Below are 72,089 nucleotides of genomic sequence, written 5' to 3' on the forward strand. Positions count from 1 at the left end.
ATTTTTCCTCAACTGAATTATGTCCTTAAGTTAAAATATCTGTCAAAGGCTGTATATGTATTTGTGGATATCGGTCATGATTGCTTTCTAAAAGAATTACATCAGTTTCAGTACTAGAATTAGGTAATTGCTTAGATGCCGTTCTCAGAACTTTTGGGAAATTTGCTGCTGCAGTAGCTGTAATGTGGCATATCAAATATACTTAAATTATATTATTATCACACTTGTGTGCATGCATATCCAAATGCTTGGCTCTCTTTTGCTTGTCTTCATGTATTCTACAGAGATTTCATTTATTGATAGTTGTGTATGTCCCTGTTTTAAAGATCAGGAAGGTAGCAGTAAATAAACAGATAAAAATCTCATGGAAATTGTTGTGCACACATGTTTGTTAAAATAGTTTCATAGGTATTACATGAACCAAAACTTTTCAAACTAGCAAATCTTGGGTAAACTTGGTCTTTCATCATAAAGGATGGGAAGAAGATCTGTCTAAGGCACTGGTACATCTACAAAGGAGTTCAAGAAAGGGAATTAGTAAAGCGTGTGTGTGTGTGTGTGTGTGTGTGTGTGTGTACAGTGAAGGAACAAACTTTCTCACATATTATAAGCAGCTGCTCTCTAGGTGAACTATGAGCCCTGGTAAAGCATTTAAACATTATTTTTATAATAAAAATGTCTGCCAGGTGTGGAAGAACATGTCTGCCATTCCAGGACTGGGAAGACTGAGGCAATAGGAGGCCAGCCTAAGTTGTCTCAAACGGCCAGCATGACGAGGACAACAACGACGATGATGACGGCCACGACAACAACAACAACAACAACAACAACAACAACAACAACAACAGAGAATGGATAACAAAATACATGTATGATGGACTATGGATGTAAAGATATCTTGAAAAAGTTCTCTCTGGGAAAGCTTGGTGACTGTGATAGAAGCATTGGCTGTACAAACCATTCTCAGCTGTTGAGGAACATGAAGACAGCCAGCTGTCCCTTCTTGGGGGAATGTTTGTTTGCTTATTTTTTTCAGACAGAGTCTCACATTGTAGTTTTGGAGTTCCTTATGTAGTTTAGGCTGGCCTCAAACTCACAGCCATTCCCTGGCTCAGCTGGGAGCAGAAGCCTGTGCCATCTTGCCTGGCTTATGTTCAGTTTATGATAGACACACACAGCCCCAGTTTTGCCTGTAGTGCAGTGTCAGTGGAAGCCAGAAGAGGGCATCAGATCGTCTGGAACTGGAGTTACAATCCACTGCGAGCTGCTTTGTGGGCTGGGAATTGAAACCTGGAAGAGTTCTTAACCACTGAGTTGTCTCTCCAGCCCCAGCTTCTTAAAATTAAAAATGAAGCCCTTATAAATGCTTTCGAAAGCGCTAAACCCACCTTTCCTATGAGCAAGCAGGAACGTTCTATTTGCTTCAGCATTTTCATCTTTAGCTCTTTCTTTTTTAAATGGAGAGTTGTATCTCATTACTACTAAATGTATGTGCTTTTATCATATGTTGTTAGGCAAAGTCTCATTGTGTCACTCAGGAGCCTCAGAACTCATAAGCCTTTGCCTCAGCCTTTATGATTCCAGGGTTACTTGCATAAGTGAGAGATTGTTACGTGTGCTTTTCTTTTCTTCCCATACGCCACCCCCCCACCCCCCATTTCTTTTTGAGACAGAGTTTCTTTTTAGCTCAGGCTGGGCTGGACTTGAACTCCCAACTGCTGGATTACTTACTGCTGGATTACAAGTGTAAACCACCACATCCAGTTATATGCATATATATATGTGTATATATATGCATAGTGATCTAGTTCTAGTCATCTTTTGTAGACTTTAGTTGTTTTTATCCAATTGAATTTTGAGAGTTAACACTGTAAAACCTCTGAATGTTACGCTGTGTATTATCTAACAACACTGGGTGTTGATTCTTGCCTTCCACCCTGTGACAGTGTGAAAGTACAGGGCTTTTCTATGCCTGCCCTTGTTCTGAAATAATGACACGGGACCTGGTGTATTTATTAATAAATCTCAAGCACTATAGCTGGGCAGATATTAATTTATTCAACCTGACTTTGCTGCCTGACACAACCACATGACTCATTATTTGCCATCTTATCCCCCCCACCGCCCCAACCCCCACCCCCCAGCTGCTCCTCTCCATCTGTGTCCACAAAGTCCCCACCTCTCTCTGTCTTCACCTGGGACGCCCTCACTGGCATCAGAAGTCTCTCCTTCACTCTCCTCCCAGCTATAGGCTGATCAGCTCTTTATTAAACCAATCTGAGGTGACGGGGAACAATTTTTACACAATATCAAGGCAGGAAATGCTTCAGTAGTAATGACACTGTCAACTCCGTGGTCTGCCACCAGGTCTCCGGGGACAGTAAGCAGCATCTGAGTACAGAGCATAAAAAAACCATCCCCCAACAACAGTCTTGTTCAGCACTACATAAAGGAGTCCAGATGGCTGGAGAACTTCTAAGTCTTCTCCTTCATCTGCTTTCAGCTTTTTATGGGAGCTCTAGTCAGCCGTGGTATATAACAACACTGTATCTCAAAAAATATTAATTTCTATTTTCTAATGTCTAAAAATTTATCTATTTAAATAAGTACACTGTAGCTGTCTTCAGATACACCAGAAGAGGGCATCGGATCCCATTACAGATGGTTGTGAGTCACCATGTGGTTGCTGGGAATTAAACTCAGGACCTCTGGAAGAGCAGTCAGTGCTCTTAACTACTGAGCCATCCCTCCAGCCCAAATATTAATTTCTAAATTAGTCTCCATCTTTAGAAGTTACCAAGTTACCCAGAAAAGAATAATTTAAAAGTGCTTTTCTCTTTGAGAAAAAGGAAGTCTTTTTTTTTTTAAGATTTATTCATTTATTATATATAAGTACACTGTAGCTGTCTTCAGACACACCAGAAGAGGGCATCAGATCTCTTTACAGATGGTTGTGAGCCACCATGTGGTTGCTGGGATTTGAACTCACGACCTCTGGAAGAGCAGTCGGGTGCTCTTAACCACTGAGCCATCTCTCCAGCCCTTTTTTTTTTTTTAAGTGATTGTTTCTAAAACATGGAGAAATGCATGTTCCTTGATCTTGCCTTACATAGGTCCTGGAGATCTGAACTCAGCCCTAAATGTTTTAGTTTTAAAGAAAACTCTCAAATCTGTTTGATACATTTGAGCTATTGTATGTAAATGGCTGTAAACTATTTTAATTTCCTACTTCATATTTCTTTTAAGATTTAAATAATTTTGTATTTTTTAGATTTCTTAAACATAAATTATACAGTAGCATACAAAAGTAATATTATCTTTGGGAGAATGTTTCCTTATATAAAACATTGAGAATAAATTTTACTTAAAAATCTGACTCATTTACTTTCAACTTTTAAAAAGGTAGTTTGGTTGTACAAAGCTGATTATAACCTAAGCATATCATAGTTTTGCTCCCTGTTAGAATAAAAGTGGAATAATGTATACCCATTTGAAGACTAGGAGGAGCATTCTATCATCTAGCCCTGGGGAAGCTGAGGTAGATCATGAAGTAAGTCCAGTGAGTTCGAGGTCAGACTGGGGTAACATAACAACACCTGTCTCAAAATATTAATATCTAAATTAGTCTCTCTGTAGAAGTTACTATGGAACCCAGAAAATAATTTAGAAGCGCTTTTCCTTCCCAAAATCTATCTTGAGAAAAAGGAAGTTCTTTTAAAAAAGAGAGCGTGTGTCTACCTGATTGTAACGAATTGCAAGCTCATCTTGATTTGTATCTGCACCTGTATCTGTCTCTGATTTGCAAAAGACGATGCGTACAGTTTCAAAATAGCAAAAATGTCAGTTTGTTATAATATTAATCTGTGGTTCAGCATTCTATGCAGTAGAGCATGGTGCCTTGCAAATTTGGGCTCCTCGTCGTGTCTAATCATTACTGTAGTTAATAATCTCCTTGCTTGCTTCTTTAACCGTGTAATTCTAATTGTTAAGAGAAGTTGCAACTGTAAGAAGCTCCTTCCCCTACGCAAGATTCCAGTTATCCCAGCATTGAGGCGCACCTCCCCGACTCTGGGCTCCTCCGCCACGCAGAGCATCCCGCCCCCTTTGTAGATGGAGTACGAGGTTGAGCTTCTTGAGCACTACCAACCCATTCCCGTTCCACGCAAGCCTCTAGATAACAACGTCACCCTTGTCACACTGTTATTCATCTTTGGGGAAAACAAGGGACTTGGCCAATTTCCTTGTCATTTCTGCGTAGAACTAACTCACACATGCTTAAAAAAATAACGGCCTTGGCTAGAAGGTTAAGTAGAAGACCGCGCCCCTAAGTGGCGAGGCTCACGGCGCGCGAACCAGCACCCGCGAGGTCTTCCCCTGCCCAGAACCCGGACTGTCCCCGCCCCAGAGGCACGCTCCACACTCCTCCCGAGGTGGCAGCGGCTGGGTCGGCCCGGCTCTTCTTCCGGCTCACTCCCCGGAGCGCAGAAACTCGCCTTCCCAGCAACCTCCGCGCGCCCCACTGCCGTGCGGCTGGCTCACACAGCGTTCCGGGTCCTGTCACCTCGGCCCGTGAACCGGCCTCGCGCCTTCGCCTCCCCACCCCCTGGCTCCGCGGCGCTCCCGGACTCCCGCGAGTTCCAGTCCTGGCTTCTAGCCCCGCCGACCCCGCCCTCCGCCGCGCGCGCGCTCGCCGCCCCGCCCCCGCCCCCCTGCGCGCGGCCGCCCCAGCCAATGAGGTTCGGGGCCGCGTGCGCAGATTCAAACGGCGGCTCTTGAGGGAGGCTGGGCGCGAGATTCGGCGGTGCGGACAAAACCCTGCAGGAGGCTGCGAGTGCTGCAGAGCTGCTCGCTGCGGGGAGAGGGCGGGGGTCGGCGCCCGTGACGGAGCCGCGCAGGGCCGGCAGCTCCAAGGCGGAGGCGGAGGCGGCGGGAGGGGCGGGCGGAGGGCGGGAGCACGGCTCCTGACATGTCCAGGGCATCCCTGGCCGGGCCGGGCCGCGGCTAGGAGCAGCGGGTCTTGGTCCGCCCCTCTGTCCCTCAGTCCCGCCTGGCCCTGACCTGTCGGGGCCTGCGTTCCGCTCTCTCGGCCACCTGAGGGAAGGAGCGGGGTAAGCGGCGGGTGGGTCTCGGAGAGGGCGCACTCGCCCCAGGCTGGAGGAGGCTGACCCGCGTCCCCGCCCAGCCCGCGCCTATGCGGTACTTGAAGGATGGCGAAGAGGTCGCGCAGGTGGGTGCCATCCCCTCGGCCCCGGCCTAGCGGCCCTGTCTCGGCTCTTGCTCTCTGTCCTTTCCTGCTGGTCCCCATTCAGGCCCTCTCGGGCCTGGGCATAGGTTTTTCTATTCGGTGTCCCACACCCGATTCGGCCGCGCTGGCCGGAGCGCATCCATCATTATTAGACTCCATCATTATTAGACTGCTGTATGGAGGACTCTAACAAATGCTCAGGTTGCTGCTTTGACGGACTCTCCCACAGCTCACGCCCAGACTCCTAACTTCTCACAGCCACTTACAGGGAGGTTTCTTGCCAAGTAAGTTTGTGCACTGCCAGGGGATATGCCACGCCAGGGGAAGTAGTTGTGTTTGCCTGGATGATTTGAAATGGGGTTTTCTCCTCTGACTTACGGTGCCAAATCAAAATCCTCCTTTGGATCTCCATGACAAACAAACCTGGGCGGACATTTCTGTGAAATCTTGAGAAGGGAACCTGTTAAATCTCCCATGTGCACACTGCTGTTCTGAGATTTTTTCCCCCTTATTATCTTATGAGGACATTGTTACGTTGTTACCATCGAGTAAACTTGATCCTAAACCAATGTGTTTGAGTTACTTTGTATCTCAAGTATTCATGTTTGATTCTGATTGTATCTGTGTTGTATTAAGTAGGACACAATGTTATTGTTGTTGTTGAAAGATTTGCTTTTGTTGAAAGATGTGTATGCACCTAACTTTTATTTTATGCTATTCTAATAGCTACTCCTAAATTGTGTAGCATAATCGGATGACAAAAATCTACTGTCTGGATTTTCAGTTTTCTCAGTAATAAGGAAACCTGAAAAGCATTTGGCAGAATTTCCAAATACTTTCATTTATCTAGAAACATAGCCTCAAAATCTTAAGAGTTTTATTTCCTGAGCTGAAATTTAGTACTGGGAGTCATCCAATGCAGATTTTGATTTAAAATAACTATGCATAGAATACATGGCTTTATTAATTTATTAAGCATCTTCTGTATGTAGGTTGGTTCTGCAGCTATCAACATAAATTTAGTTATGACATAATTACTTTATGTGTAGTGGCTGCAGAATAGATTGAACATTGAAGTGGAAAAAGTGTGCATGTGTGCACACAGGCACCCTATCTTGGTCCTGTTATCATTTTGGATTAGGTAGTTGTAGGGTTTTTTAGCAGCACCTTTGTCTCTACTCAGTAGAAGACAGTAGCCCTTTTTCCTACAGTCGGGACAACCAAAACTGTCTACAGACGGTGGCACATATCTTTGGGGGGATGGAAACAGGACCACACAGGTAAGAAACTGCTGATCTACACACAACTTCAAAGACCTAACATTCCCATCTTCAGAAAACATGCACATTTAAAAATAAGATTGCTGGAATACTGCTTTAGGCTTTTGGAATTTTGAAGTCTAACAATGCTTTTAAATGTTGCAAAGTAACAAGTGAATGCACAGTTAGCTACTTAGAATCATTGTTCATCTCACTTGAAACTTGGCTAATGCTGTCATCATCATTTAGTTAAAAGCTATTGCTAGAGACTGATATATGAATGTCAGATTCTCTCAGGTTTTGTTTTTTTTGCCATTTCATGTCACAGTTGATCTTGTTTCCTAATAGTAGGCTAAGAAATGATTTAACAATTGCTTATAGTAAGTTATTTTATTAACAGTACTGTGAGTTTGACTGCTAAACATTAATTATACTGTTGACTTTTATTTCTTGCCAGATGTGTAAGTTAATTGAGGTAATATAGAATGGTGTAAAAAGTTACATGTCTAGAATATTGTGCTGCAGGGAAACTACATTTCTATGGGAGTGTATAGATAGAGGGTGTGGGGAGAGATCACCATTTCTGGTCTGTTTTTTTGGGTTCTCTTCAGTGAGTTCCATGTGCTGTTAAACTTCTTGTATATTTAAATATGATTCACGTATTAGAAGATAATAGAATGTGAAATGTTTGAGGGTGAAATACCTTATTAAATGGGCTCTCTTTGAGAGTCTTAGTGTATACAAGTTCAATATATAATAGAGAAACAAAGATCTCAGCATACAAACACTAATGTGGATGCAATGTTTTGCATAAGGATGTAGGCACAAATATAGTAGACCTTTTTTCTATTATCTGAGAAAAAACAAAACATCCTAAGAGCAGAAAATGTTTACCCTAAATAGGAAACAACTGACGATGTTGGTTCTTTTTAGTTTTTTAATAGCTGTAGAGTTTGTCACTAAGATTTGCATGTAGAAAAAGGTTATATAGTATTGTGACTTAAAATAGTTTTAGAATTTAATAGGGGTTTTAATAAATGATACAATTTACAGCTAATTCCTATATTAAGATATCTATTAATACCATGAATTTGATTTTTAAATATTTTATGTAAAAATAGGTATAGTGTTATTTCATACTTAAACTTTTAAAAAATCTTTTTCTGGGGGTTGGGGATTTAGCTCAGTGGTAGAGCGCTTGCCTAGCAAGCACAAGGCCCTGGGTTCTGTCCCCAGCTCCGGAAAAAAAAGAAAAAAAAAATCTTTTTCTGGTATGTGTGTGCTCATTCATGAATGCATGTGTGCCTGCATACATGCAGTTTTACCAGGGTATGAAAGCTGAAAGGACAGTTATCTGGAATTAGTTCTCTCCTGCCACGGTTGTCCTGAGGATCAAACCCAGGTTAACAGGCTTGGCAGCAAACACCTGCTGAGTCATCTTTCCTGCCCTAGTTTAGTTTTTAAAGGCCAATTAAACCCTTAAAAAATAAGTTCACAATCATTCTGATGCTGCAAAGCTTACTTAACTAGGTACAGGTTAAGATATTTGTACTTAAGATGATCAATAATTAAATTAAATCGATAAGATGAAAACTAGGTTCTACATAGCAAGCTTTTTCCTTAATATGCGCGCGCACGCACGCGCGTGTGTAGCAATTTCACTGTTGTTTCCAGTAACATGAGTGGAAGTGAATGAATACAAAACTATAAGAAAGGATTTTTTTAGCCAGCTGTGTCTTTAACTAGTAATATTATTTTGGGAAAGCAGATAAAATCTGTTTCAGTTTTTATTTGTTAATTTAAGGGATTTGGACTTTTTAGTCTGTAAGGTAGCTTATAGTTTTAGTCCAAATTTTTGAGGACTTCTGTGACCATCCTGTTTTGTTTAAAAACATACATTCTCTAAAAGAATTGTTTTTGTTTATGGATAATTACATAGATTTCTTTAAGTATTTCTCTCAGTGTTTGTAATATTAGTAGTCCTGATTATCTGAAGTCAAACTTTGTCTTTCTCTGATAATGTTAGTTTGCAGTCTAGGGGTGGAAGCCAATATTCACTATATGCAGTACACCATATGAACCACTGGGTGGCCTGATTTCACTTTGTTAAATCAACTTGGTAAATGCTCATAAGTTGAGTGCAGTGTCTCCCTACTGGATAGTCTTAAATTCAGTGTCTCACTGTGTAGCCTGGGCTGGACTTGAATTTGTGAAAAATCTTCTAGACTTAGCCTCCTAAGTATTGGAATTACAGATATAAGCCCTATGACGAGCCTTATATATTTTTATTATGATAAATATTTGAGAGTTAAGGAAATTTGGATTAAAAATGTGATCGAGTTGAGGCAGTTTTACTAGAAATTTTTGATTTCTCTGATTTCAGACTAAAAGTAACTTTTTAAATAAATTATATTTTTTTCTTTGTTTAATTCATCTTTATTAGGTTGTCTGTTAATCTGTAATTTTTCCAAATGTTTTATCTTAAAAACCAAGGGTAATTTGTGTATTGATAACCAAGTAAAATCATGACTATCATATCCTATTAGCTTATAGTACCCTAATATGTTACAGATATTTTTGTTGTTTCATAATCATCTTTACTACTTTATTTACCCATAGAACAGTTTTCATTGAAAACAATTTGCTTGGGTCTTATGAATTTATAGAATTAACATTTTTCTGGTCAGGTGTGGTGGTGCACATCTGTAATACTAGCTGTTGGGAGACAGGAAGGGAGTTTATTAGTTCAAGGGCAGCCAGCTTACATAGTGAATTTAAGGCTACCTTGAAATAGTCATATATTGTTTGAAAACCAAACAAACCCAAAAGAAAACAACTAAGCCAGCAACACCAACTTGAAAAGAAAGAATTATTTTTCTTGACTTAAACAAGAACAGTAACAATGATTGTGGAAACCAAGCACCAGATTGGTGAGCTTTTGATTTGTAATTAGTAATGTTCTATTACTTCTGCTCTTCTCTAGATTAATTATGTTAGAGTAGAAATATGTCATTTATTTAACTATATTAGTAGAAAGTTCAAATTTATTAAATCATTACATGTTATTAGCACTGATTTTTGCAATACAAAATGCTCCCAAATGCTGTAAAACATTGAAAAATGATTAGATCTGTCTTGGTAGTTTCTAACTACTACTGTTGAGTGGTAGAATAATTTCATTGTTAAATAGTGAAAGCGGAACTTTGGCAAGGTTAGACATGAAGATTAATCCTATTCCCTTAAGTTTTTTATAGCTGTGTATGTGTATACTTGTGTATGTCTGTGTGTATATATGCATGTGCTGGAGCCAAAGAACAGTTCTGAGGAGTCAGTTCTCTCCTTCCCCAATGTGGGTCCTAAAGATCAAAACTTAGGTTGTCAGGCCTGCCCAGCTGTGTCTGGATCATCTTGTTGGCCTGGTCCCTTCCCCTTCTCTTTAGTGAATCATAAGCATCCTTAGGCATCTTCTTGTTACATTTAGTGGAATCGATTCATTTCTAGGTTTCTTTGTTACATTCCTAGAAATTGTCTCATATTTTCAGCAATCAAGTGTATATGGAAATAATGTAGGACTAAAGACCTAGCTTCATAGTCTAGCTTGTCTGCGGTCAATGTGCATCCCTGAATGTAAACATCAAAACAAAAGACGTCCATGGGGGTTGGGGATTTAGCTCAGTGGTGGAGCGCTTGCCTAGGAAGCGCAAGGCCCTGGGTTCGGTCCCCAGCTCCAAAAAAAAAAAAAAAAAAAAAAAAAAGACGTCCATGAACAAAAAGTTTGTGCCAAAATGAAAAGGTTAGTTAAATGTTAGGAAGTCCCAGTGGTAGAGATGAGTGTAAGATTCTACTTTAATGTTCCCTGTGCTTACCCTCACCCACTCAACCCAGCTTCCTGAACGTGCAGTGGATTGTATAGTTAACCCTCTGAAACCGATAACCATGGTAAGTGCAAAGCAGAATACAACCTCATGTAGAAAAGGAAATTTCTCACATTGTATACAGTCAACAGATTAAGATTTTAAAGTGAACAAAGTTTTAGAAAAATTATTCCTTGTGACTAGTCTTTTTGATTAAAGTAACAAATTTGTAACTCATATTCTTAAAATATTTTGATAACATCCTTAAGGTGGATTTTGCAGAGATAAAATGTGGTGTAGGTATATTTGATTATTAAAGATCTATACAGGCATATTCCTAAATTAAAATTTGTTTTGGCATAGATATAACCTAGTTAAAAATAGTTTTGAATGTGCTGTGAAACTCTTGGGACCAGAGGAGAGTAAGGACAAAGAACTTGTGAGACGCACGTCTGGCTGTGTTTTTTCTTTTGGGGAGGGAGTGGGAGTGTCAGGAAGTGGTAATGTTAGGGCATTTCTAGGAAAGGTTAAGTCAGATTGTAGATATTCCTGTGAACTCTTGTGTACTGAATCACCCTTAAGTTTGTTTCAGCAGGTTCTGCTTCTTAATTTCTACCACTTGGAGATATATTTGGATTTTAACAACAACAAAAAAAAAAGACTTCTCCCTCCTATAGCTGTGGTTCTCAATCTTTCTAATGCTGCAACCCTTTGATACATGCTTCATGTTATGGTGACCCCTCCCAAAACGTAAAATTATTTTATTGCTACTTCATAACTGTAATTTTGCTACTGTTGTGAATTGTAATGTAAATATCTGATATGTGACCTGGAGGGAGTCACAACCCCCAGTTTAAGAACCACTGTTTTTGTTTGTTTTGTTTTGTCTTTTCTTTCTTGTATGTACTTTGAGATCACATTGGTATTGAGGAAGGCAGAAATTTTGGATAGGTTGAAATTGAATACCACAAATATTGGAGTATAAAGCAGTTAGAAGAGGAGGAAGAATAGGGAAAGTCATTCATTGATCTTACAAATATTTGAATGGCAGGTATCCTTGGTTTTGGGAGATGAACATAGTAACCTTGGTCTTTACACCATTGAGCTTCCTCTTTGATTGGAAGGTTGGCAAGTGAATTAAGATAATCTTAATGATTGACATAAGGTAGGAAAGAGCAGGTAATCTGTAAACTACAGCATGGCGCTTTATCATGTTAAGAGTGTCCTTTTATTTGAAATCATTAAACCTTGAAGCATCTCCTTGCTATTGTGTGTTCTTGGTTAATTCCATATTTATGATAGTTGATGTTGGCTGCTAAATAGGTATTTTCTTTTAACCCGTGTGTTGGTTTGAGGCATAGTTTGACCACAATATTAAGGTCTAGCAAATTATTGTTATAATATGGGCATTATAGCTAAGAGACTAGAGGAGTTTGATGTTTTGTCTGCACAATATGAAGAATTTTGATCAAATGGATTTGATAAGTCAGGAAATTAGGGGTTCCTATATGTATGTATGTATGTATGTATGTATGTATGTATGTATGTATGTATGTATAAAATCTAGAGCTTGATTTTGTAAGATTGAATTTGTATATTGCATTTAGATATTAAAAGTCATTTGTATATTGCACTAAGTATGGCCAAATCTTCAGATTTGATATTTGGGATTTGAAAGGATTTTTAGGAGCCAAATTTAGTAAGGCAGAAATAATTTTGAATACTATTAGACTGTCTATTTACATAATGCTGAATTGTTTTCTTAAAGGTAGGTAATAGGGGTTGGGGATTTAGCTCAGCGGTAGAGCACTTGCCTAGCAAGAGCAAGGCCCTGGGTTCGATCCCCAGCTCTGAAAAAAAAAAAAAAGGTAGGTAATATATTCATCTTACAGTGGTGAGAAGTTAGTATGCTTAGGGTTACACAGTTACAACTTACCCTTGTTCTCATTTCAGAATGCGCTTGAGGTTAGTCTTTGGTAACTTCATTTCTTAGTATGCTTTCTGCAGTTTTTAAATGTGTTCTCTTTATTAAAGTGGTTGAATAGTGAACTTTAGAAGTCAGCCATGCCATATTTGGTGCGACTTTGGGAAGCAGTTACCTTCTAAGTCCAAGTTTTTTAACTTTTGGAAATGGCAAATAGCAGTAATGTCCCTCTCTTATAGTTGGGAAGTTTGTTTTCTTTCAATAGTTTATTTAAAATTTTTTTAGATAGGGTCTCACTCTATAGCTACACCTTGTCTGGAACTTCCTGCTTAGACCAGGCTAGCCTCAAACAGAGATCCAGCTGCTTCTGCTTCACGGGTGCTGGGTTAAAAGACCTGTGCCATCATGCCTTACAAGGTTTTTAAAAAAATATTTTGAGTATGAATGTTCACTTGCATGTATATATGTGCACCATTTATGTGCCTGGGAGGTCAGAAAAGGGTGTCAGGTCTCTGGAATAGTCAGTTGTAAGCCACTGTGTGGGTGCTGGGAACCCAATCCAGGCAAGTGTGTTTAACCTCTAAAACGATCTCTTCAGCCTCTGTTGTGAAGTTTTAAGAGGGACATTTTATAGACTTTCACAATCTTTGGTACTTAAAAAGTTTTAAATAAATGTTAGAGAGTTATTTTCATCTAAATCATTATCATGGAGGCTTCATTCTTTAAAAATGTCCCTTCCTTCCTTCCCTTCTTCTTTCTTTCCTTCCTTCCTTCCTCCTTTCCTTCCTATATTCCTTTTTTCTTTTTTTTAAACCCCATATAATTCAGATTCTGAACTTGAAATCCAACTTCGTTTTGGAGTCAGTGTTTCTCACTGAACCTGTAGCTTGCTGATTTGTCTTCCCCCAGTTGCCTTTACTCATCTTTTTTCACAGGTCCCCTTCCTTTTCCCAAATAGTCTCTTTTTGCTTTTATTTCACATATATTCCATCTTCCCCTTTAGGACTTAATTTTATATATTCTGATTAATATTGAGACTGAATTCTTTATTCTGAGTAGCCTCTTTAGTCATGTCTGCGTACACAGACTCAGTGCTTTAATTAAATAATTTAAATAAAATTCTTTCACTTACATATTATATTCTTTTGTAGTGAGGATGAGGACGATGACCTTCAGTATGCTGATCATGATTATGAAGTACCTCAACAAAAAGGACTGAAAAAACTCTGGAACAGAGTAAAATGGACCAGAGATGAGGTAGTTGCCTGGCAAGATTACTAGTCTTATATTTATCAATTAATAATATTATAGTTATAAAGGGAATTATAAAAACAATGTGAGGAAAATTGTTAACTTAGTCGTGCATTCTTTTTTTTTGAAAAATCAATGATATGAACAATAGTTTGATTTTGGATTGACTGAAGCAGTATAATAATGGAGGAATTTGTGTAATAGACTTTGATTCTTCCCCAAATGAGTACCAAGTATGACTTAAGAGGGTGAGAATCTACATACTAGGGACAGAGGAAAGATTTCTAACTTTTATGCCTCCAATAGGATGACAAGTTAAAGAAGTTGGTTGAACAACATGGAACTGATGATTGGACTCTAATTGCTAGTCATCTTCAAGTAAGTGAAGTGTCAAGTTGTATTTTTGTAGCAACATGTCTTTATTTAAGGCATTAGTTTATATATTCTATTTTTCAGAAATGTGTCTGTATAATTTAGGTTTTTATTCCTTAAAACATCTGGTTAAATTATTTTCTGGTATGTTTTGTAGTTGTTTGCTAGTGGTTTAGAAAGTAATTTTCTAATACAAGTTGAGTACCTTAAATCCCAAAATCTGAAATCAAAAATGCTTCAAAATCTACAACTGTTTGAGTACTGATGTAGAGCCACAGTAGAATGTACATCACAGTAAAAGTGCCAGGTACGCTAAAATGTTACTATTACTCGATTATGTGTATAAGGTTGATACAAAACATAAATGAGTTTCATCTATAGACTTCTGTTCCATCCCCAAGATATATCATTTTATGTATATGTACATATTTCCAAATCTTCAGACTGAAATCTGTAACAACTTTAGCCTCAAAAATTTTGGATAATGGCTGCTTAACTTGTAAAGAATTTATCCAGGGGCCTAAAAAAACTTTTATTATTAAAACAAAAGTGGCATTAACTTTTGGTAGACCTTCACAAATATTTGTGATAAGTGGATTTATTTTATTTTAATTTTTGTATGTTGGAAATTGAACCTAGGGCCTTGCAAACTCAAGTAAGCACTACTGATCTATATCCTCAACTGTGATTTATGCGAAAATATTCTGAGAGAATTTTACTATTAAAACATTTTGACAGCTAATGAATAAGAAAAATAGTTAGGTTTACCATCTAATGCATATGCTTTTGAGTATTTTTATTGGTTCTGTCTATCTGTCTTTCTTTTTTTGAGATGAAATCTTACTATGTAGCTTTTGGTAGCCTATAAGTCACTATGTGAATCAGGCTGCCTAAAACTCATAGACATCTGCTTGCCTTGTCCTGAGTGATGGGATTAAGGTTGTGAAGTATCACACCTAGCTACCTACGTATTTATTACTTTACATTATGCTTGTTCATCACCAGTATTCACATACTATTGGCATGTAATTTTATAAAATATGAAAGTACTTCTGCATGTATTCATTTGTTTCCTAGAGCGTTGTGAGTTGTTAGGTAATTTGCCTATATTTTAAATTTCAGTATTATTTCTTTGGTTTCACAAACAAGGTTGCCTCTGGTTTGTTTGTTTGTTGTGTTTTTCACATGATCATAGTATCTCTCAGTGTAACCTAAAAACTGAGAAAATAGATTATAGAGTTAGTCTAAATTATATTCAAATGTCAGCTCTGTTAGTTTAGAGAATACTTCGTTGACCTGCAGCTACTTGCTTCTATAGTATCGTGAGAATTACAAATATAAAGAAGGTTGGCACAGTTCCTGACATTTAGCAGATATTCCGTAAAAGCAAACTAAATTGGAAGTTGTGTACTAGATTTAAACTGGTATTGATACAAGGTTATGTGAAAGTTGTTTTGAGGAAAGTAGTAGCTTTAAATGGATTAGCATTGATATATAGAAGCCATAATGAAGCAGTTCAAACTAAATAAAGTTAAGTCTGGTGGCATTAATAGACATGATGTTTCTCTGCGTCAATTATGTTTTTAGATGATCTATAGTCTTGCATATGATCAGATAGTTTTATAAGTTGTAAGTTGGTTAACAAAATAGGTGTGTATTATTTATTGTTATCTTAGCAATACTTTGTAGAACTTAGTCATAGACGTATTAAAATAAGGCTTCATTTATCACTTTTGGAATTTAAGTTGTTTCATTCTCTCTCTGTCTCTCTGTCACTGTCTTTGTGTGTGTGTGTGTCTGTGTGTCTGTATGTGTGTCTATCTGTGTGTGTCTGTGTCTGTGTGTGTGTGTCTGTCTGTGTGTCTGTGTGTGTGTCTATGTGTGTCTATGTGTGTGTGTCTGTGTGTGTGTGTCTGTCTATGTGTGTCTGTGTGTGTCTGTGTGTGTGTGTGTTACTGGGATTAAGCCTAGGGCCTTGTGCATGCTAGTGGAACGCTACTCCAGAGCTGTATCTCCAGTTCATTTTTTAAAATTTCAACCTTTAACCTACTTAATTGAAGTATAATGTATATCTTCTATAAAAATGTTTCATGTTTTATTGATAATTTGAAAGGCATAATTTATAAATATACTTTTACTACCACATAGAGCCTTTAAGGAACATAGTGATACCTTTAAGATTCATTTAAACTTGTACAGATTTGAGCTGCTATGTTTAAAGTCTTGTATCTGCTTCATACAGTTTATTCCCCTCATTTATTTCTCAACTCTGAATTAATTTTTTATGAACTATGTTTTGCTGCTTGCTGTATTATGAGGATAGTATAGAGGTACATATCTTAATTCCAAATATATTGTTTTTAATTTGCAGTCTACACCTGTGATTAATTGAAAGAACAGAATTGGAAATTTTAGGCATGTAAAATAAGCATTACATGTAGAAGTTCGATATTGCATATGCTGTTGATTTGTATTTTGTTCATGTTCATGTAAATTTGGGCTAATTTGTTTCCTGGGAGAGACTTATTCAACAATAAAATTGTCCAAATTTTTTCAGAATCGTTCTGATTTTCAGTGCCAACATCGATGGCAGAAGGTTTTAAATCCAGAATTGATAAAGGGTCCTTGGACGAAGGAAGAAGATCAGAGGGTAACATATTCATATTCTTTTGAAAAATTCTTAAGTTACTTACTTGTGTGTATGTTTGGGGACATGTATGTTTATGCATCCTTATGACACAGCTTACATGTGGAGGTCAAAGGATAGTTTGTGGGAGCTAGTTTTCTCCTTCCACCCACCATTGGGTCGCAGGGATCATTAGGTCATCGGGTTTAATGGCAAGTGCTATGGGGCCATTCCTTACCCCTTGTTCATATCCCTTATGTTCACTGTACCAATGGGTTAGACTTATTAGCATGGGTAACACAGCTAATGTGTGATGTGTGATGTCTGTATGCTAGGGTTGGTGTGGACATACATATTGCATACATATATGAGGAGGCTGGAGGACTACTTTAGGTGGTGGTGTTTCTGAAGAGAGTATCCTCTGGGGTTTATTTTTATGACATAGGGTTTCCCATTGGCCTTCAGCTTGCCAAGTAGGGGTAGGTGAGTGGGCCTGTGAGCATCGTGGATCTGCCCTTCTGCCCCGCTCCCTGTTGCTGAGATTGCAAGTGTATGCCACTATGGCAGCTTTTAAAAATGCTGTTTGTGGGTATGGAACTCAGGTCTAAATGCTTGCAAGAAAAGCACTCTATTAACTGAGCCATTTTCCTTAGCTCACACTTTAGGTTTGAACAGTGAGCTGTTCTTTGGAGGTTATATGCATAAAAATTGAATGTTGAATGCCCCAAAAATAAATTTTAATTTTATTTTCATACTTACTAACCTGATATGTAAGGAAAACACTGTTAATATTTCCTCTTGACCTTAAACGAATCTCATGATTAAATAAATATCATTGTTTCCAGACATCATGTTTCCAGAGGATTTATAATAAAAAACAATTATTTGGGCAATACAAGTTGTTGAAGAATAGAAGCATCTGCTCTCTACTAGGAATTGCTCTTTAATTCATACCCTTAGCTTGCCTATTGCTAATGTGCCTGTGGAATTAGATCATCCTAATACCCATAAGAACAAACAAACCAAGTCACTTCATGTGCCTTGGGGCTGATATGACTTTTCTTAATAGGCGATGATGAATTTTGAAATGTAAGATCTGGGCAGGTTGTCCTGTCTTCTACACAGTCACCATGGTTTGTATATGTCTGTGCTCATACTTACAGGTCATAAGTATGCAAACAATAGTAATAAATGGCAATAATTAAGTAAAATACAGTGTGAGCTCTTTTAAAAAGATATTTAATAGCTGGATCTGGTGCACTGTCTATAATTCTAGCTACCAGGGTGACTTAGTGAGACCCTGTTTAAAAATAGAAATTAAGAAAAGGGCTGGGGGCTGGAGAGATGGCTCAGTGGTTAAGAGCATTGACTGCTCTTCCAGAGGTCCTGAGTTCAAATCCCAGCAACCACATGGTGGCTCACAACCATCTGTAATGAGATCTGGTGCCCTCTTCTGGTGTGTCTGAGGACAGCTACAGTATACTTATGCATAATAAATAATCAAATCTTAAAAAAAAAAAAAGAAAAGGGCTGGGAATATAATGCATGGTAGAACACTTATTAAATACACCTATACTGGGAAAAGAAAAACCGAAGAGCAGTAACTACAGCTGTACAGTTAACCTTTAAATCTTATTTTTAAAACTATGACAAGGAGATACATATTATGAAAAGAGTGATATATGTTAGATTTAATTAATCTACCAATATAGAATGATTCTTTGTGCTCCATATGATATTTGACAGTGGATCAAAGTAGCAGTGAAGTAAGTGGACTGAGGAGATGAACTGTTTTTAGTTAAACTAAAAGCAAACAAAATATAGTACAAATGTACAAACTGTTTTTAGTTTGATAAAAGAGGAAATGAAAAGTCAGTAATTATAGATCTTTCCTGCATCCTAATGAAGTTATTTGGCTTTTTGCTGAAACGTCCCCCCCCCCCAGATGTAGGAGTAGAAAAGACAAATCTCAAAAAATTTTAGTTACTTCAAATTAAACTTGTATGAAAATGGTTTAACATGAGTAATTAGCCCCTTGAATTTTTTGATGCGTTGGGAATTGATTTTTGAACTTGCTGAGTGCTAAAGGATTACCTATTATTGATATTACCTTTTGTGAATTATAGTTATAGCTGAAATTTAATGCATTTATTTTAAATGGAATTCTTAATTTGGAGTTTTTTCTCCTTTTGTTGTTGTTACTGAGGTGCTTCAGATCAAACCTAGGACCTTGTACTTGGAAAAAAGAAAAACCAAAATGTTCTGTGATGAACCAACCTTGACATGCTTGAGTTACATTTTAAAATTCTTTCACAGTAATGTTTTCTCAACCTTTGCTTCTGTTTCTTAGGTTATTGAATTAGTTCAGAAATATGGGCCAAAAAGGTGGTCTTTAATTGCAAAACATTTAAAAGGAAGAATAGGCAAGCAGTGCAGAGAAAGATGGCACAATCACCTGAACCCCGAGGTAAAGAAGTCTTCTTGGACAGAGGAAGAAGACAGGATCATATACGAAGCGCACAAGCGGCTGGGAAACCGTTGGGCCGAGATTGCGAAGTTACTTCCTGGAAGGTGCTCACATACGTTTCTGTGCTTCAACATGACCCTTACTGCCTTACGATTGATGTGCTTAGTAATTTTGTAGTAAAGAATATGATAATTTGTACAATAAAATGGTAGATTGTATCGTTCAGATACTTTGTCAGTCACTGGTACTGCAGATCTTTTCTCAGGCAATCTGATCTCTCTCTGAGAACATATCTCCTCATGCTTCATAGCTGTAATCTCTATGTAGTACTTCACGGTAACTAATATGCTTTTCTATGCATTCCTGCTTGACCTTTGTATACTTTGGAAATATGTAAAGGAAACATTAATGTCTTTGTTTTATAGGAATTTAAGATGCAGTATTATATTTCTTTTGTCCAAGTTTACGCAGAGGTAAACTCTCAGTGAAAGCACAGCAACAGAGAAGAAAGACCAAGAACAAAGAAATAAATAAGATCACCACTGGGTTGTGGGTAGCTAAGAGGATGAGAAGTGAGTATGTGAGTTTGGTTAGGTAGGTAGTCCAGGAGGACCTTGAGATGACAGGGAAGCCACGAGATCTCAAAGACATGGTAGGACAAGAACAGAAAAAAAGGCAGTGAACTTCTGGGCTGTGAACTTCTGATATATTCAGTATTTTATGCACCTTTTTACTCTGTGTAGAATCCAGCTTAGTGTTTTAACAGAGTGGGTTTCTAGTAAGTGATATTTTATACAGAATGGAATTTATACTACGAATAGCTCTAGGTTTATCTTTTAAAAAAGAACCTTAGGTTAAAAGGGAGCTGACGAACTAATTTTCTAAAAATATAATATTCTGAGAAATAGTAAAGAATACTTGAAATCTGTAATTTGTAGTTTTCCTTTTTTCCTTTCTTTCTTTTCTTACTGGAATTGAGGATTGAACCAGCGCCTCACTCATGATAGACCACTAGACAAGCATTTTACCCCTGAGCTATATCTCTAGCTTGATTTTTTTTTTGTTTTTTGATAGTTTTTTTTTTCCTTTTCCTGTTGCAAGGCCTTTGTACTTGGTATGCCTTTTATCCAGAGGCTCTTTCTTCTGGTTTTTGATGTTGTTGTTGTTGTTGTTGTTTTTGAGACAGGCTATTAGTATGTTGTCCAGACTAGTCTTGAGTTCCCTTATCTGTTTGTTACCTTCAGGCTGATGATCCTTCACCTGCCTTTTTTTCTGTTCTTGTCCTGCCATGTCTTTGAGATCTCGTGGCTTCACTGTCATCTCAAGGTCCTCCTGGACTACCTACCTAACCAAACTCACATACTCACTTCTCATCCTCTTAGCTACCCACAACCCAGTGGTGATCTTATTTACTTCTTTGTTTTTGGTCTTTCTTCTCTGTTGCTGTGCTTTCACTGAGAGTTTACCTCTGCGACACCAGGAACCTTCTAAATACTCAATTTTCCCAATCGTAAAAAATATGTCTTATATATTTTGTGCAAATTAGTGCTAAAATTTGTAGGATTCTTTCCCTTTTTTAAAATTATATACTTTCATTTCTTAGGACTGATAATTCTATCAAAAATCATTGGAATTCTACCATGAGAAGAAAAGTGGAGCAGGAGGGCTACTTACAAGACGGAATAAAATCAGAGCGGTCTTCATCCAAACTTCAACACAAACCTTGTGCGACTATGGACCATTTGCAAACCCAGAATCAGTTTTACATTCCTGTTCAGGCACATATTTTTAATATCTTTATTATTTAAAAACAATTTCTTTAGTTTTTATATGGGAACTATTGGTTTGTTTGTTTGTTTTGACAAGTAAAATTTGTTTGGGGAGTGATGCAGATAGACATTTAAATTTCTAAACTGAAAAAGTAAGTCATAATTTTGATAAATATTTTAGTATAAATGTCACTTAAGTTTCCAATGTGATTTCCACATTGAGAAATGTAGTATGTGCATGTAACAGTACTCTCATTCATTGCAGTTATGGTTCAGTGGACATAGATGTGCTTTAACATCTATGGAATTTTCCTCAAACCTTGTTCTGTGTAAATGTAGTATTGACTATCTCACAGGTGTCACAGAACAGTGTAAAGGAGAAATAGTAAAGCGATCATTTAAACACTCCTGGGAACAGTAAATAGTTGATCTTTGATCTCGCTCTACTTTGCTCTTAAGTGATTTAGGTTTCATTTAGACAGATTGATTAAAGGTTACCTAAGTTCAAACTCAGGGAGCTCTGTCTTGTCCCCTACAACACACATTTACCTACCTGTAAGAATTTGCTTTGTTATCTTCATGAGACGTGCTTTCCCCGTCTGTGTGTCTACAATAGACAGCTCTTAGTTCTTTTCACACAGTGTAAAAGACTGTTAGGACAAGTAGTGTCTCACAGAAGATAGAATTGGGTATGCTGTTAAAAAGTTTGCTTCCTGAGCCTCTCGGGTGTTATTTCATTTTACATTTTATGCACATCACTAAGTTCTTTTAGACTTACTTTTAAAAGAAACACTTGAAATAGTAATATCTTAATTTATAAATAGGGAAACATGGGACAATAGTGTAGTTAACTGCTGACGCTTGACCTCAAGGATTTTACTGTTTCGTTTTTTAAACATAGTTTCTTTCGGGTCTTAGATTTCAATAGCATCAACAGCAAGGTTTTGCTTCTGTCTTAGAAAAATTACCATTTAAAGGTTTTTTTTTTTTGACTTACAAAAAGGTAATTTTAAAAATTACTTGTTGCCAAGGGAGTGTTTGATAGTCTCAACTAAAATATGTTAAAGAAAATAAGGATATTGTTTAAAATTTAAGAATTGTTTTCCATTTAATAATTTAGAAAGCTTTATATATTTAAATTTTAAACTATTAAGATTATTCTAATTTTTCTTAAGAAGTGTGACATGAAGAAATATGTTGGTTTGAAATACCATGGCAGAGTGCCATGGAAGTGTGAGGAAGTAAGTCTCAAATCTATTGGCCCACCAAGTTGAGTGACAAGTGATCCTGAGTATTGCCAAAGCTAACCTCTAGGTTAGAGCTCAGATGGAATGATTTTGCATTTGATGGTGATTTGGGCCACAATAGAAAATAGATAGATTATATTTATTTTGTATTTGATTGCCAGATTTTTTTTTTTTTACAAGCATCTCATGTACTCTATTAGTGCCCCTAAATTCAAATAAACTTTACGATTTTTTTTTTCCTTTTTTTTTTTTTTTCGGAGCTGGGGACCGAACCCAGGACCTTGCACTTGCTAGGCAAGCGCTCTACCACTGAGCTAAATCCCCAGCCCCCTTAAAGTATGAAGGGTTTTTTTTGTTTGTTTGTTTGTTTTTTAACTTTACGATTTTTATTACCAATGTTTTAGAAATGAGACAGTGATTGTCAGAATGTCTGTTATGACTACATGTGTAATTCTGATTGGTTTCTACATGAATAACAGAAAAGCCCTCTTTTCTTCTTAGAGATTGATATTAGGTGGTGATAAGACTATGAACACAGTTTACTGTGTTCTGTAGGCAGTAGGGCAGCCCTCAAAAGCTGACTTTTAAAAATATATTGTAGGTGATGTTGGTAACAGACCGATTGACTGATACAACCAGGATTAGAAGTAAGGTGTGGTGATATCCACCTGTAATTTCAGCACTGGGGAGGTTGAGGCAGGAGGATTAGAAATTTGAGACCAGCCTCAGCCACATAGTTAGCTACAGTTGCTTGAGCTTCAAAACAGAACCCTGTCTCATGAAATCAAAAGACAAAGATACAAATCTAAATGTGGTTACTTCCTACACTTACAGTTTATCAGTAAAGCCTAAGGACAGGGGATACAGTTATTAAATAAAAACTATTGTAGTTAGGAATTTTCAGAGTTGCTAGCCAATATCCAGTCTCCAGGTTTTTGTTTTTGTTTCGTTGTTGGTTTTTTTTGTTTTGTGTTGTTTTTCTGAGACAGGATCTACCATCTAGCCTTGAGGTTTCACACAGACGCCTGTGCTACCCTTCCCAATGTTTCGGTTTTTAATGTTGACATTTTATTACAAGCTTTCTTGGCATCAGATTTGTAAAAATGTATAACTTCTAATAGTTATACTTTCCTTCTTTTTTAGATCCCTGGTTATCAGTATGTGTCACCTGATGGCAATTGTGTTGAACATGTCCAGACATCTGCCTTTATTCAGGTACGCTTAATTTGTAACAGAGCCACAAAGGAAGATGTTATTATCCTTACATTACAGTTGCTTACCTGTAATCCCAGTTTTGAGCTGAGGCAGGAGGATAGCCACAGCTCAAGACAAGCAGAGCTACATAGCAAGTATTAGGCCAGTCAGGGCTACAGAATAAAAAGCAAAAACAGCAAAAATTAAACAAATGAAATGAAAAACAGAGGAATCCCGTGGTCCCAGCACTTGGGAAGATGGACAGGAAGATACTGTGCCTCCTTTCACTAAAAACAAACAAAAAGCATTTGACAGATTCTTAGAAGTTGAATAGTACTCATTTCCTTATCTATTTAGGCTAAAGAACACTGCTGAAGTTGTTGTTGTTGTGGTTTTTTTTTTTTTTTTTGCATGTGTGTGTGTGTTGTTTTTTTTTTATTTTTTTTTACTTTGAGTATTATACAACTAAAGGAAAATAAGGAAACTGTATAAAATGGATTTGAAAAATAAAATCCATAAAAATATGAGGTGATTGGCAACACCAGTGTGGCAATTTGTTCAGTTTTAAATAATTAAAACAGCTGCTGAATTGTATAAAACACATTACAATGAATTTATCTGAAGTAAGTCAGAGGTATACTTTTGATACATAGTTAATGTACTGTGGTTTTAGGTCCCTTCCCCACTGCTGTTCATTTGTAACAGTGCTATGTAATCAGGCTGGCCTTGTAGTTGATATGGAGCCTAAGATACCATGCTGCATGGTTTTAGGTGACGCTGGAGACTAGCCCGGGGCTTCTAGCATACTAGAGAAATTACTAACTGAACTATATCATTACCCCTGTTTTTGTCTTTTTCTCTTTGCTCTGTTGAGATAGGGTGCTACCATATAGCCCAAGGATAGCTTTAAGCTTGAAACCCTCCTTTCTTTCTGTTTCTTGCATTCTGAGGGAATGGCAAGTGTGCACTACTGTGCCTGAAATAATGCCTTTCCTCCCATACATTCAAATTTTCCCATTTTCTTTTACAAAGTTGAAAATGTTTACAAGTACTCTTTTAGATTCCAGAGGAATTGTGCTATATTGATTCAGTAGCATTAAGAGGTTAGTGGCATTTGGATTTAGTAGTGTTAAACTTTTTTATAGGCTGCATAGAAAATAAAAATGAAAACACTATTTTAAAGCAGTTGTGATGGTGCTTGTTTTTCTTTTATTTAACTTATTTTAGCAACCCTTTGTTGATGAAGATCCTGATAAAGAGAAAAAAATAAAGGAGCTCGAGTTGCTTCTTATGTCAGCTGAGAATGAAGTTAGAAGAAAGAGGCTTCCACCTGTAAGGATCGAGCGTACATGTTTGCATTTGGTCACGGGAGTCCTTCCATGGATGCTTTCATTAGCTGTAGAGTACATTTTCCCATTTAATTTGCAGCTTTGATGTCGCTTGGTCAAGACTTACACCTCTTCCAGCACGGTTTACGTTGTTCTATACTAGGATACTTTTTTCCTAAAAAGAATGTTTCTTAAATCATAAATGATTAGAGTAAAATCTTTAATTAGTATTTTTGTGAATCTTGTAATTATGTTATATTGGGCTTTTAAAACTTGATATTACATGTAATGATGGATTAAATTGAAAAACTTATAAAATAAATATAGGTGTAGAGAGATAAGCTCTAAATTATTTTTATTTTTTTGAAAAGCTGTCTTTCACTCGAGGATATGAATCAATAACTAAGAGCAGACAGGAACATTTGGTTCTTATGTTCTCTAAATCCTCTAAAGAACTTTTTCAGAAGAAGAAGGCTGATATGGCTGTCTTTTATTTAGCTTGTCAGAATAACTAGGAGTATTAAACTAAGATAAATGATATAATTTCTAGTAGAATTAAACGTGTTATGCTAGATGGTTTAGAGAAAAGAGATGTACATTTATTCTTAGATGAGAATTTCAGAAGTTTAATTGATATCTGGAGTCTATCTTTAGAGCCTTTTACAAAGGCCTAAAGCTCAGTGGCGAGCATTTGTCTAATATACATTTGATCTTGGGTTCAGTCTTAGCACTGAGAAAAGTTGCCTTTCCCTTCTTGACTTGAGACTTACTGAGAGAGCAAAAATATTGAGAGTTATGGGAACTCAGATAGCATCACTATGAGAGAATAAGCTGACATGTTCAATTAGTATCATGAAACAACTGATATTATCGTCTATGATTTAAGAGTGTATTCAATGATATAATTATTATAGGTGAGATTTTACTATAGAAAGGCAACTTTTGTTTTGAAACGATATCCCATCAGTAAATAGTAAGACTGCAAATGTGCATATTTTAATGATAATTTTAGCTCTGTTAAAGAAATGACAAATAGTCCTTATTTGTAGATTTCCACTTTGGAAATTTTTGAAAAGATTTGGACTGGGATGTAGCTCAGTGGTAGGAGCCTTTTCCTATGTTTGAGGCCTTGGGCTTTGTCCCCAAGTGCTTCAAAACAGAAATAAAGCTTCAACAAAAAGATAACATTTTTTAAAATTAAAAATGTTAATTTTCCCATTTTATTTTATGTGTATGGGTGTTTTATCTGCATGTCTATCTGTGTACTGAATGTATGAGGTGCCTGAGGAGGCCAAAGAAGGTCTCAGATCCCTGAAACCGCCATGTGGGTGCCGGGAATCAAACCCAGGCTCTTTGGAAGCACAGCCAGTATTCTTAACTGCTGAGCCATCTTTCCAGTCCAATTTGGTTTTTAAAAAAATAATAGTGGAGTTGGGGATTTAGCTCAGTGGTAGAGCACTTGCCTATTAAGCGCAAGGCCCTGGGTTTGGTCCTCAGCTCCAGGGGGGGAAAATAAATAATAGTGTTGGGGACATGTTAGGAGGGTGTGGGGGGGATACAGAAGGGGATCAGGAAATGATCGAGGTACATTGTATACATGGATGAAGTTATCAAAGAATGAATATTTTAAAACTAATAGCAGTACCTTAGCTCAGGACGCAGCATACCTGTCTCATTTAACAACAAAAACATTCTGGCTCAAGTAGTTCATTTTATATTAAAGGGGGGAAATTTGCTGACTTCTTTTTAAAACTTGCTGTCAAGGTGTGGCTAAATGGGCCATTTTAAATCCTAGAGGGAAGTTACTTTAGTTTGTAGTATAGATTTCATACAAATTTATTTGTTTTTTAAAACAGATGTATGATAATAGCTATTATTATTTTACTGAATTCTATTATGCTTAGCTATTTCATGTGTATTTTTGGTAATTCTCATATTAATTACTTAGTTAAAAGTACATGGAATGCATTAGAGATTAAGATTAGGTCTGTATATTTGCAATGCTGTGGTTTTTCTGTTGGGTTCAGTAGCTTCCCTCTTTGGTTGGTTGGTTATTTATTTATTTATTTAATTTGTATGGGTTTTTGCCTGCTTGTATGTCTGTGCATCATGTGTGTGCAGTACCCATGGAGGTCAGAAGAGCATGTAAGAGCCTCAGAAATTGGAGGTACAGATGGTTTTGAGCTCACATGTGGGTACTATGAACTGAATCTTGAATCCTCTGGAACAGCAGCAAATACTCTTATCCACAGAGTCATCTCTCCAGTCCTGAGTTTTTAAAACAATAGAAACCATTTATAGAGTGATTTCTTTAAAATGGGCAGTACATTCTTAAGAATATTGTTGCTATTTAACTATATTTAATTTAAATATAATTTAAATTTCCTCATGTGCACCAGCCTCATTTTGCACATATGACTGCTGGCTCCCATACTGATTTGCTAAAGATAAAGAGTACTTTTATATTTCAGAAGGTTCTGTTGAATAGTACTATTCATGTTACAAGTTTCCTTTACGAGTCTTTAAGATCTCATTATTATAAGAACAGGAAACGAGACTTCCAAGATAAGTAAAATGCCTTGGTCATATTTCTAAAGAGAGGAAGAAAACTAGTGTAGTCCCTAATATCAGAGTATTTAACCCACAGTGAGAACAGAGATGAGGGATAGAATATGGTAAGACAAAGTAAGTTACTTGGTTCTATAAGAATTGAGGAATGTGTGCTTCACATGCACAGTTGGGATATGCTCTTGGAAGAAGTCCTATGTGAATTTAGTCCTGAAACTCACGATGATTAGATATAAAATAGAGGAGTTAAGGCAGTATCGTAACTAGAAGAGATGAAAATATATTGTTAGTCACACGACATACTTCTTAATAGTTAAACTGTCTCTTAAATAAAGACTAGCACTTTTTGTGCATGGTGGGTTAGGGAGTGTTCTAGGTAAAGGAAACAGCAGTATGTGAAGACGCTCTCCACATCGTCCAACAGGAGTTAGGATTGCTGTAGCTCAGTGTTCTCATAGAAGGACAGTGTGCGTGGAATCGTGGAATGGCATTTGTAAAGAAACGAGGCCAGGCTTTAGGTTTTTGTTAAGTGCTAATTTTATTGACAGTGGCTTTATAGTTAAATTTATTTAGGAAAAGGAAATCTAGCCAAGGTATGAGATTTAGTGGAAACAAATTGTGTACTGATATTGAAGAAAAGCTACATTTGGGTACTATATATTTTAGCTAAAACGATATGAAGTGTGCTACTGAAATTTTTCATTTAAAATCTAAATTCAAGCCTACATTGAGAATGACAAATAATACCCAAATTTCTTTTGTACTTTTAGCAACCTGGAAGCTTTTCTAGCTGGTCTGGTAGTTTCCTCATGGATGATAGTATGTCTAACACGCTGAATAATCTTGAGGAGCACACTACTGAGTTTTATAGCATGGATGAAAATCAGACTGTTTCTGCCCAGCAGAACTCACCCACAAAGTTTCTAGCTGTAGAAGCAAATGCTGTGCTGTCCTCTCTACAGACCATCCCAGAATTTGCAGAAACTCTAGAACTTATTGAATCGGTAAGTTTGAAATTGGAAATTAATTATGTAATCTCATAGAAGCATTAATATTTAATAAACATTTACTAACTTTAATGTTAAGCACTGCCTAATTTTGATCTCTTTTGTAGAGGTTTTTGGTGAAAAAAATTAAAGGTTTAAGTTCTTAACTATGTATCTTAAAAAGATGTTTTTACAATTAAAAACAATTCATTGTTTATTAGATGAATTACACAAATATATTAGAATGTTTGAAACTAGAGAAACTATAAAAGGAAAATTAAAACTCTCTGTATATTTAGACTTGATCACTTGATGTATATAAACACACATATATAACTCATGTTATATTTTTATCTTTTACTTATATCATGAGCCTGTGTTTGATTTCTCAGCATACATATAATTTTTGAGTAAAGATCTCACTGTATATCCCTGTCTGGCCTGAAACTTGCTATGAGACCAGGCTGGCTTTGACCTTACAGAAATCTGTCAGTTTCCTGAGTGCTGGGATTTAAGTGTTTGCCGCCATGCTTGGTTCGTAAATATATTTTTTAAACATGAATTTTAGGTGCTTTATAGTATTTCATCATATGACTGTAAGGCAGCTTATTTACTCAGTGCACCACTGTAATTGTGTGTTTAGAGGGTATCTGGATTCTCAGTATCACCAATAACAAGTAATACTGATAGAAGGCTTTGTTGTCGAATCACGACAATTCTATACTTGGCTGAGTTGGATTTCTAAATCAAAGTCTATGTTCCATACATATTACCAAATGGTTATGTAGAGTTTCATGGTGTTTTCTGGTTAAATAGAATGGTTTTATGATAAATTATTTTTTTAATAATAGCCTAAAATAATCTGCTCTTTTCATGTAAATATTCTGACAGAAAATTTCAGCTACTGTGTTAGATGAAACATTATCTTGGTATTATAAAAACTGTAATGTTTTCTTTTTTGTGGTCATGCTTAATTAAAGAAAAATGTTTAGACAAAGCTTATTTTTACTGGTTAAAATGAGTAACTAACTTGTTAAAAATTATCATGTGTTCAGATCATATTAAACTGTTACAGCTTAACTTTAGTTAAGGATTCTTTTATTTTTTTTGTAGGATCCTGTAGCATGGAGTGATGTTACCAGTTTTGATCTTTCTGATGCTGCTGCTTCTCCTGTCAAGTCTACTCCAGTTAAATTAATGAGAATTCAGCATAATGAAGGAGCCATGGAATGTCAATTTAACGTCAGTCTTGTCCTTGAAGGGAAAAAGAACAGTTGTAATGGTGGAGACAGTGAAGCTATTCCTTTAGCATCCCCAAATGTGGTCAAGTTTAGCACTCCACCAACTATCCTCAGAAAGAAGAAAAGACTACGAGTGGGTCAGTCTGCAGGCAGTGAGCTTGGTGAAGGCTCACTCAGTGAGGGCAGTAACGCAGCCCTGAAGCACACACCAGTAAAAACACTACCGTTTTCTCCTTCACAGGTACTAGTGCTTTATGTTTGCCAATGTTGGCAAGCTACACTAACAGATCTGTAGTATTTTTAAAAGCAATTGACTGTTTTGTTAACACAAAAATATATGCTATGTTTAAATGTATACACGAGAGTGGTAAACCCTGAAAGTACCTCACAAAAGGTAATATTTGCATCCTAGCACCATAGAATTTCAAGAGTTAAAAGGGAGGTTTTCTTTGTCATATTGTCCTATTTCTGGATAAGATTCCTCAGGAAAGTGATCTCTAAAAAGTAAAATGATTTATTTTCCCAAAGGTCTCTAGTGCAGAACTGAGACTAAGATCCAGGGCGACTCTTTGATTCTCGGTTGTCTGCCATATATTTCTGACATGGTGTAGAGAGACCTGTCTACATACAGCAGTTTAGAGTTTCATTTACACGGTGATTTTCCCCTTTGACATTCTTTGGAAGAACTCTAGATAGCAGTTTACTCTAAGAATCTCCTGTTTTGATGCCCACGAGTACCTGCTTTACTCTTTAGTGATGTTCCAAGTAGCAAATGTACACATTAGGATTACTTTTTTTATTGGGCACTTGTTATATTCTAGGCTGTGTGTCTCTTTTCTTACAGCATCTCCTGTTAATCTTCTTTCAAATGACATTGGAAGTCAAAGGAAATAAGTTTTGAAATGCAGCACCTCCTGTTTGCTGAAAGTGTTTTGATTATCTTAATTTCTTTCCTGTTGCTGTGATGAACTAGCCTGACAAGCTATGTAAGGGGGGAAGGGTAGGGTTATTTTAGCCCCCAGTTCCAGGGGACAGTGTAGTGGAAGTCACAGTGGTAGGACTTGAGACAGCTACTCACGTCACTACCCACAGCAAGAGGAAAGCGATGAATGCCTGCGTGAATGCGTGCTGCTGTTGTCGCTCACCTCATCTCTGAGACCTTCCAGAATCCGCTGCTGCTCGGGGAATGGTCCCTCCACTTTTAGGCTGAGATTCCCCACCTCACTTAACCTAATTAAGGGCCTCACAAGCTTGCATGAGCCCAATTCTCAGATGATTCTAGGTTTTGTCAAGTTGGCAGCATTAATCATCCATCACACAGATGTTAAAAAGTTTTTTGAGTGGCTAGAGAGATGGCTCAGTGGTTAAGAGCACTGACTGCTCTCCCAGAGGTCCTGAGTTCAATTCCCAGCAACCACATGGTGGCTCACAACCATCTGTAATGGGATCTATGCCCTCTTCTGGTGTGTCTGAAGACAGCCATACTGTACTAAAATAAATGAATAAATAAATAAATGGATAAATCTTTCTAAAAAAAAAAGTGGTTTTTTTGAGAGTAATAGGGAACTTCATGGTCAGATATGGAGAATTCTGGAATATTTTTGGAGGTATATTTTAAGGTTGGGAAGGTAAGTAGGCTGTGGTAGTACATAGCCACTGAGATCTAAAAATGTTTGAGGTAATACAGTTTGCATTACAACATGAACGATATATTTATTCTTCCTCTAGCTCTCACAGTTCAGAATTATCCCAGGGAAGATGAGGTTTTCTATTTCCAGAGCTTTATATGCTAGTAATTTTTACTGAAGTCAGTTCTATGCTAGAGAGCAAGTAGATAGTACTTATATCCCATGACATTTGGAAGAGTTTGATATTTAATTCTAGGTGAGGTAATTTCAAATATTAGAAGACAGGAGAGCTGGAGCTTGAGTAGATTGCACTTGTAAGTGGCGCTCCTGAAGAAGCAGCTTCTACTTCCTCATATTACCACTGCTAGTCTGCTAGCTGCAAAAGTAAATGAGACTTTTTTTTTTATTAACTTGAGTATTTCTTATTTACATTTCGAATGTTATTCCCTTTCCCGGTTTCCGGGCAAACATCCCCCTAGTCCCTCCCCCTCCCCTTCCTTATGGGTGTTCCCCTCCCCACCCTCCCCCCATTGCCGCCCTCCCCACAACAATCACGTTCACTGGGGGTTCAGTCTTAGCAGGACCAAGGGCTTTCACTTATACTGGTGATCTTACTAGGATATTCATTGCTACTTATGAGGTCAGAGTCCAGGGTCAGTCCATGTATAGTCTTTAGGTAGTGGCTTAGTCCCTAGAAGCTCTAGTTGCTTGGCATTGTTGTTCATAAGGGGTCTCGAGCCCCTTTAAGCTCTTCCAGTTCTTTCTCTGATTCCTTCAACGGGGGTCCTATTCTCAGTTCAGTGGTTTGCTGCTGGCATTCGCCTCTGTATTTGCTGTATTCTGGCTGTGTCTCTCAGTAGAGATCTACATCTGGTTCCTGTCGGCCTGCACTTCTTTGCTTCATCCATCTTGTCTAATTGGGTGGCTGTATATGTATGGGCCACATGTGGGGCAGGCTCTGAATGGGTGTTCCTTCTGTCTCTGTTTTAATCTTTGCTTCTCTATTCCCTGCCAAGGGTATTCTTGTTCCCCCTTTTAAAGAAGGAGTGAAGCATTCACATTTTGATCATTTGTCTTGAGTTTCATGTGTTCTATGCATCTAGGGTAATTCAAGCATTTGTGCTAATATCCACTTATCAATGAGTGCATACCATGTGTGTTTTTCTGTGATTGGGTTACCTCACTCAGGATGATATTTTCCAGTTCCAACCATTTGCCTATGAATTTCATAAAGGCATTGTTTTTGATAGCTGAGTAATATGCCATTGTGTAGATGTACCACATTTTCTGTATCCATTCCTCTGTTGAAGGGCATCTGGGTTCTTTCCAGCTTCTGGTTATTATAAATAAGGCTGCTATGAACATAGTGGAGCATGTGTCTTTTTTATATGTTGGGTTACCTTGTGGGTATATGCCCAAGAGAGGTATAGCTGGATCCTCAGGCAGTTCAATGTCCAATTTTCTGAGGAACCTCCAGACTGATTTCCAGAATGGTTGTACCAGTCTGCAATCCCACCAACAATGGAGGAGTGTTCCTCTTTCTCCACATCCTCGCCAGCATCTGCTGTCACCTGAGTTTTTGATCTTAGCCGTAAATGAGGCTTTTATAGTAGTACGGAATAAGTGAAGTCTGCTTGAAGTTTCTGTGGTCTTGTCTAGACCAGGCAAGTTTGCCTGGCTGTTAACTTTCAATAACTGAGCAAAGCAGTGTCTACAGGTGTACATACGATGCAGTCTGTTATTCTCTTCAGAGTTCAAGATCCTCTCAGAGAAAAGTACACTTGACATTCTTCACAATTAACTTTTCAGTTGTACTTCTGTATAAGACTGGGAGATATTTGTTGTAATACCTCTATATAGTTTCTGTAGATCAGTATTTGATGCTATACTGTTTAAATTTTTGTGCTGTTATAAAGCATGTCCATTTGTAAGTCAGGGTTTTTAATGTTTATTATGTGCTAATCTGCTCAAAGTGCTGGGAGGCAGCAGTGAAGAAAACAGATTTCTTGCCTTTTGAAGCCTAATTTCCAAAAAGTAAAATGTAAATGTAGTATTACTGAAAAGTCTTTTCCTAAAACAATAGAGAAGTCTTAGCAGTTTGATATTGTACAGGAACTTTGATGTTCTAAAAAATTCTCTGAATTCCCTTCCTCATTTAGTTCTTTAACACATGCCCTGGAAGTGAACAACTTAATATAGAAAACCCTTCCTTTACATCAACCCCAATTTGTGGACAGAAAGTTCTTATTACAACTCCTCTTCAAAAGGAAGCGACCCCCAAAGATCAAAAAGAAAATGTAGGGTAAGTGTTTTAAATAACCATGTTAGGGAAAACAGGAAGCATGTCAGAAGTATGTCAGCATTTTATTCAAATGAATGATTTATCCATAATCTTTAAGTCTTTAGGACTTAGAAGTTGGTTATTATTGTTTTTAAAGTTACGTCTTCCTGTTTCTGTAGAATACTAGAAACTGGCTAAATTTAGCATAAAAACTTTATTACAAACAAAATATTCTTAGTACTTTTTTCTAAGTAATTTTTTCTTCTTTAAAATTATTCAAGTATAAACGATACCTGTAATTCATTAAAAAGCATATATCTATATACAAATGTAGCTATGCTTTTATATGGCTTTGCTTTTGTTAACATATATGAGCTCACACTGTGACAATAATACAAGTATCTGAATGACTGACTAGGTTTAGAACACCTACTATTAGAAGATCGATACTGGGCACCACACCAAGAACTCCTACTCCTTTTAAGAATGCACTTGCTGCTCAGGAAAAGAAATATGGACCTCTTAAAATTGTGGTATGTGTACTCTTTATTTTTAAGCACTTTCCTAGTTTTAATAAAAATCCTGGTTTTTACCATTTTGAAGTTTTCAGTATTAAGTGTTCATTGAAACTGAAACATATTTTACTTCTTAATTTATGACTATGAATTTGTGTTAATCTTCCTTGGCTTTTAAATAATTCTTTGCTTGGTTTATTTTAAATTTTTATGTTCTCATGTTAATTAGAAGAAAACAATTGTTAGTGGCAGCTTAATGTTAAGACAATTATGTAGTAGTTTCACTGCAGTAGAATTAATATTTTGATATATCTAATCTCTTAATGTTGCTTAGGAAACTAATGGGTCAGGGAATCCTCTTGAAGTTCAGTTTTCTCTTCTATGCACAAGTTATTAAGTACGCCCCAGTTTTTTGTTTTTTATTGTAAAGCTGAAAGAGACAATAGAAATAACAGGCTTGTCTCTAGTTTCAATGTAGTGAGTGCTTAGTTGTTACTAATATTCTTGATTCTGTGGGAACAATAGTTTACAAACCTATACACATGTGAAATGTTTGTTATTTGCATTCTCATAAATATTGTTACCTTTAAAATGCCTCAGAAAAGCCCAGAACATTCTAGACATGCACATTTTTTATAAGTTTATTAGAATTAAAAAGGCGACTTAAATTTGGTTTCTTCAATGGTGACTTAAATTTCATTCTATTTTTAGTAACTTTAGTGGGTGGATTCATTAATATTTTTAAGTAATAAAAAGTAAGTGATTTTTGCTATAAACTGATTGATAACTTATCTATAACAAGTAGGAGATGACTTTGTTATATTGGAAAAGTACAAAAGTTTAAAAACATTAAAAAACCAACTATTTATTATAATTGTGGGTGTGTGCACGCGAGTATGCTCCTGAAGAGGCCAGAGGACAACAGTTTTTGGGAGTTAATTCTCTCCTTCCATCATGGATTCTAGTGATAGAACTTGGGATGTCTTACCAGGCCAAAAGACTGGTTTTTATAAAAAAAGAAAAAGGGTGGGGGGGGGGTTCTGGCAATTGCCTTTTAAAACCTTTTAAAAATAATTTAGTCCCAGCCACTTGCCTTCTTGGAAGAAGACATTCGAGAGGTTTTAAAAGAAGAAACTGGAACAGATATATTCCTCAAAGAGGAAGATGAACCTGCTTACAAAAGCTGCAAACAAGAGGTAATCTTGAGTATTGTCTATGCATTTATTTTCAGAGTTAGTTAGAGGTGGGTCTTTATGTAATTTTGGCTGCCCTCAAACTGCCAAACCTCCTGCCTCCACTTTCTGAGAACTGATTGCAGATGTGCTTTTCCATGAGGGCTGTTCCAGTGTTACTGTTACTCAGTGTTTATCATGTCCAAGAGACTTGGCTGTAATGTTCCCTTGTAAATTATTTTTCTTAGCACTCTGCATCTGTGAAGAAAGTCAGAAAGTCACTGGCCTTAGAGAGCTGGGACAAAGAAGAACCGGGCACCCAGCTGCTAACTGAAGACATTTCAGACATGCAGGTTTGTAAAGAAGTCATACATGTTTTAATAGCTGTCCTAAGTCATGGTTGCTCTCATTTCGTATGCATTACTGCCCAGATCATTTAAGAGTCACAGAAAATTTCGGGTTGTTTTGCCTAATTCAGAGAGAGTCTATTATCTATGAAGAATATTTTGAGATGTTAGTTTTTTATATGATGTCAAAAAACAGAGGTCCACAAAGCTTTAAGTTTTAGTATTTTATGAATTACCGGATATGACTATAGCACTAGAAGTTTATTTTATGTAATTACCAAGATATTACTACAGAACTAGACATTTATTTTCTGTAATCAGTGAGATGTCATTGTAGCGTCAATGCTTCCTAGGAGGAAGATGAGCAGGGCCCCCACTGCCCTTTACTCAGTAGTATGAATTAGTTATTTTCCTCTTTCTTTTTTCTCTTAGTCAGAAAATATTCTTACAACATCTTTATTAATGATACCATTATTGGAAATACATGACAATAGGTGCAACTTGACTCCTGAAAAACAAGATATAAATTCAGCCAACAAAACATATACACTTACTAAAAAGAGACCAAACCCTAACACTTGTAAAGCTGTCAAATTGGAAAAGAGTCTTCAGGTATGGATTCCTAAGTTTCTTCAGTGATTTTGTTATTGTTTAGTCAATGATCACTTTAAACTTACTGATCACAGTTATACATTTTATTTTAAAGTTAATTTGACAAGAAAAATAAAAAATGATTATTTTGTCACTGCAAGCAGGTTTGGGTTTGAGAGAGGCTCATTCATCAGTGCACACAGCATCTACACAATTGGAGTTGTAGCCAGAGATGTTTTTGGCTAGTTTGTTTGTTTGTTGTTTTGGGTTTTTTGCTCATTTTTATTGTTCTTTTGAGACAGGATCTCACCTCATTATGTAGCTGGACTTGAACATATAGTCCTGCAGCTTCAGCTTCCTAAATCCTGGGGTAGAGACTTTGGCCCTTTGGTGATTCCCTAATTGTGTCTACGTGTGTGTGTGCGTGTGTGTGTGTGTGCACGGGTGTATGTATAAATATTTAAATCCACTTCTGGTAATTCTTCACCTGTAAAATAAAAATATCTAGCCACATTTGTTCTTCTGAAATGGTAAGTAATTGGAAGCATTTCAGCATGATTTTGTTTGTATAATGGCTCCCAATAAACTTTGTGGATTAAAGCTATAATACAAAAAAATCTCCCCCTATTCCTGTGTGGCCAGTAAATAGATGAAAATGAAGGCTGGGGAAATTCTTATTCTGTGATTTTAGGAGTTTGCCTGACAGGAAGATTGGAGAAGAAGATTTCTTCTTTATGCCGCACTGTCTGCAGAGTAAACTCCTTGACATTCCAGCGTTCCTTGAGAACGTCTTTGGCAATCAGATACAGTGGCTACTTGTCTGTGTTGAGCTGTGGCTTTCCCAGTGACACAATGCATGCCCTTAGTTGTTCAAAATGTTTTTAATTCCCAGCGTTTAATTAACTTGGAGCTTCTTGGGAAATTTCATTATGTAGTAGCTCTTACATATACTATAGAAACCTTTATAAGGAAGAAAATAAAGAGGGTGCACTCCTGGTTCACATTTGACCGCATACCTTCCCTTTAAGTCTCTTTTCTTGGAACTGGGGTCCAAACCTGGGCTCCTACATGCTAGACAAATACTCTAGCAATGAGCTGCATCTCCAGCTCCTCTCTTTCAAATGTTTGTAAAAATAGATGACAAGAAGGGATGACTTTCCCATTTGATTTGTGGGGAGTTGTTGGTAACAAAACTATTATACTGTCCTTATAGGCCAGTGAACAATATAATTATAATAATTACATAAAACTGATCATAAATATTTTAGAATCTGTTTAAAAATATAGCATACCATTTAAGATACAGTGTTATAAAAACATTTTAAAGCAATTCCTTATAAAATTCCTAGACAAATAATTGATTTTTAAAAGTCTAGTTGTATGGATTGGTGATGTGGTTTAGTGGATTAAGGTGTTTGTTGCCAATCCTGATGGCCTGAGTTTGGTTCTGCAGCCCACATGGTAGAGTGAGAGGATTAATTCTTGAGAGTTGTCCTTTGACTTCCACATATGTTGTGTGGCATGATGCACGTGCACGCACACACACATACACATGCACACACACACATACACATGCACACACACACACATACACATACATGTACACACACACACACACACACACTCTCTGTAATTATGAAGTATTTTGGGTATTTAATTTTACTAATTTTCACATCACTGTTGATGTTTCCTTTATAGTCAAATTGTGAATGGGAAACAGTGGTATACGGGAAGACAGAAGACCAACTCATCATGACTGAACAAGCAAGAAGATACCTGAGCACTTACACAGCTCCCAGCAGCACATCGAGAGCTCTGATACTCTAACTGTTACTGAAGCTGATGAAAGGCCCCACCCCCTACTGTGCTTATGCTAAATTAGGTTGCAATGAAATTTGTCTCAATTAATTCTTTTAAAGGTTTTAATACATCCCTAAAATGGTTCGCGGTTTTTTCTATATTGAACAGGCAAAAACCTAATAAGCCACTTAACGTAAGGGGTAGGCAAATTTATTATAAATATATTTTTAAGAAATGAGAGTTTTAAAGCTTGTTTTTAAAGAACAAAGTGGGAAAATAAGGATGTTCATGGGTATTCCAAAGTCAATTCTCACGTTAATTTCTTTCCAGGATATATGTCGCTACTTTCTCAAGGCCGTAGTCTGTTATAAACAAGTTAGGTGTGCGTGGCCTCTGAAAGTCTGTGTTTAGGAAGCACAGAGGCTTTATGAAGTACTTTTGCATGTGTGCTGATTTACTTAGAGAAACACAGTGGGAAGGAGCCTCAAGGAAGCTAGAAGTTGCACTACTAATTTTGGTATTTTTCAGAAACAATGAAATTAACTACAGTGTTAAGGATATTTATTTGTGCATAGTACTAAAAAAGCATTGAAAAAAAGGCTTTTTCTTACTAGTAAAGAGTCAGTATTTCTTCATAAGTCTCAGAAGAGCTGAGAATTTTGTTGAATGTATTGTACAGTATGTAGGAGCAAGAAAACTTTGTAAATTGGAAAGATGTCTGTTTTTATAACTTATTTTCATTTTTAAAGCTTAAATGTAGATATTTATATATACAGGGTGTCTAGAAGCCAGTGTTGTTTCTTGCCATTACAGCTAACATAGTAAAGAATAACTTTGACTTTCAAGTATGAAATAGTTAAGTTATAGCTTCAAAGAATACAATATCTATACTGTATGTCACATCTACCTAAATATTGCACTATATCCTTTAAATCATGTTGGTTATAAAGTAGTTCTAAAATGTACTAAATAATAATTTAATATTTTCTTTTTAAATTATATTGGAGGGTCATATAAATTAATCTGGTGATTTGTATATGTGTTTGAAATTTTCATTTTGTTTAAAAAACAATATGGTACCTTGCTCCCTAAAACAGTCTGCACTTAGAAGTTTATTGTATTTACTCGATGTTTCAGAAGTAGAAAATATTATCTTTTATTTATACAAATATTTTGTCCTTTTATAAATGTTTTGTGTTTCCAGGTTACAATAGTTGCTTCAGTTGCCTGTTTAGGTGTTTGCACTTACTTTATCTCTTTTTGAAAGAATGTCTTTGCTTATGTGGTAGAGATTTATGTAATTTTTTGAGACGTATAATGGTGTGCTGTCAACCTAAACACTGACAGGCAGATAGAATTGTACACTGTAGTTTGAATTATTTATAATTGACACACTCTCTCCCTCTCCACTCCTGAAGTATGCTGCTATAGAAAGTAGCAGAGTCGGCTTGCTGCTATGAGAGATGGAAAGAGCAACCACCACTTGCACTGTGTGAAAAGATAAGCAAATGATGGCCAGTTCTCAAGTTAACTAATGGATTCAACGATTCCCAAGCAGGTTCTTAAAAGACCAAACACCACTGTGCCTCAAAACCAAACCAAACTGAACAGCTTAAGATTTTTTTAAAACTCTACTTATCTGTTAATAGAAATGGGACTACTGAATATTTTAATGCCTAGTTCTTCAACAGTAGACCTAAAGGGTTTTAAGCTTTAAATCCAATTGCTAGTTTTTGCATACTATATGTTAGTGAGAAGTAAAGAATATGTGTGGTGGTACTAAGATTATGCCTCTTGATAACAAATAGGTAAAACAATTTGAATCTTCTTAGCATGTTAAATATGTTGATTTTTTTCTAATTAATGAACTTCTCACAGAAATTTTGCTTTGTAAAACCAATGATTGTGGAAAAAAAATCATACTCTATCATTTCAGTTACTTTGGGGTAATAATAGCACATAATTCTTTTTTTTAAAAAAAAATGTAGCCTTTAGCTGCATTGGATATAATAATCTCCAGTTGCCAAAGTAAAATATCTCAGACACGCTACATATTTTAAAACATAATTTTTCTTGAGCATTAAGTTAGCACAAATGTTAATACATTGTCCATAAGCCTGGGCTTATGGGACATAGGACATATTTGGGTTGGTATTGGTTGAATCCTCCAGTTAACTGCTTTGTTGCTTTTTGCAAGATTTGTAATCATAAACATGTTAGGCATCTTAAGTCATCTTTTTTTACTGTTCACTTATATTCTTCAGTTTTCTGAAGATGCCAAGCATACAGGTAGCAGCCATCCGTGCATGGAAACTGACTTCACACATACCAATACTGCATTCTGTTGTAAGGTTTTCACATTAATACAGCAATTACACTGACTAAATTGAGTTTTTTAATATATAAAAAAAAACTTTGCATTGTAAGAGAATCTTGCAGACAATGTTGAAATCTATTAACATCCAAATAAAAGCATCTGTGTACAAGCTGGCTTGGTGTTGCTCATTTCACTTTGGCTCTGTATAATGGATTTGATTGAACCCTTAAGACCTGAGTCCAACATTGAGTTCTTAGAACTCCCTTTACAGGCAATTTCTTCTATTAATATATGTGGCCTCTCCATCCACCTTCATGCAGAAACATTTTCAGCTTCCTGTTAAATACTTTCATGTAACTTTTATTGACACTGGAAATTGGATATTCAGAGAAGACACCTTTTTCCCAACCTGGACTTGCCCTTTTTTGTGGTGTTTTAAGGAATGGCTTTGCCTTTGTCATTCACTGAATCATCTTTTAGCTGCTTCAACCCCCACATGAAATCTGTCGTAAAGACTGTGCATACAGCCACTTTTATCTCTTTATTTGAATTATTGTATATTGCTTTGAGCGTTGTTCTATAGAAACAGCAAGAAACTGCCCTGGCGTTAAGAGTGTGGTCTGGAAGGGCCCAGCACCCACTAGTGAGGGTTTGGAAACACTGGTGAGTTCATCACCATTATTTAGTTTTTTAGGTTTAGCAATGTGTTGGAATTAAGTTGCTGAAAAATGAGTTTACCTCTCAGTAGAAGGCTTACATAATTTTTTTAAGATTTGATACATGAAAGCAGAATTCTGTTTGTTTGTATGTAAAATACAACTGCAGAGGACTAGGTCCATTCTCACTTAGATGTAATTAGAAGGAAATAATAACCACGATTAGATGTGACCGAGTCTCTAGTGTTATCTAACAATAATGATTCTTAGTTCAACTTGGGGCTGATTTCCACCTTCATTTCAACTCTTCTGGTGACTTGGCTCTCCCAAGACATCTATATACACTACTTTTTTCATGCCTGTGTTTGCAATGTTACCTTTTTTTGATACTGTCTCTAGAATTGTCAGCCATATAGCACAGGCCTATGAAAGTATTTCCTGAATGCTTCATAAAATGTTCCTACTCTTCTTCATGTTTCCATGATTATTTTGTTTCTGAGCGTCAGTGAGCTTAGAAAATCTTGGTAAGTGTTGAATTTTAACAATTAGTTATTACCAGGGAATACAGCAGATTTACAGGTAGCTTCGATTTCCTAGTTATTTACATAACACAAGTTTTGCCTTATATTCAAGAAACTTTCTGAAGATCTTTTAGCTAGTTTTTTTTTTTTTAATTAACTTGAGTATTTCTTATATACATTTCGAGTGTTATTCCCTTTCCCGGTTTCCGGGCAAACATCCCCCTAATCCCTCCCCATCCCCTTTTAGCTCGTTTTTATAACTATAATTTACTGCTTTATTTATCAATTATGGAGTGATAAGCCAGCCAGGCAATCAGATCTTTATTTTCTAATGTAAAACAGATTATAGTATTTGAAGAGATACCTATTCTTTGAGGAATGAAAGCATATTAGAGAGTGGAGGGTAAACTGAGTCAGGAGAGATGGAAAATTAACTTTCCACTGTTTTGTTTTCATTAGTACAGATATGCTCAACAAAAATATGTGAGCTAGAAAGACAAGCTAAAATGTACTTGGAAAAGAAATTTTGTAGCCAGTGTGGTTGGAAACTTTATATCTTGGTGCAAGTACATTTAATGCTATTGGCTTTGAGGCATACTTAATTTCATGGAGTATATACTATACCCTTCTTTCTGAAGTTCCTGGAACTGGTATGCTTATTCAAGAGCCAAGAAGAGAATATGTTTGAACCACTTGGGTACCAGGGATGGAATTCTGGCAAACATCTTTTACCCATGAACCATCTTGTTAGCTCTTTTCAGTTTTAACTATATCATTTTGCCTATGATAGCTCAAAGGTTTCAGTGTATTCTGACAATTTAAGTCCTAATACACTTAGCACTTACATATTCAACTTTATTAAGTACTACTTTCCATGCCCCTGTGCTAGATTTAGGGGATACTCTGAGAGGACAATTGTGACAGTCATTATGGTGTGTCATTAAGGGTCACCAGAAACAAAGAAGCTGGTATTCCAAATAAAGAGATGAATGTATAACAGAGATACTTTTTCTTTGGCTAACAATGTGAGCTAGAACCTGCAGCCACGTTTGTTATTACGTGTGGGTAGAATGTTTGGACTCAGTCCAGAGCGAACACCCTTCCTCCCCTGCTCACCAAACAGAATTAGATATATGGTGCCCTGGGGGCTTGTACAGACTAAGATTGTTGAGTCCAGTGTAGCAAGTGCAGCCACATGCTAAGCATACTATGTTAAACCCTTGATGCACCTAGTCTCATTTTAATCCTTACAGCACTCTTTGAGATAAACACTCTTATGTCAACTTCTGTGGATATGGAGTAGGCTTATGTTAAGAGACTTGTCCAAACATCATGCTGAAGATGAACTTCAGTTGTCCATGGTTTAGACTGATTCTTTAGAATTAAGCATAGGGTGCAAAAATTACATCATAGTTAATTCCATTTATATAAAATTATAAAAGCATAAGGCTGAGCAAAGCTAAATGCATGCTGTTAGAAGTTGGGGTGACGCTCACTCTGTGTGAGTGGCTGTGTAGGGTGCTACAATGTTCTTTCTTGCTCTACACGCTGACTCCATGGGTTTGCTCACAGCTTGTAAAAATACAAGCTGCAGTATTAAAGATGGGGGAGCTTATGTTTCAGTACATTGGAAAAATGAAGCCTAAATTGAATAACAAGAAAATAGGAATGCTGAACCCGAGCAAATGCAATGAAATAGTCCTGGCACTGTGGACCTACGTACAACAAGGCCAACACCCAAGTCATTACTCCCCAGCATGTGCGCCAGGACCATTCCTCCTGCTAAACTAAACTCACATGAAGCTTCTGCATGGCATAATGACTTCTCCCTGGGTAATTACATAGCATGTTTTTGTAAGAGCTTATTCTGTTCCACTACATGAACCTTCCACAGACGCCATCCCTTCTAAATTCTCTGCAGGTGTTAACCTTTCCCCAGCTTTTCTCCTCAACCTGATGTTTGTACTTACTTGCCTTCCCACAGAAATACAGAAACCTCCGTACTCACCAAATCAGTGGTCACTAATAGTTATCAACCTAGCATGCATTACTGTATGTCCACTAACTCATTCTGCTTTGTCAGCTGCATTTCTTTATAACACGTGTGTTAATATCTTGTTTATCAGGAGTTGACGTTCTCTATCAACATCGTGTAACTCACTCATTGGATTAACCCCTAGTCTTTGTTCCCAAGGTCTCTGTTTACAGGGCTGAGCAGACTGTAGACCTCTCATTTGATTGCCGACTTTTATTCTTACCTAAGCTCTGAAAGGAGAAAAGTTATCTAATTATTACCATTTAATGATCTATTTTGTTTAAATTAAATCAATATGTTCAAAAGATTATAAGTTTAACATGGGACTTTACAAAATTATAAATTGAACATTTTTTTTCTTTTTAAGTCTTTGAAATCCAATGTTCGATACACTTCAAACAAGGGGCTGGTATCAGAATTTACGAAGAATTGCAGAAATTAGACAGCAAGGAAATAAAACAGCCAATCGACTAATAGGCAAATGAAATGAATGAACATCTAAAAGAAAAAATGACAAACCAAAAGAAAAAAGCCCACAAATGGCCAATAATTATTTTCAAAGGTGTTAAACATCCCTAGCTATTAGGAAAATGGAAATTAAAACTACACTGAGATAACCTTACACCAGACGGAATGGCTCCTGAGAACAGTCTGGCAACAGCTAGAGAGGATGTGGTGAGAAAGGCACCCTAGTCACTGTCTGGCAGTACAAATTGACACAGCCATTGTGCAAATCAGTTCAGAAATTTATCAAAATATTAAAACAGAACTACCATATGATTTGTTATTTCACTCTTGGCCATATACCCAGAGAATTCCATAGCCTACCATAAAGATAGTTGTGTTTGTTACTGCTTTGTTTACAATAACTAAGAAGATCAATTGATGATGAAAATTTGGTATGGATAAAAACTGGAATACCGCTCAGCTCTAAATGGAACAAAAAAACTTACAGAAAAATGGGTGAATTTAGAATTTATAATATTAAGCAAGACCACACAATTTTGGAAAGGAAAAAACCTACATGTTCTCATGTGCAGAATCTAATGTGTGCGTGTGTTAACATGTGTGTGGGTGCAGTGTAACAGGAAGAAAAGGTAAGAAAGGCTAAACAGAAGTGGACAGGAGGGACTCTGTAGGTGGTGGATATGAGCTGTAGATGAGGATATCAAGTTAAGGTTTTCTAGTTCTAATTCTGCTGTAGACTAGGTGTTTGTTTTGGCTTGTGGATAAGTACATAAAATACTGAGGTAAAATTTAACCCATAGCTCCTCAGCTTCTGTCCTTATGCCAGTATGTTATATGGAAACTCATAGGTGTAGGAACTTTGGCTCTGCTACTTTCAGTGTATGGTGCTCTTTTTTTTTTTTTTTTCTTTTTTTCGGAGCTGGGGACCGAACCCAGGGTCTTTCGTTTGCTAGGCAAGCGCTCTACCACTGAGCTAAATCCCCAACCATGGTGCTCTTTTTATTTGCAAGTGTTTCTTTAAATAATGAAGTTTCTTAAGTTAGGGAAAAGATGTCCAGTCTGCACATAAGAAATTCAGACAGCCACATTTCATGAACTTAACGGCTACGTGTGGTAAGTGACTATTGTACACCGGTCAATGCATTAACAGATCTGGGCAATTCTAGATTACAGGGCATTAACAGGAGAGGTTACTGTAATTTAGAAGAAAGTTCAGGTCACAACAGATAATTTAGTAAGTTACTGTCAGTGTCTTCTCCTTGAATCTTTTGAGTTTAATCTGAATTAAACCATAACTTTGTGGAGAATCCTGGCTTTGGTTTCTTCATTAGGAAAATAGAGAAAAATCACCTTTTCGGCCTCTTCCTCTCTCAGCGGATCGTGAGGTCCCTGAAGCCAGCAGTTGGCCTTGTTCTGCAGGATTTCTCCAGCGCTGAGCAGACAGTCAAGGATGGCGGCGGTGAGCAGAGATGACTGGCACTGCTGGGAGTGCAGAGAGACCACTCTGTCTGCCCAGCACTACGTGGGAAATAACTGCTGTTGCAAATGAGAGTGCGTGTGACAAAGAAAAAGGGTCTCTTCTCCTTGGGAGAAAATTATGTCTGAAGTGTTGAATCTCAGACTGATTGGCCTGAGCAAACAGGAAAGTAGATTGGGAAACACTAGGTCAAGACTTGGGGGGAAAAGTCAGTTCCATGTTTAAAGACCTGAGTAGACCCATAGCAGAGCGCGCCTTTAGTCCCAGCATGTGGGGAGCACAGGCAGGCAGATCCGCAGTTACAGGACTACACGGAGAAACCCGGTCTCAGAACCCACCCACACCCCAGATTCAAAAAACAAAACAAAACAAAACAAAACAAAACAAACAAAACAAAACAATGCGGGGCTGGAGAGATCACTGCTCTTCCAGAGGTACTGAGTTCAATTCCCAGCTCACGACCATCTCTAATGGGATCCGATTCCCTCCTCTGGTGCATCTGAACAGAGTGACAGTGTATTCACACAAAATAAATGAATTATAAAAGCAAAACAAGAAACAAAGAGCTCAGTCTAGAGGTATGAGTGGAGGAATTGGTGGTGAAGTGGTTCCTGAAGTAAGCCTACCCTGGTAGGCCACGCATTCTATGGGAAGCCTGCGGGCAATGCGTAAGGAGTTAAGTCAACAAGTTAAACAACCGGCAGGGAAAAGGAAGGCTGGCTGTCCTGAGTCTCCGTGAAGCCCTCTGCTAACTCCACGAGTTCTCTGAAACTCAATGGCTCTTCCAGTTGTCCACGTTGAGGTGAGAAGAGCAGATCTTTATTTCATGTAAGCCGTCTAGAAGTGAGATTTGCCCTTGGGGAAGGACATGTGTCAGAAGATGTGGTTCCTTAAAATGTTCATTCGTTCATTAAAAAAGACTGCAGAATCATCTGCTGCAGGGAAAAGGAGGAAATATTGCTGCGGGAGACACTGTCAGTGATCTCAGTGCTTAGTGTAGCCACTGGTAAGTTGTCTTTGCTTAAATAAAACTCCACCCACGCTCTTGAAAGCAATCCTAATTAAATGGGCCATATGTCAAAGACAAGAAAGAGAACAAAAGGAAGGAAGACTTGGGAAGAAAAAGGGACTTGATGGGAGGGGAAGAGAAGAAGGATAGTGGGCAGGGCTATGTTTAAAGAACATGTGAACTAAATTGTGAAAGAATGAAAAAAGGTAGTTCTCTAAGAGAACAAGGAAGAAATATGATTAAGGAAATACTAGCTGCCAAGAACACGGAGGGCTTGTTTTCGTTTGGTAAGCTTGAGTCCAGGCCCTGTACTGGTTCCCTAGCAATGCCCTTATGCCAATACAGCTCTCCCTTCCCTTTTGGTACAAGCACAGGCAGAGGAAGCCCTGTCTGAGCGTCCGGTGACACAAGCCTCCCCTGACTTTGGTATGGTCCTCCAGGCAAGGATGGCCTGGAGCAGCCAAAAAGGAGGCAGACAGAAGGCCCAATACAAAAGATGGAGAAGCAAAAGGGTGTGGAATATTACCAAGAGGCATGGTTCACAGATGAGGCAGGACAGCTGTGTGTGTGTGTGTGTGTGTGTGTGTGTGTGTGTGTGTGTGTGTGTGATCTCATTTTTTGGGTGTAGTTGTAGGAGTCATAAGATAGTTCAATTTTTAGGTTTATTTTTTTCTCTTAAAGAGACTATTTGGTTTATGTAGTAGTAATACTAACTCCCGTCCCTTCCAACAATGGTAAAGATTCCTTCTCCTAACGTTTCTCTCAGCATTTATAATGCAATATTTTTGCTTTCTTGATGATGACCATTCTAATGGGGATAGGTTGACATTGTAATATAATTTGAAATTGCATTTCCTTGATGACTAAACATGTCGAATATTTTCCCTACATCATTTACTTGGATTTCTTTTTTGAGAAGTGTTTGCTTAGTCTTTTAGGTCATCTATTGATTGAATAACTATTCCACTGAGTATTAAATTATTTAGAATTTTTAATATAATCTGGGCATTAATCCTTTATTGGAAGATCAGCCAGAATTTTCTCCCATTTTTTAGGCTATCTTGTCACTTTGTTAATTATTAGCTTTGCTAAACAGAAATATTTATTTATTTATTTATTTACCTTCGTGTAGATCGAACCCAAGGTTCTGTGAATGTAAAGAAAGTGTCTGATCACTGACTGTACATTTCAGAAACTTTTAAATTTGATAGCAACTAGTGTGTTTGGGTTCAGTATCTCAGGAGGTAAAATCTAAGGTTTACCATAGCATCAAAAGGTAATAAATCAAGCAGGTGCTTTTTTGTCTACTTTCACAAATTTTTAATTTAAAATTAACTAATTTTAAATTTGATTTAATTTATTAAATTTAAAAATTCAAAAATTTTAAATGTAAGTAGTGGCTAGACATCTACTATATTCTCTCTCTCTCTCTCTCTCTCTCTATATATATATATATATATATATATATATATATATATATATATATATATATATATTGAGCTATATCATCTCCAAGAATTTAAAACATATTACCTCACTCCCCCTCCTTTTTCCTTGCGCAATGTCTCATAGAGTCTAGGCTGGTCTCAGACTTGTTATGGATGTGAGGAAGACTTTGAAATTCTGATCCATCATTCCCTCCCGTCTAAGTACTGAGATGGTTGTCATGCACCAGCAAAGCCAGATCATGATGTGGTGTAGGACTCGAGCCAGGACTCTGTGCATGCTGAGCACAGAGCTACATTCCCAGCCCTGCTTTGTTTAACATGAGAAAACCGGTAAAGCATAGAGCAGTCACGGGGAGAATGAGCAAACGGCATGTCCTTCTCTGTGACTTGCTTCCTCTTCTAAGGCTACATGAAAGCTGTGTTCCTCCCCTGTCACCCCAGATCTGTTTGGGCTAATATCTCCTACTCACTTTATACTGACCCTTGCATCCCTCCTATGGTTATTACAGAAAGGCAGTTAATTCTGGGCTGTGGCTAAGGAAATTATAATTGCAGAAGCATTTAGTGAACTGTGGAGTAGTGACTGAGGGACAATTTTCATTGGCCACTGCCAAAGGTTATTTACCTTAAACCAACCAACCAACCAACCAAACCTGAAGTTTTTTATACCTTTTTAGATCAGTCACCAGAGGGAAGTGTGTGTCTGGTGAGAAAGCAGTTAGCAGAAATAGCTTATAGAAGCCTTTAGGGTTATGTTAGGCTCAGAAGATGGTGTCCCAGCGGGAAGACAGTGGGAAGTCTGTGCAGCCCAAGCTGGCTTTCCCCCAGAGTGACTGTAAAAGGAGTCTCTGATGAGCTCAGGCCACCAGAGAGGCCAGCGCTGGGCAGTGTGTACCTCCAATGGGGCGTGAAACAGTGTCTCCAGGCTTTTGTTCAATAAGCAGACCAGCTTGGGCAGGAAATCCACTGGAGATGGTTCTGAATTAGAGACTACAAACTTATGAATGGCCCGTCTGCTTCCAGGGCAGAACCGTTGGATTTCTTGAGTCCTCTAACCCCATTTCTAGATGCTTCAATGCTCGGGGGCGGGGGTGGGAGTCCGATCGTATTATGTATTGTTTCAGAAGGAATAATCAAGGGGAAGACCCAGCTAATTTTACTGAATTCCCATTTGGACCCTTCATTGCTAGTGAGGCGTTGGTAAAAATGCGCAAAGCCTGCTCTTCTAAGAACAAAATCCATTAAAAGCGATTTTATAAAGGTAAAGATTGTTTGCTGAAAACTGACAATAATATACTGGAAAGGACCTCTCCAAGCTGCAGCACACACTGCTGGGTGGGTTTAGACAGCACTCACCAGCCGGCCTCCAGTACTAGAGGATACTAACTGTGCTCAGTGGAGTCCCGAGCTTGCCAACACTACTGATTTACACGCGCCCAGCAGTGACCTCTGAACCCGTTTGATGACCAAGCACACTGAAGACTGGAAGTTATTTCAGGTGCTCAAGATCATACTCATTTATTATGAACTGACTCCACTCACACTTGCTTGCTGGGTGCCGAGTGTCTCAGGGTATAGACTGCAGTCATTGAGAGGTTCCAGCTAAGCACTCCTGGTAAGTTACCTAAAGACATCTCAGAAAGGGAGATCGGAATCTTGGTGTCTCCAGATGTGTGTTTTGATTTTTTCTTTCTTTTTTTTGCCATTGAAAAGCAATAATCAATCTCATCTCTACTTTTGTATAGCGTTGGGTCCCATAAACCTTCCCACGTATGTAGCAAGCTACAGAGATAGGTTTCAATTTGGGTCTTCTGATGCAGAAACCTAACTTTACAATTTTGTAAAAGAAAAAATAAATAAATAGGACATTGGGTTGAAAGTATGGAGGTGGGAATTACAACCAAAACCCTATAAAACTCTGTATTGAGTCAGAGATAAAGGAAGGACATGTTTAAGCTGAGGGCAGTGTGTTAGAACCTGTGGATGAGTGATTGTTCTGCCTTTCCTTGACGGAAATGCTAAATTACTTAAACAGTATAGACAAGACTGGAAACACAAATTACTTACATTTAAAACTTTTACCATCATAACGAATCGTATTGATAATTTTTAAAGCTTTAATTGATTGTAAAGCAAATTTTAATAAACTTTGTCAATGTCAGATGTTGAGAGTTTAGATTCATATTATCTTAGCCAAAACAATAAGATAGATTTTTATTTCCATACCAGTGATTTCAATTATTTTCAACATGTCTCTGACAGCTGTCTGTCTGTCTGTCTCTGTCCATCCATCCATCCACCCATCCATCTGTCTGTCTATCCATTTTTCTTTTAGAAAGTAGAGATGTTGTCATCTTCCTTTCACATTAAGCTCCCTTCTCATGACAGAGATGGTGAAACTGGAGGAGGAGTAGAAGAAGCCAGGAAGCTCTTCCTTGATCAGGTACCAGCCTAAGTTGGCCAGCTTAATTCCTAGGATGCTAGACTCTCCTTTCAGGAGAAGGAAACAGAAAAATTTTGGAGTTAGGATGAAAAGAAATAACCTACAAACAATGGAATTGAACACAAAGGTGAAGTGTTCTTATTGGCCAAATGAGTTCATTCATTAAGAAAGCGAGCTATTGTAAATAGATGGCCAACTCACACTCTTTGTACAGATGGTCTAATTAACACTTACGAGGATGATTAAGAGACAGGAAAACATGTATTTTGTCTACGACTGTTGTTAAAGCACATATACTGAGCGTTGAATGTAGCAGGTGTTCAGTGGATGTTTGTAGAATAATATATACACGATTTATGCAAAATCTATCAAGATTTGGCTCTACTCCAACACTGGCTTCTGATAGTAGGGTAATTTTGATCAGTAGATATAGTGGGATTTAGCCAGAGAGAACAAGAGTGGGCAAAACTACAGAATGAAAATTTAAGGGCACACTGGGAATGACAAGTGGTCCACTTTGCCTTGAAGAAGCAACACTGTGAACATGTCTCTGGGAGCCAGGTCATAAAGGGTATTAAAAATCCTGATGAGAAATTGAACTTTTGTCCTAAAAGCACCCAGGAACCTATATCACTTCAAACAGCATAGAAAAATTATTTTTTTTATCTCTCTTTTTTTTCTTTTTTTTATTAGCTTGAGTATTTCTTATATACATTAAAGACCCATCTGATGTACCAGTGCGACGAGTGTTTTCCTTTAACTCAAGTACTTCATTACTTCAAATGAAAAGCAGTCAAGTTGGTGCTGACACAGGGAGACAGGACATGAGAAGTGCTATGCATCAAGACCCAAGGCTTCGAATGTGACACAGTTAAACAGTGAAGGTCATTTTCCATTCAGTTTAGCAGGAAGAGACACCAAGAATCTCCAGTGTGTAGATCATGGATAGCTATCACAGAAGCTAATGGGAACGCTTGGATTCAGTGTTTAAAGTTTCTTGAGAAAGACAGACATATATACATGAACATTTTAAAAACCTTGGCAAAGGGATTCAGTCAGAGTATGGAGGCGGTTGTGTGGGATGGCTGAGAAAGGAAATAGAAGAAGTTGGGCAGATAGGAAAGGACTAGGTGGAGCTGGGGAAGGAACGGACGGCGTCTTAAAAAACACTTCTTGCATGAAATTTTTAGAGAACTAAATTCTTAAAAAGGGAAAAGGGCTTTGGGTGAGGACATAATCTTGTTCAAAGAAAGTTGACAGGTATAGTTTGAAAAAAATAGATACATACCTTTTGTTTTAGTAAGCAGACACTGAAATTCATGACCTAGGTACTTAGGTCATATCCAAGATCATGCAGACATGAACTGACATTTTTAAAAATACAGCTCAAAACTTGCATCTTCTGACACAAAGTCTGTTATAGATTTTTATATTTTCAAATTTTGTATTAGCATGTGTTGGCTATGCATCATGAGGAAGATCACACAGAAAGGGAAAGGGACAAGAAGCATAAGGGAGGGGTGATAGGAGGGAGAGCTAAAACTAAGGGCCATCTGAGGAGTTGCATGGAAACCTAATACAGCAGACACTTCTCAAAACATGCACGCATTTGAAAGGAACCCAAACAGAATCACCGAATAACAGGGAAGATGAAGTTCAACTGGACATCTCTTGTCACCGGATGAAACCGCCAGTGCTGGGATGGGTTATGCCCCAGTGAATGGGTGAGTGTCCACACCAGTGTGCTTCTTGTACCCTTTCTCTGGTTCTTTTTAAATTTTTTTGTTTGTTTTATCCTGTTCTGGTTTGTTTGCTTTTTATATCATCATCGTTGTCATTATCATCATCATCATCGTCATCATCGTCATCGTCATCATCATCATCATCATCGTTATTAGATATATGTTTTCTAATGAGAGGAAGAAAGGATGTGGATTTGGATGAGTGGGGAACGGGGAGGATCTGGGAGGAGTTGAAGGAGGGAAAACCGTAATCAGAATATATTGTATTAAAATTTGTTTTCAATAAAAGTAAACGCATGTTAGCCTATATTGATTATGCTTATTGGGATTCACTACGGTATTTTCATGGAGCATGTAATGCATTTTTATCATCATTTTCTCCGTACCATCTCCTGTTCTCATTGATCCTCTCCCTCTTCCTGAGTAGTCTCTTACGCCGCACAACTACCTTGCCTTTCTGATGACCCAATGAGGTTCTTGAGGGTTTCTTACAGGGTTCTGGGTAAGGGATTATTCATCAGAACATAAGCAGCTTACAAGTGGCTGCACTACTGAAGAAATTATACCTCCTTCTCCCGGATACAATTAACTGTCCATAGCTATTCAGGGAGGAGTGTGGGCCTCATGAACCTCTCCCTCTATCTGCCATTATCTTTTTGGTAGGTCTTAGGGAAGGGGTGAGTCAAGGACTCTTCTGTTTCATATAAGGGAATGCTGATAGTTCCAGTCTTGTGTGCTTTCTGGGCTGTTAGTTACAACTGTACAGGATCAAGAATGCAGTGACCATGTCGTGCTTGTCTACAATCTACTTCCTCTAGCTTTGACATTCTTTCTGACCTATCTTCTATGATATTCCCTCAATAATGGAGGTGGTGATGTAGAAGCCCTAAATATGGCGGAGTCTCTCATTGTGGCCAGACAGATAACTCAGTAACTAAAAATCACTTGCTAAGCAAGCCTGATCACCCGAGTTCAGATTCCTACAGACATGGTGGTAAGTGTTTGTAACCCCGGCATCCTACAGTGAACTGGGACTCCATGGCAGCCAGACTGGAACACATAGTGTAGTGGCAGACACAAGGGAGACCCTCTCTCAGACAGGATGGAGGGCAGGGACTGACACCCAAGGTTGTCAGTTGTTTTATGACACACGCCCCGTGGCATGCATATGCACTCATACATGAACTTGTGTGTGTGTGTGTGTGTGTGTGTGTATGCTACACATAAACATATACATAAGTAAACAAACAGACACATATTTTTGAAACCAGTTCCTTCCTCTCCGTGCTTTGGGCAGTTATAAGTCATTACAGTTATTGCTCCCCATTGCAAAACTGAGCTTTTGGGCCAAAGCTGGTGGCACCAGTAATCTATGTGTATAAACATAGCCCCCCCCCATAAACGTAATTCTTTAGGAGGCAGTTTGAAGATATATCAAGTTTATTTAGTGAAGCAATAGCAACAGCTTCTCCACCATGGCCTGCGATGTGTCCAGCAATGAACTGGGCCTCCAGTCTAATCAGAGAGCGGTTGGTTACGAACGCTCATGAACTGACTTGCCACTCCCACACCAGCGGCACATCTGTCTAGTTGCTAGTGTAAACTCAGGGTCACAGGCAAGTAAGACTTTTGACGAGGTTTACCGGAAGTCCCACACCCGCGGATCCCGGCTCGCAGCAGCTCTCTGCTCCCAAACCCCGTGGGAGAGAGACCTCACCACCTGATCAGGTGGGCACTCCTGAGGCTGCAGAGCGGAAGAGACCACCAACACTGCCCACCCCTGCCCACATCCCTGGCCCAAGAGGCAACTGTATAAAGCCTCTGGGTTCCCGTAGGGGAGGGCCCAGGAGCGGCAGGACCCCTGCGCCTGAGACACCGCCGGAACCTGAAGGAAACAGACCGGATAAACAGTTCTCTGCACCCAAATCCCGTGGGAGGGAGAGCTAAACCTTCAGAGAGGCGGACACGCCTGGGAAACCAGAAGAAACTGCACTCTGTGCACATCCAGACGCCAGAGGAAAACACCAAACGTCATCTGGAACCCTGGTGCACGGAGGCTCCAGAAAGAGCGGCGCAGATCTTTCCGGTTGCTGCCGCCGCAGAGAGGACTTAGGCAGTACCCCACGAGCAAACTTGAGCCTTGGAACCACAGGTAGGACCAACTTTTCCCCTGCAAGAAACCTGCCTGGTGAACTCAAGACACAGGCCCACAGGAACAGCTGAAGACCTGTAGAGAGGAAAAACTACACGCCCGAAAGCAGAACACTCTGTCCCCATAACTGGCTGAAAGAAAACAGGAAAACAGGTCTACAGCACTCCTGACACACAGGCTTATAGGACAGTCTAGCCACAGTCAGAAATAGCAGAACAAAGTAACACTAGAGATAATCTGATGGCGAGAGGCAAGCGCAGGAACCCAAGCAACAGAAACCAAGACTACATGGCATCATCGGAGCCCAATTCTCCCACCAAAGCAAACACGGAATATCCAAACACACCAGAAAAGCAAGATCTAGTTTCAAAATCATATTTGATCATGATGCTGGAGGACTTCAAGATAGACATAAAGAACTCCCTTAGAGAACAAGTAGAAGCCTACAGAGAGGAATCGCAAAAATCCCTGAAAGAATTCCAGGAAAACACAATCAAACAGTTGAAGGAATTAAAAATGGAAATAGAAGCAATCAAGAAAGAACACATGGAAACAACCCTGGACATAGAAAATCAAAAGAAAAGACAAGGAGCTGTAGATACAAGCTTCACCAACAGAATACAAGAGATGGAAGAGAGAATCTCGGGAGCAGAAGATTCCATAGAAATCATTGACTCAGCTGTCAAAGATAATGTAAAGCAGAAAAAACTACTGGTCCAAAACATACAGGAAATCCAGGACTCAATGAGAAGATCAAACCTAAGGATAATAGGTATAGAAGAGAGTGAAGACTCCCAGCTCAAAGGACCAGTAAATATCTTCAACAAAATCATAGAAGAAAACTTCCCTAACCTAAAAAAAGAGATACCCATAGGCATACAAGAAGCCTACAGAACTCCAAATAGATTGGACCAGAAAAGAAACACCTCCCGTCACATAATTGTCAAAACACCAAACACACAAAATAAAGAAAGAATATTAAAAGCAGTAAGGGAAAAAGGTCAAGTAACATATAAAGGCAGACCTATCAGAATCACACCAGACTTTTCGCCAGAAACTATGAAGGCCAGAAGATCCTGGACAGATGTCATACAGACCCTAAGAGAACACAAATGCCAGCCCAGGTTACTGTATCCTGCAAAACTCTCAATTAACATAGATGGAGAAACCAAGATATTCCATGACAAAACCAAATTTACACAATATCTTTCTACAAATCCAGCACTACAAAGGATAATAAATGGTAAAGCCCAACATAAGGAGGCAAGCTATACCCTAGAAGAAGCAAGAAACTAATCGTCTTGGCAACAAAACAAAGAGAATGAAAGCACACAAACATAACCTCACATCCAAATATGAATATAACAGGAAGCAATGATCACTATTCCTTAATATCTCTCAATATCAATGGCCTCAACTCCCCAATAAAAAGACATAGATTAACAAACTGGATACGCAACGAGGACCCTGCATTCTGCTGTCTACAGGAAACACACCTCAGAGACAAAGACAGACACTACCTCAGAGTGAAAGGCTGGAAAACAACTTTCCAAGCAAATGGTCAGAAGAAGCAAGCTGGAGTAGCCATTCTAATATCAAATAAAATCAATTTTCAATTAAAAGTCATCAAAAAAGATAAGGAAGGACACTTCATATTCATCAAAGGAAAAATCCACCAAGATGAACTCTCAATCCTCATCTTCCGTTGGTTTATATACAAGTGTGCAATTTCTAGGCTTGAAAGTAAAATGATGCTATCTGGTGCTGGATAGAGGAGCCTTATTTTTTATTATGGCAGCTTGCTATTTTTGTAACATGGTGATTTGGTTGAACACAATAAAGTACAGTAGTAACTGATCTCCCCTTCTTCCTGGATGAGTGAGGAGATGATTAAATGTTGATGTCAGCATCCTTGAGCATATTCAGATGAGCTTCTGCTTCTGTTGAAAAGGATGCTGTGTTTGATTGTGGTCCGAAGCTTTGAAGCACTACTTGGCATCTCCTTCCTTGGAGGTCTCACTGTTTAAACATAACAGATTTGATAGCTTGTTGGTAAGGTGAGGTCCAGCTTGTCTCCACTAGGTCATCTTCATGTGAATCCGGTGGTTATACGGTTTTGTTCTAGGGATATTTCATTTTTTTAATAACGGTTTTAGCTGACATTCATGGAGAGAATGAATCCTTAGAACTGTGCCACTAGTGAAAGGAAATCCTGTCTAGAGTATGTTTCTTTACAAAGCTGTGTCACACCATCCTTTGGGCCCTCTGCTGGAAAAGTAGAATCAAGTCTCAAATAATGCCTTTTAAATTGTATCCTCTAGTATTATAGATGTAGGACAGTACTGTATCATACCTCTGTGGATGTAAAATAGCTTGTACCTGCTTTATGATACGTAGTAGTGACCGTGCTTTATCAGAGCTGTTTTTAATGATGTTGCTCAGAATGTTTTCTTTCCAGATGATGATTGAGAAGCTAATTTAAAAAAAAAACGGTGCCAGGTACCACAAGAGTAACAGAACTGTGCTGTTTTCTCGGGTTTTGTTTTTTTACTTTTTTTTTTTTTTTAATGGAGTGTGCTGGATGTCTCTACAGTTTTGTTCAGATGACTGCAGAACCTGGAAAAGCTGTTGCTGCTGTTGATGCATAACACACTGCTATTATTGGTCTTTTTATATAAATATAAATATATATATATACAGATATATAATTTGAATTTTTTGAAACTTTAGCTGTGCTGTCAACTTTGGAAAAAAGTATCCCCGTTTACTGTGTTGAGTTGGCACTGTACAGAAATTAACAGCCATATTGGTCTAGAAATGTTGAACTTAAGTTTTTTCCATTTGTACAGGGGTAACACACTGTATTAAATATGTAAGGTCTTATCTACGTGGGTTTGATTACAAAAACTAATAAAGTATTCTCTAAATTAAAAAAAAAAAGACTTTTAACAATAACTCTCCCCTTAGAAGTCCTAGGCCTCTTACAACTCTTAAGTTCTAAGGTTTTTATTTATTTGTGTGTGTGTGTGTGCTCGTGTGCATGCATGCGCGTGCATGTACAAAGAGAGGGTTGGGGAGAAGGAGGGAGGAAGGGAGGCACTGAGAGGGAAAAAGAGCACATTTTATGTGTTTGCCAAGGTGCAAGTGTGGAAGGACAAAGCTTTAATGTCAGTTTTTCCTTCCCTTTGAGTCAGGGACTCTGTTGTCTTTCTGCTGGGTACCAGGCTAGCTGGCCTGTGAACTTCCGGGTACTCTCTTGTCTCTGCGTCCAATTCCCCCATAGGAACACCATGATGAGAGACACTCCCATTGTGCTTCTAGCTCTCCTGTAAGTTCTAGGGTCTTGAACTTGGGTTTTCTTGCCTGGGCAGCAAGTGTTTTTACCCTGAGTGCCATCTTCCCAACCTGTTTTCGAAATCACAGAATGAAATCCAAACTTCCGGGTACCACTTGAGCCTCTTACGTAAGAAACTTCGTCCATGTAGCTTTTTGCTAGAGAGCTTTAGAAAGACCTCTTTTATTTCTTTCTGAGGACTTCTGGTATTGTTATATTGCTCTTGAACGGCATGTCATGAAACCTGCTGAGACGAGCCCATGTTTCCTTGGCACTTCGATATGAGAAACCTCATTTTCTTATCCTAGTCAATTTCACAATGCTAGGCATAAGAACATGGCGATGCTATATTCCAATTAAAATTACCGGCACTGTAGTCAAGATGGCATTTTGTTAAGGTCATTGGTAAAAGAGAAGTAGATTGGTGTTTTAAGATCTATATTCTCCGAAGTACACAGTGCCAAGGAAAAACAGGCTCATTGCTTTCCCAGCACCTGCCCAGATTTTCTTCTTATAATCCAGAGCAAATGGCAGTCAATGACAAGGTGGGACGTCTAAGTAAAACCACAAGGCTGGGGGGTTGTATTGCTGGGGTCAGGATAAGAAGGGCCTGTGGCAGGCAGCGTGGCTCTGGGCCATCAATTAAACCATCATATGTCAGCTATCAACTTTCTCCTGTAGTGTAAGGAGAGAGCCGTCTCCTCACTTACAATTATTTTCTCTTCTTTCATAAAAATAGAAGGTGGAGCATGTCCTCAAAAGAGCTATCAAAACGGCATCACTCCCAAGAACATGGTTATTGTGTGAGTCCGTTTACTTTCCTAAGAGGTGAAATTGTTTACTGAAACTGACGTAAGTTACTTAACAATGACATGCTGAGAGAAAAGGAAAAAAGAGTTAGGGATACATGTTTGGGATGGAGTTATAGATACTAAGCAATTCATTTCATAAAAAAATAAAAAATAAAATTAAAAACCAAACAAACCAAAAAAAAAAAAAAAAAACCTAATGATGGGCCTGACTTTAATTATATGAATAAAATTAATATGAACCCTGTGGTATTGTGGTACAACTAAAATTTTACTAAAAACTGTTGAGCACTTAAAGTTAATAAATTTTATAGTGTGTAGATTGTATTTTTTTTTTTTTCGGAGCTGGGGACCGAACCCCGGGCCTTGCGCTTGCTGGGCAAGCGCTCTACCACTGAGCTAAATCCCCAACCCCTGTAAATTGTATTTCAATAGCGTTATTAAAATAATTGCTTAAGGGCACTAGATCAATAGCCCAGTAGCTGAGCTCTTGCCTAACACAGAGGTTTAAGTCCTGGTTTAAATCCTCCTCTTCTTCCTCTTCCTCTTCCTCCTTTCTCCCCTCCTCTTCCTCCTCTTCTTAGGGTTGTTTGGTGTATATAGCTAATGAAATTGTAACAAAAAAGCAAAAGAAAAAAAAAAACAAAAAACATTTAAGATGTACAATTTCTCGTCAGCCATGGTGGTTCACATCTGCCATTCCAACTCTTGTGGGCTAAGGGCAGGAGGATTGCTGTGAGTTCAAGGCTAGACTAATCTAAATGTTTGGACCAAGGCGACTACCCCAGTCCCATTCAGTACTCAGCCCGCTGACAGAGCCATCTGGGTGCTGAAGTAACTATGGGGACCTGTGATTTTGGGAGAATGGCTCGGAAGATCCTGGTTAACATGAGAATAATTATAACGGAAGAGAACACATGACTTACCTAAATTGGGGACAGTTTGGAGCTCAAAACATGCTTCTATTAATAACGATGTTTAACAACCGACAAACACATCGTAGTCTCTCTAATTCCAAATATTGTCTAATGATAAAGCCAATGTTTATTTGCAACTCTTGGGTGTTTTATAAGCAGGATTCAAGCTGCAGCTCCAAGGCAGGGCACGTGCCTGGCACACACGAGGCCCCAAGTCCTGATCTTGGCACCACAAAACCCCAGAAGACCTGCTTAACTTCCGCAGTAACAAATACGGAGACCCGCCACCCCCTTTCCAACCCTTTTCACACCACACAGATTTATGGAACTCCTGTTTTTAAGTTCCACACGAAGAAGCTAAGAGCTAACAATAAAGACTGCATTTTGGGGCCTCAGGGAGCTCTGGGTCTAGTTTTAGAAACAGATGCCTTCATCCAGTGACACTTCCTGCCCTCGGTGACAGTCCTCCCTAGCTTCCTGTGGGGTGTGACCCCCCACATTAAGTCTTGAAGTCAGAACACATTTCAGGCAGGGGTAAGAAGCTGTTCCTAGTAAGGAGGCGAAGGGCGCCCCAACCCAGAACTCTGCTTTGAGAAACATGCTGGAGGGCGGCCTTGTCTCCACCACTACGTGCAAGTTTGGTGGTGGCCCCCTAGTGAACCGAGAGAAAAAAGAGGTCCCCGCTGACCCGAGCAATCCATTGTGTTTGCCTGGAACCCCCTCCCGGCTCAGGGGCTTGTTCTCGTGTTCTTATCTTCCGATTCATATTGTATATGTGGTGCAACAAACGCAAACCTCAGTCCTATCCCCCACGCACCCGGCAACTTCCCCGGAGTCACGCCCACTTTTGCTCTGCTTTCTCTCCTTGGCAAGAGTGGACGTCATGGTTCAAGCTCCATGTAAGCCAGACCACCCCGCCACCCAGCCTGCCTGCCCGTCTTAGTGTCCTTGCTCTCCAGCATCGTGTCCCTACTCTCTCCACCTGGTCATTTTCGTTTTACCCCAGTTCCCCGTCTCTGTTACTCTTCACAGCCAACTCCATCCCCTCACTTACATACACACCTTGGTAAGGTCCTACTCACAAACGAGTTTCAGGGGTGGAAGCTATTCGGGCAGGGCGGAGTTCCTTCTGTCTTTGCCTCCTCACACGGGTTCCCACAGCTAGGTTTTTTGTTTTTTGTTTTTTTTTTCCGGAGCTGGGGACCGAACCCAGGGCCTTGCGCTTCCTAGGCAAGCGCTCTACCACTGAGCTAAATCCCCAACCCCCCCACAGCCAGTTTTGCCCAGCTCTCCCTTCACCTGCCTGGGCTCTGAGATCCCTGCTTCCTGCTTCCTGCTTCCTGCTTCCTGCTTCCTGCTTCCTCTTCTCCTGGGCACGCTTGGTTTCATCTTGTCCTTGTACTTCTGGGTCTAACTTGTAAATACGGAGTCCCCAGGCCTCTGCTGGGGCTCCCTTCACGTTTCCACACAGAAAAGAGGATCAGCGACATCATTATTAACAAGTAAATGATCTGTACCCACAGATAATGTCATTTCATCCATGGCTTTATGTGACAGCAACACAGAAACACAACACTCCTGGAGTTTATTTACTTATAGCTAGAGAGATCAAAGCAGACCCGAGTTCACCACCTAGAAATGATCATGTTGAACATCTTGCTGAATACACTTTGTGTTGGCTTACATACCTGTGTCCGTACATGCAAATGCAGTAATATTGTAACAAGTTCTTTTAGTTTGTAGCAGCGAGCCCTTGTGCGTGTCCTTTGATCCCAACAGGCCTCTGGCATTACTTTTGGTCAATTAGACTCTATTTTACACTGATGAGTGCCCCCTATGTAACCCGAACTATCCACTCTTTTTTCTCCTGCTTACTCTTCCCACCCTTTTCTGCATTAGGGATGGAATATAGGGAGTGGCTCATAGCAAGATGGGCTAGAACTGAGATGGTCCCTAACCCAACCCAGCCTTGTCTGTCTGTCTATCTATATCTATCTATCTATCTTGAAAAGCTCTCAGGGAGAACTTTCCCTCGGGATGGAGACCCTCCAACTCCAAAGACCAGACCGAGACACCACAGGATGCAATCAGCAAGAGGATTTGGTTTATTGTCGGGATACACAGGCACAGGCACCTGCGGGCGCTTCAGTCACTCGGGGGACTGGCGCGCCCCACGGAACCAAGGATGAGCTTTTTATAGGATTCTGGGGAGCAGAAGCAAGCATACAGAAGCAGATGCATGGTTACAGGGATATAATTGGTGGATTCTAATGTGGCAAGGGTTCAGCCCGGGGGCAAGTTTCTTAGCTACCTTCTTGAAACATAACGGCTGACTCGGCCCCCCCAAGGGTTCAGCCCGGGGGCAAGTTTCTTAGCTACCTTCTTGGAACATAACGACTGACTCGGCCCCCCACCAGGGTGTGGGACCTCTCCCGGGGCTTTTTTTCATTGTCAGGTGCTCAACTGCAGTCGTCCTGTTGCCAGGCCTTCAACCAAACATATCCTGCTTGGCAGCCGCTGTGTACTCAGTGTTCTAACCTTTCCCTGAACCAGTCATCTTAAGTACAGCCTTGCAAAATGGCGTTACTGCTGCTAAGCTGGGGTCTTTCAATCTATCTATCTATCTATCTATCTATCTATCTATCTATCTATCTATCATTCTATTTATTTTAATACTTTTGGTTTTCGAAGCAGCTTCTTTGTAGCTCAGGGGCTACAACTTAATATGCAGCCCAAGATGGCCTCAAACTCCTGGCAGTCATTTTGCCTCAGCTTCCAAATGCTTGGATTACAGGCAAGAACTATCACATCTGTCTCCCTCGTTCTTAGTTTAAATTGTGTGTCCAAAGTTTTACGAGTACACAAAAAAAGGTAGTGCAGCGCACACACCTGGCAGCACTGTCCATAAATCGTGCGTTTAATCCCGGGAAATTCCTAGATTGAAGCACTGAGTCAGACTGAGGAATGCTCACTAAGGATCTAAGGGTCTCTAAATTGCCTGCCTCTTGCTGAAGGCCAGGAGACCAAATATCCCCTGCTCAGGCCTGAGGCTGACCAGCTGTCCTCAGCGAGGCCAAGGAGCAGGGCGGGGCCCAGGGCCTTTGTCTGTCTGGCCCAGTGCTCCCAGCCCACACGCCTGCCAGAAGGGAGTCGCGTTGGCTTGACGCGAGGCGGCTGTGGCCCGTGTTGCACAAATGCACAGCCTGACCCGCAGCGACTGCCAGCTTTTGTGTTTGCTAGACACCAGATGGAGCAGAATTAGGGATGGCACCGGCAGGTCAGATGGCAGGTGTCCCCACGGACCCTCTGCTGTTGCTGCTGCTGCTGCTGCTATAGGCATTTTGGCGGGAAAAGAAAATTAGAAATGAAGAAAGAAGTAAAAGAGCTGTTTTCTCTGTGACAGGCCCTTTGAACAAATGTCTTTTTGACTTTGTGTGTGCTGGTGGGAGGAGTTGTAGCTCAGAACTGCCCTCTTACCTTCTGAGATGAAAGCCAGTTAGTTGCTTGTCCGATCTGGGCCAACGACTGCGGGGGAGTTTCCATCTGGCCTTTGGGGGCAGAGACCAGGGAGATGTTTGCACTCCAGCGAGCACCGGCTGGTCCCATGGGTCATTGTTAAGAACCTCTGAATGCAAACATAGCAGAAATGATGGATTATGGATTCCTGCTGAGTCCACGGCTGCCCCAGGAGCTCCTACAGAGTGTGCCCGTGCAGACTGGAGGACTGGCAAGGGAAGGGGGCAACATTGAGATCTGCAAGTTTTCCCCCAAGTACATCTGGACCAGAGTTTTTGGCAGGAAAGGGGAGATGGGCACCTTGAAAGTGGGCTTATAGTTTGACAGGAGAGGTGGATAGGGACCAGTAGAATTCTGCTCTGCCTATAATCATCTACTGTGGTTCTGGTGAATACAACTTACCCAGGCCTGTAGCTGACGACAGTTTAGGCAGTGGGAAATGAATCGTTTGGGATTTGAGGACTTGAACACGAGCAGTTGGCTGCAGAACACTCCTGCCCTAGGTCGGAAGCTTTTTAAAAAATTTTAAAATTATTTTAACTTTTAAACTTACTTATTTTTTGACGTCCATCCTACCGGATTGCCCTCCAGGTGGGTGTTTGCTGTAGAAGGGCCATCATAGATGGCGAGAGGATCTGGTCAGTACAGCACGCTCCTCTCCCCTCCCTCCTCATGCTCATGATAGTTTTATTGTTCCTGGAGAGAAACAGTCAGGTGATACAGGGGGTGATACTCAGCACCAAAATAAACTCCTCGTGTGTGAGACCGGGAGAGAGCTTGAGTGCCCAGCAGAGGGTTCCTATTATGAAGCTAAACGCCCACCCTGGACCTGAAAAGCTGCTTCTGGCCTGTTTGTTCAAGGTTGCCCACTAGCCTCTGCCTTCCTTGCTAACTGATTTTGAGACTATCCCAGAGAACAGGGACAGGCGTGTGTGTGTGTGTGTATGTTTGGGTGGTATCACTGATCTTCTAAAATGGCGAAATCTGGGCATGGCGGCTCCCGGCATGTGGAAGACTCAGGCAGGAGGGTTGCTCTGAGCTTCAGGGTGTCCTGGGCCTTAGACTGAGACTCTACTAAAAACCACAAACAAAACCCCAGACGAGCTGAAGAGTGAAATCTGTGGAAAGAGATAGAACAGCGTCATGGAGATGTCTGGGGGTGGGGGTGGGGGCTGAGTCCTCCCATACTGTACCCCACATTCACTGGTACATGGTGTGACCTTGGATAAATCCTTAATCTGCTGATGCCCTGTTCTCTTCCTCCTCTTCACTCCCATCCTGCGTTTCTTTATTGGTAACCGGAAAGGAGTCAGTCATACCCAATTTGCAGCCTCGGGCTGAAGATGGAAGGAACGAGGTTTGTGAAGATCGAGACAGCACACGATAGAGATGACTGTGACCATGGTGACCATGGCCTTCTCTGTACTTATGGTGGCTCCTGCCCAGAGTTTTAGCTACTCTCCTCTGTTTTCCCCTCCTGAAATAGGGAGCCATTTTAAAACGTCTCTGTCAGAATAGAGTGTGGTTATCTTTCCTCTCATGTTTACTGCTCTGACTCAGAGATTCAACAGAAGCTACTTACCTCAACGAGCCATTGGTCCCTCAACACTGACGCTGAACTGGAGTCTTATCTATGGGCAAAAAATATACCATACCAGATTTCCAAGATATTTATAAAACAAAAAACAAAACAAGACAAAAATGTAAAACGTGTGTGTGTGTGTGTGTGTGTGTGTGTGTGTGTGTGTGTGCTATATTGAAATGACCATATTTTGTACACATTGGGGTAAGTCAAATTGACTTAAAAACTTAAAAATAAGCTTATGCGTGTGAAGTGCAATAAAAGCCGATCCTATTATGAAAGTTAAGAAACCTAACTGTTTACTGTCTAGCACTCATGCCCCCTCAGAAAGCTGGCCGGGCACCGTGGTGGGCTGGGGTGGCAGATGAGAGGGCAGCGACAGAATGCTTTGATCTGTTACTGCCTCCACTTGAGAAGTCCAGTCCTGGCTTCGGTGTTTCTGGGAGGCCACAGTGAGACTGAGCTCAGGCAAACCAGATCTGTTCTGAAATGGAAGATCTGGCTCAAGTCCCGATCAAAAGGTGGAGATGATGCCCGTTGTTCTTGTTTTGAATTAGGCTAGTATGTCGGAAACTAAGGTGGTCTCAGGTTCTCCATCTCGGCCTCTTGTGAGCTGGGATTGCAGGGTGTGCCTTGTCGTTGGCTCTGCAGATGACTTCTAATTTGAATGCACATTGTTGCATTACCTCACTGGCTTCTTGTTTCTCCTTTATAAATTTATGTCAAAGTCAAAGGAGACTAAAACCTTACAGTGATTTGACCGGGGAGATCTGAGGCCATGTGGAGAAGGAGGCCTCTTTATTTCTCTGAGCAGATAAGATCTCCAAGCCTCACGAGGAAGGACTAACCTCACACTTACTTATGTGATTCTCCACGGGCATTATGAACCAAGAGGAACAATTCCTCACCTTCACTGGGAAGCAACTGAACGTGTCTCACTTTGCTCCCCGCTCGGCAAGTGATTTCACACCAACCTCTTTGTACTTTGGTCTAGGCCAAGTGGAACATGTGGAATTTTCTTAGCTTAAAACTCTCTTCTAAATAGTTGAAGAATTCACTCCATTTCTGTTTCTAGGAGTGAACACCAGCACTGTGAACACTAGCTGAGGTTTAGTAAGGGGTCAGGATGTCTTGACTGCGTCTCAAGTGCTATCTGCCCTGGCGCTTGGTGTATGTCCACACCCAGCTGGCCTGCAGGCCACCATGAGGCCAGAGCTGCCATTCCTAGGAATGACCACAGCCCCACAGGAGTGGGTGACAGAGAAACTCCCACTCTCAAGAGTGGGAGGAGGTCAGACGCTTACTTCCAGCTTCATATTGACTATATTTTCGCTAAGGTCATACCCTAAGCTTGGCCTATGCAATCGGTAGTTCATTTGTGTTCTATACTAAGCCAGCCAGCAGACAGGCTCATCGTGCGGTTCTATCTAGGTGCCAAGGTCTGTGCCTGACATGAGAAGAAAGAGCAGGTCAGGGGCTTAGCTTCATAGAAAATGGAGGCAAGCATTTCCTGGAGCAAAACACCCTGAAGCAGCTCCAGTGAAAGGCGACTACTGGCACACGGCTTCCTTGTCTGATGAGCGTGCCCAGTGTGGTGGCTTGAATGAGAATGTCCCCCACAGGCTCTGGCACTTGACACATGGTCCCCCGTTGGTGCTCTTTGGGAAGGCTTCGGAGGTGTGGTCTTGCTGGAGGGTGTACGTCACTGGGGAGTATGTGGCTGAGGTCTCAAAGCCTCGGCCACTCCCAGTTTGGTCCCTCTGCTTGCTGCTTGGAGTTCGGTCTGGGAACTCTCGTTGGTTCCTGCCACCATGTCTGTCTATGGTCATGTGTCTTTGATGTGATGGTGACAGACTCCTAACCCTCTGGAACGGTAAGCTCCAAGCATCAATCTTTTCACAAGTTGACTTGGTCACGGTGTTTCACTCCAGCAATAGAAAAGTAACTAAATCACGAGCCTGAGAAGCCAGTTTTTGTAGGCCAGCGGCTGGGTTGGTTTTTAACCTTAGACAAAGCCTTCGAGGGGGCTAGATGGAGCCCCGACCCCTGAGAACGTGAGTGCTGAGCATCCGTTGACTGTGGGTTGTCACGCTCTCCCTCCGCTTTAGGTATCGTCAGACCTTTCAGTTGATGCCAGAACTTGAGGAGTCAGCTAGTCTAGTGGCTTGTTCCATGTCTCTGCCTCCTGAGCACAGGCCGCGTGGCCTCGATGCTCACCTGGCATTGGTGTGGTTGTCGATGACTTGAGCTCCCAATCTTACGTTGTATGGCAAGAACCTTCCCTGCTGAACCATCTTGCCAGATCCACAACCAGATTCCAGCTCTTCAGAGAAATTGGTCATCTTCCCAATCCCCCAGTGATTTGGTACAACTGCCCCTTTTAGGTTTTAGTTAATTTTTGTGGTGCTATACGTGGAACTTAGGGCTTCACACATGCTAGAAAAGTGCTCTGTTCCTGAGTTACATCCCCTACATACCATAAAACAATGTGCTGAGGGGCTGGAGAGATGTTTCAGAGGTTAAATATGCTTGTTGCTCTTGCAAAGGAACCAAGTTCAATTCCTAACATCTGCATGAGGCAGCTGACACCTTGTCTGTATTCCATGTGTACCTGTATCTAAATAACACACACACACACACACACACACACACATACACACACATACATACACACACATATACTCATACACACTCACACACTCACATGCATACATACATACACACACACACACACACACACACACACACTCACAAGCATACATCCTTAAAAGTGAAAATAAAGCCCAAGAACAATGGTTAGCAACCTGTGGCTCACAATCCCTTCCACAGTAGTCACATATTAGATATCTTGCATTTGAGATATTTACACTACAATTCACAATGGTAGAAAAATTACAGTTAGAAAGTAGCAAAGAAAATGGTTGGGGTCACCGCAACATGAGGAACTGTGTTAAAGGGCGGCAACATTAGGAAGGTTGAGGACCACTGCCCAAACTCTGCCACTTCCAATTTTTACATTCAAGGCTTGGCCACTTTTGCTTCCTGCATGAAGCCTGCCAGGGTTTCCTGAGCCCAGACCTCTGGTGTCTGGGCACTTGTCCTCTTTGCTTTGCTACCTCTCTTTTGCTAATATTTGCTTGCTATTTGTTCTTACACGTGTTTCAGCAATCACTAGATGACATCATTTGGTACCTTAGAGCGTTAGCTCATGCAGTGGATTGTTTGGTGGACATGTGCAGTGAGCTGGCACACGGATCTGTACGGCAGCGTTGATGTGGCAGGGCAACAGGGCAGCTGGCAGACAGGTGCAACGGAGATCTAAGCTCCCGTGCCCGCTGACCACCTCAAAGCTCACAGGAGTCGTATTCTAGCACCGAATCTGCTGGTAGGTCGTCAGCCTGCTCTACTTCCCGGTGAGGGCCAATTTTCCTCTTCTCTTTTTATCTTTGTGCACCGCACACCTGCGTGCTTCTCAGGAGGAATAATATACGAATTAGAAATACAAGATGCACTTGAGAGAAAGAGGTACTAATTTTGAAAGATTATATGGTGGTTAGACTAATCTTACCATAATGAGTGATTTAGTTTTGATCACTTTTTGTAAGGACTTCATTTAAAATGAGCTTTAATATCTCACAAGCTTAATAAAAGCATACCTCAGGCTTGAACACACACCACCAGAGAGGTCTTAGGAAAACACAGCTCTCAATACAGTAGATCTGGGCAGACACTGTAGTTCTACACTTTTAACAGGCTCTAGATCAGTGGACTTTAAATCAAGAAACAAAGACTTAGGCAGCTTTTGAATTGTGTCCTGTTACTACAGCTTTTCTTTTCTTTTTTTTTTTAAAGATTTATTTATTATTATATATGAGTACACTGTAGCTGTCCTTAGACACCAGAAGAGGGCATTATATCTCATTACAGATGGGTGTGAGCTACCATGTGGATGCTGGGATTTGAACTCAGGACCTCTGGAAGAGCAGTCAGTGCTCTTAACCACTGAGCCATCTCTCTAGCCCCACTACAGCTTTTCAAATAATTTAAGATGTCTCTAGTATCTCGTCTGTGCTGCTGTGAAGGGCCATGTTGCTGATCTCATATCGTTGGAGCTATGCCACGCCCTAGACGCACTCTTGAGATTGACGCCATCTCTCCTTGTTTTCTCTGTATTCTTATAAGCTTTAGATTGCTCAACACGAGAGACCATGACAAATGTCTTACAAGTGGATTAATGGGGGAAAAAATCTGGAAGGTACTCCTCATGTGTCCTGTATCCTCCAAAGAAGCCCTGTCCAGCAAAGGAAACCATTCTTTGGGACGGGAGGTAGTCATTTTTATTAACAATTTGATGGAACCAAATGTCATTTTGTATGCTGTGCATTTTTAGTCACACTTTGGAATGTCCCACCGGATGCAATACACCATTGAGCATAGGGCAGTCCACTCTACACAGGGTCTTCGTGTTACATACTTCTGCAAGTGTCTCACTGTATCCCTTATACTTCCTCAAGTGATGGTTGGAAGATGAATGAAATGCCCAGATTCGGTTTTGTTCTGCTCTACATGTGGGCTTCCCATAGCTCTCCACGGCTAACCACAGTAAAACACAGGACTCAACATGGCCTTTCCCTCAGTGCTTCCAATGATACACTCTTCTTGTTTTTTCAGAGAAAACATATTGATTTTAGCCAGCCAATATTTGTATTCTATTAACTGGGCTATTTCCCTGTCTCCTAAGAGTATTCTCAGGCCCCACTGGTTTTGTTTCACTCTTCATTTTGTCTAAAACTCTTTCTATTTTGTTACGAAGCACCTCTTCCTCCTGGTTCTTCAGCATCGCAGCTTCCCGTGGGCTGAACGGGCAAGTCAGTCCTCCTCTGCATCCCTGCCTCAGCTCCTCCTGTGTCCCAGCATGCATCATACCCACTGCTACCAAAGACTCATCTCCACCCACCCACCCACCTTTTCCCTGTGTCCTCAGTACCCAGTGGGTGTTGAACTCACAAAGAATGAAGTCAACGGAGATGCACTTTAGCTGAATACTCTGTTTATGACAGTATTTCCCTCTTCTTCTGACATCTCGGGACGAAGTCAGATTAATTCTGCACCCGTTATTGTCAGCTTCATGGCTTCCCTGACTTATTCATGCTATTCTAGATCCTTTTCTGTTGCTGTGATAAAATACCCAGAGAGAAGCAACTCCAGGAGAAACTGCTTATTTTGACTCAGAGTTCAAGGCGTAGTCCATCATTCGGGAAGATGTCAGAGGAGCGGATGCTCGAAGCAGCTGCCGCACTGCATCCACAGCCCAGGAACAGAACAGTTCACCGTTCAGCGTGATGTCTCCGTTTTATACCATCCAGCATCCTCTGCCCAGGAAATGATCCCACCTACGGTGTGGATGAGGCTTCTCCTATCAGCTAGTGTTACCAAGGTAATCCCTCACAGACAAGGAAAGGGGATTCTAGATTCCTTTAACACGAATCATCAACATATTTATACAATCTCTCTTTTACAAGTAGCATATGTTAAAATTTCTTGTGTAACAAGTATTATATTTACTTTGGGTTCATAACTGAGCCATCGGCCAAAAGCTGAAGTTCTGGAGGCCAAGACCTGCTGTTGTGTGCTGACCATGTGCGTCCTCTTAGTGGGGACTGCAGGTTGGGAAGGCACATTAGCATTGGTGCTTGAGTCATCCATTCTTGAACTAAGATTTTAGACTCAATGGAATCCCCCTTTCTCCAGTTCCTGCCACAAAGACATGACTCAAGCCAAGGGCACATAAGCTAAGAGGTCACCGGGAAGTATGACACTGAGGGGTGGGGCAGGATTTCTAAACCACAAGTAGCCAAATTATTTCCTTCCTCAAGATGGTTATTACCCGTCATGCTCGTGTAGCCAACAAGTGAAAGCATTTTCAAAAAGGTTCTGCTTTTTTCTCAGCCTGTTAGATGAAACACGCCGCTGTGGCTGTTAGGTAGGTAACCTGCCCTCCAGCACCAGAGTGGAGGCAGACACCTGTAGTGTCTCTGTGACCTTGAACAAGCGGTTGAGCCTCTCTAAGCCTCAGGCTTCTCAAATGGAATACAGCCGGGAGGGTTCCATGGGAGGATCTGTGATAAAAGAGAGGAGCCGCTGGCAAAGGTCCGCCCTCTGTGAGGTTCTGCATCTTCACTTTCTAAATTCACCTCGAGTCTCAGACCTACTCAGGCAGGGACCAACTTAAAGGTTTCCTGAGACAGATCGGGTGTAAGTGACAAGGAAATGCCAATGATGTACAGAATATCTGAGCAAGAGTCCCCTGTAGGATTCCATTTTCTCTGCCGGAACATGCAGGGGACCGGAAATGAAAATGGAGAAACCCGCAAACAATTGTGGGCCAATTGCCCCACTGTCATACGGATGCCCTAAGGTTTTAATGTAACTGATAACTTTTTAAAATGTTGTTCCTAAATCTATCATAATCTCCTGGTGAGAAGCCTAGGTAGGAGTATGCCTCTGTACACACTCAGTGGGGGATTTTAGGAGATTAGGAGTTTAAGTAGACACTCCACTTCGTCCTGGAAAACTGGTCTGTGAAACACATCAAACATGGGGGTGGGGCATAGTACACTTGGATGACAGTGCCTCTCTGCATGCCCGGGCTTGCTGGAGTCCGTCACTTTGCCACTCGTGCCACATGAGGTGGATGGGCTCCTCCTTCAGGACACATCGATTTTGTCATTTCTGCTTTGCACACACACTGTTGACTATATATATATATCCTAAAAAGTTGAGCCTGAGCAGTTTTATTTTTAAAGTTGGCTTTACCACCAAATGAAACAAGGGGGTCATTCCTCTCTGTCCTGATGTTTCTGACACTTATCTTCTTTTTATCTATTTACATCTCAGATGCTGCTCCACCTCCTGGTCACCCCCTTCAGAGTCCTTCCCCTTTATTCCTCCTTTCCTTTTCCTCTGAGAGAGGGTGGGTGGGCCCCACCCCCGCCCTGTATCCCCCTACCCTGGCGCATCAAGTCTCTTCAGGGTTAGGCACATCCTTGTCTAAGGTAACACAAGGCAGCCCTGTTGGGGAATAGATTCCACGGTCAGGCGACAGCTTTAGGGACAGTCTCCGCTCCAATTGTTGGGGGTCCATATGGAGACCGAGCTGCACATCTGCTACCTATGTGTGTGTTGGGGTTGGGGGGGACTCAGTCCAGCCCGTGTATGCTTGTTGGTCATGGCTCTGTCTTTGAGAGCTCCCAGGGGTCCAGGTTATCTGTTGGTCTTCCTGTGGAGTTGCTATCCTGTTCGGGGCCTTCAGTCCTTCCCCCAGCTCTTCTATTAGAGTCTCTAATGTTCACCCAATGTTTGGCTGTGGTTTTCTGCATCTCTTTCAGTCAGCTGCTGCATAGAATCTCTCAGAGGACAGTAATGGTAGGTTCCTGTCAGCAAGCATAATAGAATATCAGTAAAAGTCGCTATCAAACAAGTGCTTTACTGGACGACCGACCTTCTTTCTGTGCCCCTCTGCTCCTGAGACCCAAGACACGCCTGGCCTGTGTTTGGAACTGGTCATGCCCCCTGTTGGTTTCTGCAAACGCAGGCCAGAAGGTGGTTAAGGGACAAAGAAGACTAGAGGTATTTAGTTAAGCTGTCATTCCTCGCTCAGCACCACGAAGTCTATCATAGCTTATAGTGAGAGCCACTGAGAGAGCTGATTTGGACAGTCCTGAAGTTCTGGTAGTGTCTAGTGAGAGCAAAATGAAGGATCTCCTTTGGTGAGAAAGCACTTCATCCTGGAAAACTGGTCTGTGAAACACATCAAACATGGGGGTGGGGCATAGTACACTTGGATGACAGTGCCTCTCTGCATGCCCGGGCTTGCTGGAGTCCGTCACTTTGCCACTCGTGCCACATGAGGTGGATGGGCTCCTCCTTCAGAACACATCGATTTTGTCATTTCTGCTTTGCACACAAAAGAAGCCTAAAAAGTTGAGTTGAGCCTGA

The 72,089-nt window shown here is 39.7% G+C and overlaps 1 protein-coding gene across 4 annotated transcripts; it reads left to right on the plus strand.

Moving 5' to 3' along the window:
* Positions 1–4,836: 4,836 nt before the first annotated feature.
* Mybl1 (MYB proto-oncogene like 1) lies at positions 4,837–40,151 on the plus strand. Of its 4 annotated transcripts, none has more exon segments than NM_001436635.1 (16): positions 4,837–5,227; positions 13,434–13,539; positions 13,840–13,911; positions 16,463–16,555; positions 18,882–19,102; positions 20,602–20,776; positions 23,158–23,229; positions 24,436–24,540; positions 27,875–28,108; positions 29,204–29,572; positions 33,119–33,261; positions 33,659–33,773; positions 34,835–34,951; positions 35,176–35,280; positions 35,707–35,886; positions 37,564–40,151. In NM_001436635.1, coding segments are annotated over 16 exon segments (2,256 nt in total). In that variant the 5' UTR covers positions 4,837–5,207; the 3' UTR covers positions 37,693–40,151.
* The last annotated feature ends 31,938 nt before the right edge of the window (positions 40,152–72,089 follow it).

Source organism: Rattus norvegicus, chromosome 5 (genome assembly GCF_021556685.1).
Source record: "Rattus norvegicus strain SHRSP/BbbUtx chromosome 5, alternate assembly SHRSP_T2T, whole genome shotgun sequence".
In the NCBI taxonomy this organism is placed as follows: domain Eukaryota; kingdom Metazoa; phylum Chordata; class Mammalia; order Rodentia; family Muridae; genus Rattus; species Rattus norvegicus.